The following is a 72,089-nucleotide window of genomic DNA, read 5'->3' on the forward strand; positions in this document are numbered from 1 at the left end:
AAAGGGGTCCCGGTTGACTATATTAGGGTGATTAAAGACATGTATGCTGGAGCTAAGACTCGGGTTAGGACAGTAGGAGGCGACTCTGAACACTTTCCAGTTATTACGGGGTTGCACCAAGGGTCTGCGCTCAGCCCATTCCTATTTGCCCTGGTGATGGATGCACTGACTCATCATATTCAAGGGGAGGTGCCATGGTGCATGCTATTTGCTGATGACATTATTCTAATTGACGAGACACGAGGCGGCGTCAACGAGAGGCTAGAGATTTGGAGACATGCTCTTGAGTCTAAAGGTTTCAAGTTGAGCAGGACGAAGACGGAATACCTCGAGTGCAAATTTGGAGTTGAGCCGACGGAAGCGGGAGTTGAAGTGAGGCTTGACTCTCAAGTCATTCCCAAGAGGGGTAGTTTCAAGTACCTTGGATCGGTTATTCAGGGGATCGGGGAGATTGACGAGGATGTCACACACCGTATAGGGGTGGGGTGGATGAAGTGGAGGTTAGCGTCGGGAGTCTTGTGTGACAAGAAAGTGCCACCGTTACTAAAAGGTAAGTTTTATAGAGCAGTGGTTAGGCCTGCCATGTTATATGGAACTGAATGTTGGCCGGTAAAGAACTCACACATCCAGAAGATGAAAGTAGCAGAGATGAGGATGTTGAGGTGGATGTGCGGGCATACAAGGATGGATAAGATTAGGAATGAAGATATTCGAGAGAAGGTGGGCGTGGCCCCCATGGAGGACAAGATGCGGGAAGTAAGACTCAGATGGTTCGGACACATTCAGAGGAGGAACACTGATACACCGGTGAGGAGGTGTGAGTGACTGGCTGTAGTGGGCACGCGGAGAGGTAGAGGGCGACCTAAGAAGTATTGGGGAGAGGTGATCAGATAGGACATGACGCGACTTAGGATTACTGAGGACATGGCCCTTGACAGGGAATTATAGAGGTCGAGCATTAAGGTTGTAGGTTAAGGGAAAGTTGTGAATATTTCTACAGCACAATAGAGTGAGACTAGCTAGTTAGGAGTTAGACTAAGAATATAATTGGTCGTCTATTGATGCAGGGCTTTACCTGCTAGTTTTACTATACCAGCCATTTATTTCGTATTTCGTATTCTGTATTTCATATCTCTTATATTGTTGTTATTGTATTATGCATTTTTATGGTACTAATATATCGGCTCATGTTGCTTTTTTGAGCCGAGGATCTCCTGGAAACAGCCTCTCTACCCTTCGGGGTAGGGGTAAGGTCTGCGTACATATTACCCTCCCCAGACCCCATTTGTGGGATTATACTGGGTCGTTGTTGTTGTTGTTGTTGTTGTTGTTGTTACGGGCTAAGCTTTGCCCTTCAATTCGCAAGACTAAGATCTGTCTTGTCCGCATTATGCTACTGCATCTCATGGGCTGAAAGAACGCCTTATACTGCATCTCACGGGCTGAAAGATCGCCAAATTATCCAAAGGCGTCATCGTTCAGAGGCACCATCTTCATAGCCCGAGAACACCATGTCATGGCCTTAGGATCCCTTTTAATCTTTTACATATCATTATTCAAAGGCATCATGGTTCGTAGGCACCATCCTCATAGCCCGAGAGCATAATTCATGGCCTGCGAATCCTTATCGCTTCATGGCCCAGGACGGCATGGTCTAAGGACGTCATTTTAACCGTCCGAAGACAACATTCATGGTCCGACGGGAATTTGCATCATGTTTAAATTTATGTGTGATATACGCTTGTATTGTTTCTAATTGCAGGTACACCGGCGAGCAATGGCCATCCGGCAGCAGCGATCCCGCTCCAGTTCCCGTAGCCATGTCAAACCTAACCATTCCCACAAGCCGTCCGCTCACCCCGTCCTAGATATTGCGTCCGTTCTTGAAAAATCTCCATCGGCATACTCCGCCGGCGGATCCTGAACTACATATGGCCTGATTTCTCTAAAACCAGGGATATGTAGGCAGCTCAGAAAGCCAGGGTACGGCCTAAACCTCTTCGAACCATTTCGCTCGGTCAAAATTGGCCATCATATCTTTACCCGACAACTCTTTCATCCTTCCCGGATAAAGAGGGGAAGCTGTTGATACCCAATTTTTTCCTATATATTTTCAATATGCAAAATAACTTAAAGTTGGCATATATATATATATATATATATATATTCAAAATGGCATATACATATATATATATATATGCATATGTAAGCATATCCAAGTGTTTTATTATTTTTCCATAATTTTTAAAGGTTTTTAAACCAATTTATTTCCCCTTTTTATCCATAAAAACCCAATAATTATTTCCAAAATTATTATTTTGGTAATTCATTTGTTCGACATTTATATTTATGCTAAAATATAGCTAAGGTAGTTTTGCATATTTTTACAAATTTATTTAGTATTTTAAGCTAAATTGCACATAATTGCAATATTAGCCCTTTTAAGATTCAATTGTGTTTTATATTCATAAAATTAAATCCTATATTTTGAAATTGTTAAATATATGTCATAAACCATTTTGGTGCTTTCAATTTATTTTCATAAATTAATTTACTATTTTTTGTAATTTAAAAGGGGAAAATTTGGCTATTTAAATAATAGCCCAATTACATTTCAATAATCTGACCCCAAATTAAACCCAATTTTCCGACCCAATTCCCATTCAAACCCGACCCCTAACCCAATTAAACGACCCAACCCGGATTCTCCACCTACCCTCTTTAATCTAGACCATTGATCATTCATATCAACGGCAAATATTCACCCTTTCTATTTTAACCTTAAACGACCCCTAAACCTACCTCATTCTTCACCAAACGCCGCCCTTGAATCCTCTTCTCTCAATTCTCTCTGAAACCTCACACGAACCCTAGCCGCCGCCATCTAATCCCACCCTAATCCACCTCAACCCCTGCCTAATCCATGGCCTCTCATGGCCATTGGAGATGTGTATCAGCCTCCTATGGCTCCTGGGTGTTTGTTTCTATGGTTTCCTGGCCAAACCTCGAAGGGATCTGTCCAGTCCTTACCGACTTCTGTTCATGGCCTTTCTTCGGCCATCCATGACCTTTCTCCGGCCATTCATGGCCTTTCAAGGCAGATTCTTGACCTTCCTGGTTAGATCGGTAACTTTCAAGGTCTTTCTCACCTTTTTTGGATTTTCCGAAACCCTAATCTTTAAGATCTTTCAATTTTCTTCAGATCTATCTTAGATCTGTGCTTACTACGAACCTCTTAAGTGTTTTCGTGAAGGTCTCTCGATTTTCTTTCAAAACAACTCTTCATTTTTTAACGATTAGGGTTTTCCTTTAAGTTCTTTAAAGATCTTGTCTCTGATTTTAATGTTGTTCGTGATTTTGCTATGTTTAAAATGACTTGCTCATGTTGTTCTTCTATCTACTTCAACATGTAAAAAACCCTAGTTCCTTTTTTATCCGAGTTCTGAAATTGTTTGCCTAAATGTGTGCTTATTTTAAGTTCTTTATTTCTGACTATCTTCTCCTTGTTTGACTTATCTGATTTGAGTTCTTTTCATCTCTTAAACTCGACTACTGTCGAAGCACTAATTTCTTAAAAGGGTTTTTTTTCTCACTTATTACTTACTTGTTTCTGATTTATATTACCTGATACTGTGTTCTTCTTCACTATTGATTCTATGTGACTACTTGACCTACTTGACTACTGAGCTTCGAATAGTTTTCTTACTACTGAATCCTAGCTTATTTCTGCCAATACTGTATGTTTGTGTTATCTCTTTTGCCAATATGCTTGGCCTCGCATGTCTGATGCTTCTGTTCACTCTATTTATATACTGAAGTGCAGAATCATGTTTCTTCCATGATTGATCTTGATCTTAGGACTGATTGCAAAAGCTTTTCTTTAATGAACCCTAATTTCACTCGCATGTTTAAATTAATTGATTCCTTTCCCTTTACTATAATGTTTTACCTTGCTGAATCTTTTCCCAAAATAAGCTTATTTTGTACTTAGACTTGATTGTTTACTTTATGCTTTTACTGTCCCTTATATGGCAATAATCAATCTGCCCCCAAACTGATTTCTTTCCTTAATTAAACCTGCTACTACCCGTTAAACAGTGATTCCTTAATTAAAGGGAATCACTTGTGTTAATTGATTCTGGCTTGTGATTGTTTCCATGTTTGTGTTAAGACTTTACTTATTACCTTATTTTTCACTCATTTTCAAAAACTATAAATATCCACCCCTTCTTCTTTCAAAGGCACGAACAAAAAAATTGAGTTCAGAACACACACTTACACTAAAAACTTTCTCTCTTTTCTCTTCTACTACTTGTGCCACTACTTTGTCTGTCGCGCCCCCTTTTTCTCTCTTTGCATCGAAAAATCGGGTTTATGACATTTTGGGTATAGGACAACTCATTCCTTTTGGAAACTGGGTTTTGCATTTGAAGAGTCTCCACCTAATGATTTAAGGTGCATTAGGAAACCTATAAGGTTCACTTCTAATTTTGTTTGATAACCAGAGATAGGGTAATGACTTGAAATTATCCTAAGAAGAAGGTGTTAGGCAACCCTCAGGATCCACTAGTGTGGTTCCCGACCCGATAGTTTTTTGTGAATGTTGTACAATTAGCAAATAGACAGGTACAGGCTCAAATAGTAGGGGATTTAAGTAAACACATAAGAGAAAGAACAATTATTAAAAGGCGAATTTTGATAAGAAGTTACAATTCTATAAATACTAAAAAAGAAAAAGGGGGGAGGGGGTCCTAGGTTTATTTGTAATATGGATCACATCAATGCGATACCCGGTATGACACTCCTCAAAGAGGGGATACACATGGTATTAGCGCACCGGTCATAATATCCATATCTACCCTTCCCACCTCGTTGAGGTATTAAAGCGCGGATTGGTCTCGACCACTATTGCATGCTATTACCCGTCCCATTCCAATTAGTCCCGGAGGAACTTAGGACTACTATTCCTAAAGGGGAGGGATATTAGGCTGACTTCTAGGTTTCAAAAGGTGAAAAAGTTAAGGTGACATACAAAATACATATGACTGCACATTAGGGGAAACACGTAAGCAACTAAGAGGCTCATGTACACCTCCTCAAGCAAAGCACATAAATAGCATGACTCAAACGCAATCAGGGCCTGAATTTGTAGTACTCATGCAAAGGGAATTTTAATTGTTGAGGTAGACCAGTTTATTACATAACTCAGATAAGAAGTCTGAATCAGGCCTGCCTGCTGGTTATAGCAGTTACTAATTAACAAGCGGATTCAGTTTTCATCGTTGTCACCTAAGGCTTCCCTAAGTATGTATTGATGATACCCTATAAGCATGATATCTATTATTGATTCAGAATGTGGCAAAATAGTAACAGTTTTTAAATGAGCGATTTGGATCCTATAGGATTGCTTTCTAAACCGCGTTAAATAAAGGAGTAAGGTTGTTTACAACTAGTTCAGAACAGTACAGTTAGGCTGATTTTAAACTAGACTGGTTTCAGATCCTGTAGGCATGATATCTATTATTGTTGATTTAATTCCTATAGACATGATATCTGATTGAACATGAAATGAAGCAGGCATGATTTACTTGAAATTCCTATAGGCATGATTTCTATGGAAAATACTGATTTTAAACCTTATGGACGTGATGTCTGATTATGGCCGTTTAAGTCCTAAGCATGGTGTCTAAGTATGGCAATGAAATATGCAGAATTTGAAACAGGTCCTATAGGCATGATCTCTAGATGTAGAATTAAAACATGCAGAATTTGAAGAAAACAGATCTTACAGGCATGATATCTAAATGCAGAGTTAATCATACAGAAAGCAGGTCCTATAGACATGTTCTCTACCCTTCTAATAGTTAAGCATGCACAATTACCCAGCCCTTTTTCACTAACCAACCCCATTGTTTATTACAACTTATTACAGGTCGAATAATGAATTACATTAGAAAAGTGTAAAAGAAGAGGATACAACCAGAGGAAGACTGATTCTTGACTTCCTCTCTAAGTTATGGAATAAAGCACCTCAAATGCCATTTGTTTCAAAGCCTTTCTCGAACCTCAGTGTGTCAAAGTTCCCTAAGGGTCTCAAGGGACCCCGAGCAGTGCTTACACCCAGGTTTGCATAACCAGATAGAGATGAGTGAAGTGTGGAAGGGCCAGCCCTTATGTGTCCAAGTTAAGAGGGAGCTCATGGGTCCCAAGGCAAGGCTCACACAAGAGGGGCAAAACCTAAGTCTAAGAGTATAGCGGAAGTGCAAAAGCAGAGATTTGTTTAAAACTGGGTTGAGAATAGTAAGGGGTAAGGGTAATTTTGAAAACAATAGTAGTAAAGCTAACACTACACAGAATCAGCATTTTTATACAAAGGGTTAAGGGTTTGGGAATTCATTGCAGGGAGCATATGACCCTAGGAGGGAGTCAGGTTTGGGCATGTCCAACAATAGATGGTGCTGGCATACCCATAAACCAGTCAGAGAACACAACACATATAGGGGATATGAAGCATATGACCCTAGGGAGGGTTAGGTTTAGGTCATGCACAGCAATGTCTCATGCTGACAAGCCCTCAAACCAAACAGAGAATACAAATACATAGGGGATATGGGGGTTTGGGATTCATAAGTCATAATAAGTGACTGACAGAATTCATACATAAAGAAAACACATTGATTTACAATATGCTTTTAGGAATGAAACTTGATTAAATACAAGCAGGAAACAGGCAAGAGTGAAGGAAATAGTAAAGAAATATGTTGTTGTTGATGCTGGAAAATTAACTAGGACATACCAGTTAGAAGCAAATGTAGAAAAGGAAAAATGAGCATATTTCCACAGCCTAGCCTTAGCTTTCAACCGGCTAGACAAAGCAGTAACACAAGTAGTAACAGAGAAAAGAGAGAGTTTGGAGTGAAGTGTGTGTTCTGAACTCAAATGGTTCCTTCATGTTTGAAAGAAAAAGGATGCAGGGTATTTATAGCTTCTGAAAATGAGTGAAAAGTAAGGTATAAGTAAATCCTTAACAAAACATGGAAACAATCTCCAGTCATAATCAATTACATAAGTGATTCCCTTTAATTAAGGAATTACTATTTAACGGGTAGTAACAGATTCAAATAAGGAAGGAAATCAATTTAGAGACAGACTGATTATTGCCATAAAAGGAGTAGTAAAAACATTAAGTAAGCAATCGAGTCTAAATACAGAAATATGCTTATTTTTGGAAAAAGATTCGGTAAGGCAAAATATCATAGTAAAGGAAAGGAATCAATTAACTTTAAACAAGCGAGTGAAATTAGAGTTCATAAAGGAAAGGTTCTTGAAATCGGTCACAAGATTAAGATCAATCAAGGGAGAAACATGCTTCTGCACTTCAGTATATAAACAGGGTGAACAGAACATCAAACATGCGAGGCCAAGCACGTTGGCAAAAGAAACAGCATACAATAGTAGTATAAATAAGCGTAGGATTTCAGTAGGGAACAAAGCTAGATAGTCAAGGCTCACACGTATAGCCAAAGTGAAGAAGAGAGTCAAGACAAGTAAAGGTCTCACAGTAACAGGTGAGGAAATCTTTTGAAAAGTTAGGGTTTCAGCCATAGTCGAGTTGAAAGATAAGTCACATAAAGAAAAGAGAGTCTAAAACAAAAGCTTTCAATCGAGTCAAGTACTTAAACAAACAATTTCAGACCCAAAGACCTAGCACTTTTCAACACAATCGAGTTTAAAAGATGGTAACAGCAATAAGTTAAACAAGAATGACCAAACAAGTACTCATCTAACAAATAGCTTCAGAACTCGAATGAGACCCAAAAGAAACTAGGGTTTTCAACAAGCTAACTCAGATAGAAGAACAACATGAGCAAACCATAGCAAAATCACAAACACGTTAAAATCAGAGAAGGGATTTTTGAAATAACTTAAAGGAAAACCCTAATCGAAAAATGAAGAGTCGTTTTGAAAGCAAAGTTAAAGAATCTTCGAGAAATACTTAAGAAGGTCATAGCAAGTACAGATCTAAAGCAGATCTGAGAGAAAGTTGAAAGATCTTACAGATTAGGGTTTCAAAAAACCCAGAAAAGGTGAGAAAGGCCCTAAAAGTTACCGATCTAACCAGGAGAGTCAAGGATCTAACTCGAACGGCCATGGCTGGCTGGAGAAAGGTCAAAGATGACCGGAGAAAAGCCACGAACTGAAATCGAACAAGGACTGGACCAGATTCCCTCAAGGTTTGGCCATGAAACCACGGGAACAAATACCCAGGAGCCATAGGAGGCTACTACACGTCTCCAATGGCCATGGGAGGCCATGGATTAGGCAAGGTTTGGGGTGGATTAGAGCGTCGTTTGATAGCGGAGGCTAGGGTTCGTAGGAGTTTCAGAGAGAGTTGAGAGAGAAAAGGTATTCAAAGGCGGCGGTAGGTGAATAATGAAGTAGGTTTAGGGGTCGTTTGGAATTAAAAAGGGAAGGGCAGCCGGTGGCCGTTGATCTAAATAATCAACGGCTGGATTAAAGGGGTTAGGTGGGGATCCGGATTGGGTTGTGTGAATTGGGTTAGGGGGTTGGGTTTTAGTGGAAATTGGGCCGGAGAAATTGGGTTCAGATTGGGTCCAAATTAGGCTATAACTGAAATGAAATCGGGCTATCATTTAAATAGCCGTTTTCCCCTTTTAAAATTATAAAAAATAGTAAATTAATTTATGGAAATAAATTAAAAGTACTAATATAATTTATGAAATATAATTAACAATTTAAAAATATTGTACTTAATTTGATCAATATAAAATACAATTGAATCTTAAAAGAGCCAATATTGCAATTATATGCAATTTAGCTTTAAAAATATTAAACAAATTTGTAAAAATAAGCAAAAATCATCTTGGCTATATTTTAACATAAATATAAAAGTTCAACAAGTGAATCACCAAAGATGATAATTTTAGAAAAAATTATTGGTTTTTTTATAAATAAAATAGGGAAATAAATTGATTTAAAAACCTTTAAAATTAAGAAAAAAGTAATAAAATATTTGGACATACTTATATATACATACATATGCTATTTCAAAGGTATTTTGTATATTAAAAAATATATAGGAAAAAATTGGGTATCAACATTGTCTAGACGACTAAAAGCCAAGGCTAGATTGTGGAATCTTGCTTATTTCTTTCTTTCTACACTTTGCTTCTCTACTAGTATGTCCTAGTTAATTTTCAAGTATCAACAACAACATGTTTCTTTAGCTGTTTTAGTTTCTTTCACTCTTGCATGCTTCTACTCATGTTTATGCAATCAAGTTACATTACTAGCATGTTGTAATATGCTCCCTCACCTTTTAAATTAATGTTTCCCTATGTATGTACTCTGCCAGTCACTTGTTATGTGTTTGCTGACTTATGAATCCCAAATCCCATATCCCCTCTATGTGTTTGTGTTCTCTGGCTGGTTTGTGGGCATGTCAGCATCAGATATTGTTGTGCATGACCCAAACCTGACCCTTTCTGGGGTCACATGCTTCATACAATGCACTCCCAAAACCCCTTTGACCCCTTTGTGTAACTACTGATTCTGTGTAGTTTGAGTTTTACTACTACTGTTTTCAAATCACCTTTAATACTTACTATTTCCAACCCAGTTTTAAGTAAATCTATGTATTCTGCACTTCCACTATATTCTTAGAACCTAGCTTCTACCCCTATTGTGTGAGCCTTGCCTTGGAACCCTTGAGCTCCCTCTGAACTTGGACACATAAGGGCTGGCCCTTCCACGCTGCACTCATTTCTGTCTAGTTATACAAACATAGGTATAAGCACTGCCCGGGGTCGCTGGAGACCCTTAGGGAACTTTGACACACCCAGGCGTGAGAAAGGCTTTGAACATCTTTGGCATTTGAGGTAGCTTATTCCGTAACTCAGAGAGGAAGTCAAGAATCAGGCTTCCGATGGTTGTAACTTCTTATTTTGTACTTTTCTGATGTAATTCAGTCATTTTTGGTGTGTAATAATTTGTAACAAATATTGGGGTTGGCTAGTGAAAAAGAATGGGGTGATTATGCATGCTTTAGCTATTAGAAGGGTAGATAACTTGCTTATAGGATCTGTTTAATAAATTCTGCATGTTTTACTCCACACTTACACACCATGCCTATAGGATCTAAATGGCTATAATCAGACATCATGCCTACAAGGTTAAAATCAGCTTTGAGATTAGATGTCATGTCTATAAGATTAAAATCAATATTTTTATAGAAATCATGCCTATAGAAACTTCGTTGTGATCAAATAAATCCTGCTTGTTTCATTTCATGATCAATTAGATACCACGCCTATAGGACCAAAATCAGCTTTTAATACTTAGATACCTTGCTTGTAGGAATTAAAATCAGCTATAATAGCAATCATGTCTATAGGATCTGAAACCAGTTTAGTTAAAAATCAGTTTGACTCGTACTGTTCTGAATCAGTTTAAGCAACCTACTCCTTTTATTAATACGGTTTAGAAAGCATGACTATAGGATCCAAATCACCTATTTAAAAATTAACCGTTGCTCTGCTGCACTCCTAATTAGTAATAGATATCATGCTCATAGGACATCACCAATACACACTTAGGCAAGCCTTAGGTAATAATGATAAAACTGAATCCGCCTTTGTTAATTAGCAACTGATACAACCAGCATGGAGGCCTGATTCAGACTTCTTATCTGAGTTATGTAATAAATTGGTCTGCTTCAACAATTAAAACACCCTGCCTTAGTACTTTAAATTCTGACCCTAATTGTGTTTAAGTCATGCTATTATGTGCATTGTCTGCGGAGGTATATATGAGCCTCTTAATTGTTTATATATTTCCACTAATATGCAGTCCTACGTGTTTTGTATGTCGCCTTAGCCTTTTTACCTTTAAAACCCAAGAGTCAGCCTAAATCCTCCCTCTTATAGGAATAGTAGTCCTAAATTCCTCTGGGACTCATAGAAATGGGACAGGTAATAACATGCAATAGAAGTCGAGACCAATTTGCGCTTTAATAACTTAACGGGATGGGAAGGGTAGATATGGATATGATGACTGGTGCACTAATACCACGTGTAACCCTTCTTCTGAGGAGTGTCATACTGGGTTTCGCATTGATGTGATCCATATTATAAATAAATCTAGGACCCTCCTCCTTTTTATATTCTTAAGTATTTGTAGAACTGTAACTCCTTTTCAAAATTCGCCTTTTAATAATTGTTTTCAAACTCTTATGTGTTCAAACTTAAATCACCTACTATTTGAGCCTATATTTGTCTGTCTGCTAATTGTACAAAATTTATAAAACTGTCTGGCCGGGAACCACACTTGTGGATCCTGAGGGGTACCTAATACTTTCCCCTTAGGATAATTTCAAGCCCTTACCCTATCTCTGGTTATCAAACAAACTTAGAAATGAACCCTATAGGTGTCCTAATGCACCTTAAATCATTAGGAGGCGACTCTTCAAATGCAAACCCAGTTCCCAAAAGGAATAAGTTGTCCTACCCCAAAAATGTCATAAACCCGATTTTCCAATGCAAAAAGGGAAAAAGGGGCGCGACAGCATGGCGACTCTGCTGGGAATTTTTAGGCTTTTACCATTTCAGATTGTTCTTGTGAATTCTTACCCCCCCCCCACCCCCATGTGCAATTACTTGTTTAATTTCTTTAAGCATTTAATTTCTTCTTCAAAAACAAAACTGATATATTTTTATTGTTTCTTTCCTTCCTTATAATTTCTTTAAATTATGAAACTGCTGTATTTATCACTTTCTTAACGTGCAAATACGTGCCAACATGTTTTAATTATTGCATAATCATGATCAACATCATACTCCACCAAATACCATAGCAACGCTTATAATGAGTGGTTGCGCTCTTCCTATATCATTACCCCCTAAATTCAAAAAGTCATATTTGCGATAAAGCTAGTCGATCAGCGGTGCAGTCGACAGTTCCGTGCCTTTCCCCTTGAGTTGTCCGCTCAAGGGTACCAGACTAAAACCCCATAGAAACCTTACTCTGGTTAAAATTGTGCATGCATCATGGTCAAACCTAGCCGGGTCAGTTATGTTGTCCACATAATGATCCTTTAAGACAGCCTTGTCCAAAGTCCACTGGGTTTCCCTGGACCCAAATAGACATCACCACATTCTGTACATTTATTTGGAGAACTAAATGCTTCATGTTAATTGTTGATGATAAATAGTCGAGTCTGGTAGGGGTAGGGTCTAACCCTTTTGTTTTGTAGAAAATGAGGCACGAGGTCCCCAGTTTTAGTATGATTAGCATGCCCCACTCTTGCTAGACTGGTGGTGGAGTCTTCTATCAAATGACCAAATCAATGTCTGGAATACAGTCTGCTGGAATTGGAAGGAAAAGTGAGGAAGAGAGTCACTGACTGCTAGAACACTGAGGGAAACGAAAGAGAACACCTGACAAAGGCATTTTTACTGGTGAACCTACGCGAACTGGAGGATCTGATCAACGAGAGCATCCAACCTGAGGAAGGTCCTTCTGAGGCCAAGTAGATAGGAGTTTATCTTTTTCGTTTTATAAATGTAATAAGGCCAATGGTCATTAGTGACTTTTATTTCCTGTTTATTTAGTGTCGATTTGGGATTCGTCTATTTTGTCAATAAAATGAGGCATTTAGCATTCTAAGTTCTCCAAATCAATTTGATGTTAGGCCTACCTCGGGCACAATGAGGTTCCCAAATTAGGACACGCTTTACATTCCTGCATTATGTATTTAAATATTGCAATACTTTTTATAATCCTCACTGACTTGATTACCTTTTTGTTTTTATTTTTGTTTTTGTTTTATTATTCCCCTCCCCAAAGGTTAGTTCGTGCACTCTGGCATCATCATCTTACTTCACAAGCTAAGGCCCTTCCATACATGCTGTGAGCAGAGGGGCACGCCTCAATAACTGGACCATCAAGACAACCAGAGCCCGGCGAGCCTCAGGGTAGCAAGGCTAAAACAAGCAGCATGCACTATTTTTATTTTGCTAAATGATTTTCTTTTCGTATTTTTCAATTCCCGCAATAAGATCTTCAGTGTTCAAAACAGTTATGCAATTTATCAAAGCATTCTGACTTTTCTTATGAATCAACACTCATTATCATTTTTCTCTCATTACTTTACTTATACAACATTACTATTACTTATCTTGATGAACCAATGATTGTGACATGCAACGAGATAACGCAACAAACGGACATTGATTCAGAGGAAGATGACATACCTGACGAGATTGTTAAAGAAGTTGATAACTTTGAGAACAAACCTAAGTCCAACTAGGACGAGACAGAAATTGTTAACGTGGGAGATGCAGAAAACGTCAAGGAAACACGAACCATCGTTCACTTATCGCCATCAGAAAAGAAAGAATACACAGAATTTCTAAAGGAATATGAGGACATATTCGTCTGGTCCTGTTAAATTTAGTACGAATATCTGTGACTCGAGCTTAATATATTTTATGTGGAGGGGTCAATCGGATGTGAGATATGGAAGGATTGTACATAAATTGAATCTAAAATAGAAGAATTTAGAGGAGTATGGTTTTTTGGTGTCCACGTTTGAGCCAAGAACAATTCAAATACAAAAGGCAGCTCTACACAGAGTTACGCGCCTAGCTTTGCGTAAGGCGCGACTCAAAATACGAAAGCATGAAATTTTTCCTATTTCGGTTAAGACTTGGTAGTTTCGGCCCTATACGCCCCCAACATGTATAAATGGGGTTCTAAACTTATTTTTTTTTGGGGGGGGGGGGACATTATTGGAGAGGCAAAAGGCTACAGAAACACTTGGAAATAATGAATCACAAGAGTTCTTTTCTCTGTTCTTCCTTAATCTATAATCTAATGCTTTTGAATATTATTATGATTGTTTATACAATATGAGTAGCTAAACTCTGTCATTTAGGGTTTGATGGAACCTATTGGACGATGATTTTTCATTGCGTTTAATATAAATTTTCATTGATTTTTCTTTACTTGTTCAATTACGTTTCATTGTTGTTGATTGAAGAGCTCTCAATTGACTGTGCCTATTTAATGTGTATTGCTTGGAAAAGGGTACACATTTAGGTAGTTGTTGAACAATATCACTCCTAATATATTTAGAATTAATACGGAGGATTTAAAGGTGGGATTAGAAATAACGAAACTTTGGTGCGATCCTAGTGAGCGGTGAACTAGTGCTAGCTGGCGTAGTTCGGAAGAATACATCTAGTAAATTGTGGTAGTTGCTCGGAAGAGAATTACGACACCCGAAGTACTCACGCATTCCACAACAAGCTAAGGATCGCTGCATTCTGCAAGCTCTAATCAAACAAGCTAAACATCAGCTCATCATCACTCTCTTCTTTTACGTCTTCCTGCAATGAGAGAAAACCAAAAAGAGAAAATAGTAATGAGCTTTTGCGGCTTAGTTAATAAAAAGGGGAGGGGTGGGGGAAAAATAGTATTACATCTCACAATTCCTTACATATAGACTATATGCTTGAAGAAAAAAATCGTTTCTAAATATTTGAGGGAATTTGTTCAATTGACTCATAAAACGTAGTTTTTTCACACTAGCTAGTTAGCGAAACTGGTAGCAAAATATTATGAGCATGCATATATATATGTACTAGTATCTAATGTCAAAGTTTCAAAACATGCACATATCGCAAAGTTAACATCGAATCATAGCTAACTTAAATAATTCCTTGAGTAAATCAAGATATAATTTTTAGACAGAATACACATATACATGTATAACTTTACAACAACAACATACATGTATAACTTTAGATAAAAGAATTAGTAATGGGTCAAGATTGAATGTATACCTTCTTCTTGTCATTGGCGGAAGGTGCAGCGGTGGCGTCGTTACCGGTAGTAGGAGCGGGAGCAGCGGTAACAGCGGCAGTAGAAGACGCGGTTCCGCCGACGCCGATGTTCATGACAAGTTCATCCACGTTCATCTTCTGACAAAGTTTTGCAAAAAGGCTCGGCCAGTATGATTCCACCTTCAAATTTGCTGCTTTTATGAGAGAGCCAATTTTCTCGGCCTATACAAAAAGTACATCTAGATTAGTACTTCAAATTTTGAACAACAACAATATCTCAATCCAAAGCAAGTTAAGATGTCTATATAAGTTTTAGGTTATATAAAATAAAAACAGAAAATACTAGAAGTTATCTTTATTCTTTAATAGGCATATGAATCTCTGACAGGACCAAAGAACTCCGTAGAAACATTGAATCTGAAATAAATATTCTAACATAACTAAAATTTAATCTCAAATATCAATTAATTGATATTGCCCATATAATTTTTTTTTATTGCACACTAATTTTTTCTATGCCTACATGAACAACAATAAACAAGAAATTACTAGACAAATTAAAGAGTTTTTTTTTTCTCTTTTAACGAAACACAAAGCTTTCTAAGAAATATTGCATTACATTCGACTACTCTAATGTACAGTATGTTTTGCTTGTCTGCAAAATACAACAATAAACAAGAAAATTATGAGACAAACTAAAGCCTATTTTATTTTATTTTTGGTTTAAGAAAACAAGATTCAAGCTCAACGAAGAAAAACAAAAGTAAAAAGAAAACAATTACGAGAGAAAGGAAAAGATTGCGTCACATTGATAGGAATTCCATCATCATGAAGGATCAAACAAGCGTACGTACAAGCAAGTTCACCAGTGGAAGACATCGTTTCTATATCTCAAGAATAATATTGCAGAAACCCTAATAGAGACCGTCAGAATTTTTGAGGGCGAGAAAGAATATCGTGGGGGTATATATAAGTTTTCTTGGTGTCCAAGTTTTCCTTCCTTTCCTAAAGATTTATGATTTGTAATTCACATACTCCTATTTCAATTTGGTCAAAAAAAATATTTATAGAAAAAAAACAAAATGGGACATATATACGTGTTTAACCAAAAAATCTGAGTCTTTGGTCAAAGCTTAGAAATATAGAGAAATTCGGGTTACTGATAATCTGGAGACGAAAATAATAAAAGACTTTTGAGAATAATAAAGTAATAAGTAATTTTGTATTTCAGTGTAATCTCAATAATATTTCTTGTCCTTACAGATGTTGAGTCCTTCTCCTTTTATAGTTGATTCTAGGAGAAGATGTAATGTCTTTGTCTTAATGAGGCAATTATGAGCAATAAATGACATTAAAAGAAACGTTACACAATCATTTCTATTTAATGCAGATTCTCTAACGTATTTGATATTTAATGTTGTATTTAGACTCTTTTACATCATCAGATTCGTATCTTCAACTTCTTCCGATCTTCGGTCTTTAAATGACTCGAATAGGTACGAGACTCGTACCTATTTGAGTAACGGTCCACACCTATGTTGTTTTCTTCTCCTCATATCTGTTGTCTCCCGTGCCTCTTGGCTATTTATTGCGTTTTGACCTTTTGACCAGTCCATGTGTCATGACACGTCATCTTCAATATTTAGATTCAGTTTTTTTCCAATACAGATAGTCCCCTCACTTTCCATTTATTTATCAATTAAATATTTGGGAAGTGGATCTTCACGAAAAAAGAATTTTTGCCCTAATCAATGCTATGTCAGTACTGACGCTTCATTTGTCTTTTCTATTTAATACTCTGCACACGTGTCACCTTCTGATATGTATGTAATTCTACAGCCTTTTTCCAAGGCTTCTTCATCCCCTCTATTTACGAAGTGATAGTTGCCTTTATTATAGGCTTTCCATCATTACGCTTCTTTGTTTGACGATTGCTATTATACACATATTTAACCTTTTTTCCTTTGTCTTCTTCTTCATAAACCCTTAACAGATACTTTACTCTTTACTTTTGTTCCTTTCTCCTTTATTTCATCCTTCCTCTGCAATGGCATCTCCGAATCCTAACCCTAAGAGAATCCCAATTCTTGATAGCTTCCCCAACGCCCCTGTAAGACATAGAAGGGGTAGAGGGGGCAGGCTTCGTAGCCTAGGATTCGTTCGTGGTGGTTCCTCTGGTTCTATCACTCCTTCTTCTAGTTTTAGCACTATTTCTAGAGGTTCTATCACTAAGAAATCCTCTTCTAAAGGTAAAGAACTTTCTGAGCCTCTTCAAGAGCCTTTAGTTGAGGAAATAGTACCCAATGACTTGTCCTTTGAGAATGATAGGAAATCTCCTCGTGATCAAGTTGTTAATTTAGAGAAAGCGGACACTTTTCCTTCTCTAATCACTGAACCTTTGATTTCTATTGTTTGAAAAGATTGCAACTGGAGAAGTGATCTTCGTATAGTGATCCCTAATCCAAACCAAAGAATATCTTCTTTTAGGATTGGATTTTCTTTTGTTTATACGTATCCCTTCACTTTGGGATTTATTCCTGCTATTGACCCAGTTATACTTGATTTCTGTCGCTTTTTCAAAATTTGTTTGGGACAAATTGGCCCCCTTGTATGGAGAGCAGTGGCTTGTTTGAGATATTTGTCTGTAAAAGCTAATGTTAGCTTTACCTTTCCCCACCTTATTCATCTTTACCACCCCAAATTATTCCGCCATGGGGTTTTTACTTTAACTGCAAGAAGTAAAAGGGTCTTGGTAAGCCCTGAAGATAACAAGGATCGTGGGTGGTACACTCGTTATGTTGCTGTTTGCACGGTTGATTTGGTGGGTGAAACAAATATCCCCTTCCCAAAGAAGTGGAACTTTGCACGTAAGTTTTTTGTACTTACCGTACCTATCTTTAAGAATTTCAATTTCTTTTTTAATTTCGTCTCTTTTTGCTTTTCTATAGCAACTATGGGAGATGTGGAACCCGTTCCTAATTTCCATGGTTGAGTAGATTCAATCTTGAAAGTCGTGCCTATGGAGGTAAGAACTTAGAAATCCATTTCCAATTTACATGGTTGGAAAGTGAAAACTCACGGTATGCATCTCTTTATACTTTTTTATATATTAAGTCCCTTCTTGTTTCTAACTTTTCTCATCCTTCTTTTTGTCAGGATTTGCTATTCGAGGAATGACAGCTGAAGTAGCTATTGCCCTTCGAGCCTCTTCTGGTACTTCACTCTCTTTGGAGAGAACTTAAGCTACGTTATCAAAGAGGAAAGTTGTAGAAGAGGATTCTGAGAATGATGAAGATGAAGACACCTCTTTAATAGCTAGACCAAGAGTTATGAGACGCATCGTTTCCGAGGATGAAGCTGAAGTTACCCCTGTCCGTGCCTCTCTTACCGAACCTGTTCGCGTTCCTTCTGATGATGAAACCACTCCGAGGGACACCAATGAGTCTATTCAACGCCTCTTTGTTGGTGGTTTTGAAAGTGGAGAACTAGGTCCAGTTTTAGATGAAGTTCCTTTTTCTTCTTCTGTTCCCATTCATGCTATTCCTCCGTTGGTTTCAAGTGCTTCCTTGCCCATTCTATTTGTTCCTTGCCCATAGCCAAGCTATAGAAGGAGGAGCGTTACACTTGAAGTTCCTGCTAATAACAGTCTTTTAAGGAAGTCTGGTGGAGCAGATGCCTGGCTTAGGCCTTTGATTGGAGATATTGAGAAGAAGAAGATGAGCAGTCACAGTTGCTTAACTCTGATGAATGACATAGATCATTCTACTTTAAAGGTATTTTTTCCTTCTACTTACTAACAAGCTTTTTTTTATCTCTAAATTCTTATTTCTATGAGTTGTCACTGTAGGCTAACCTTATTGGTACAAAATTGATGGGAAGAATTTCCCTTCTGGAAAAGAAAACTCGTGAGTCTGAAAAGTCTATCCACGAGGCTGAGGAAATATCCAAGAGAGCCCAGCTAGAAGCAGATAATTGGAAAGAGCAGTTTGAGAATGCTCAGGGAACCATAGAAGAATTGCTAGATAGTAGAAATCACCTGGAGCAGCAAAAGCGAAGTCTGACTTCTGAGCTAGCAGTTACCAAAGCTTCTTCAAGTCAATTTGAAAAAGACAAGGAGCACCTTGAATGTTGCTTTTCAGAACAATTATCAAAGTCAAGTGAAGAAATCAGAGAACTTAAGGTACTTTTGGACAAGAAAGAAGAATATGTAAGAGAATTAGTGCAGAACTTGACTCAAGTTCAAACTGATTTAAAGATCTCCTCTGACAAAGTACATGCCTTAGAAAGTTCTCATGCCTCCCTTGAAGCTTCCCTTGATTCTCATTTAGCTAAACATCAAGTGTTAAAGAATGATATTGCTATGTGGGAAAGGGAGTATGGACTTCTTGAGGAGAAGTTTTATTTAGAGGTGATATGGGCTTTCTTAAACTCTCGTCGTGATGCTTTAATGGAGGCCAGTCAAGAAAACTTTGACTTAGACTCAGAGTTGGCCAAAGTTTTAGAAACCATTGAAAGAACCCAACAATCATTTGACTTTCCTTCTCCGGCAATTGAAGCTCTCGTGGATAAGGAACCTGTAAATGACGAAGCCGTTGTTGTGGCAGTTGAAGTTGAAGATGTTGCAATTCCAGCTTCCGAGGGTGAAATTTCTACGACTCAGTCTATGGAAGCTGAAACTTCCGTGACTCTTGCTCCGCTCGTTGAACCTAACACTTCAAGCCCAGCTGAAACCGCTCCTGTTGTTGCTTCTTCAGAAGTTGTCACCGTGCTTGTGGCTGTTTCTGAAAGTGAAATTAATACTGCAACTTCTGATGTGCCAACCCCTTCAGTGGCTAGTTAAATTTCCAGATTTTGTTTTTACTTTCTTTGTTGGATGATGGTTTTATCCCTTAGTTATTTTTTTGAGGGATTTTTTTGGTAAAAGTCCCCAATTATCATAATGGGGCATTTGTATAAACTTTTTGTTGACTAAGTTCTTACTTAGTCTTTTTAATTATATTTAGAAGTTTGTTAGTACTTCAATGTGCTCTATTCTTGCCTTTTCCTTATCTACTTAGGACTTATAGAATAGTTTAGCATTTTTATCCTTTGAAAATGCTTTTGATTCTCCTCATGACTTATTAAAATGAGGTTTATAAAAGAGGGCCCTTTTATATATCGACACTTAATGAAGAAGACGTCTCAACTTCATAATGGTGTTATAATACGATGAAAGAAATAGGAACACACATGTTTTGTTTGAAACAACTTTGACAAGTTTTTATTCATGAACTTGGACAAGCTTTTGAATATTACATGTATTGAGATACATCTATAACTTTCTCGTAACTGTTTTTCTTGCAACAGATTTTTATAAAGTAAATACTTTTCAACAAGTTTTTCCTTATAACCTGTTTCAATACATAGTCATGACCCTATCTTAATGTATTAGGAAGGGTTTGAGAGGTGATTCCGTTGTTCTCATGGGAAAGAACACTACGATGAATGTTTTGCATCTTCCTTTGTTTTGATAGGAAAGAACACAATGATGAATGTTGAGGTTCCGTAACTTCTGCTTGATACTTGTTTCAATTTACGTCTCCGTCTTACCGCACGTATTTGTGTACAATATGCAGTCCCCCAAGTGTTTGAGCGCTGAAGTATGAAGCCTCGAGCACTTGTTTGTTTCTTACAGTTTGGTCCTTTTTCCTGAAAACAGAAAAACATACGGGACGCGGAGGTGCGATTAAAGATGAAGACTGCCTAACCCCTGTGTATTTCCATCAGATTATTTTGTAACCTTGGGCTGGGAATTTTAGAATATTCCATTTCGCCGTGCAGGTTGTGACTCATCATTTGGCACGAGTTAGGGTTTTTGCCTAGCATCTAAAATCGTTAGTAAAATTTTAACAATTCAAAGAAAAATTCTAATACAACGATACCTGATCGTAGGTACTTTCTCAGAAATAATATCGTTTTAGGTGGACAGCATTCCAATGCGAGGGTAGAACCTTGCCATCCATTGTCTCCAACTCGTATGCTCCTTTTCCCGCAATGTCACGAACTTTGTAGGGTCTTTCCCATGTTTGACTTAGCTTTCCTGAATTAGCAGCTTTTATAGATTGGAACACCTTTTTAAGTACGAAGTCCCCAATTTTAAAGAATCTGAGGCGTGCTTTCCTGTTATAATACCGTTCAATTAATTGCTTTTGTGCTGCCATCCTTATTAGTGTAGCTTCTCTTCTTCCTTCGAGCAAATCAAGATTCACCCACATCTCTTCATCATTTAATTCCTCCGTTGCTTGAACGTACCGTGTGCTCGGTTCTCCTATTTCAACTGGAATTAAAGCTTCCGCGCCATAAACCATTGAAAAGGGTGTTTCTCCCGTGCTTGTTTTTGTCGTTGTACGATAATCCCATAATACTCCAGGTAATACCTCAGGCCAATTACCTTTTGAATCCTATAACCTTTTCTTCAAATTATTGATAATGACCTTGTTTGTGGATTTCGCTTGTCCATTACCCACTGGATGGTATGGTGTAGATGTTATCCTTTTAATTTGCCAACTTTGAAAAAATTCAGTGATTTGAGCTCCTATGAATTGCGGACCGTTGTCACACACGATTTCCTTTGGTGCACCAAAACGGCATATTATATTTCTCCAAATGAAGTCTTTAACTTCCTTCTCTCGTACCTGTTTAAATGCTCCTGCTTCTACCCATTTAGTAAAATAATTTGTAAGTACAAGTAGAAATTTCACCTGACCTTTTGCTTGTGGCAATGGACCTACGATATTCATTCCCCATTTCATAAAGGGCCACTGGGCTATAACAGGGTGCAATAGCTCAGCTGGTCTATGCATATTATTGTCGTATCTTTGACATTTATCACACTTGGACATGAAACCGTTTGCTTCTTCTTCCATTTTATGCCAATAATATCCTGCTCGAATCAGCATTTTTACCAGCGACCTTCCTCCTGCGTGATTTCCACAATGTCCTTCATGTACTTCTCTCATCACATATTCTGTTTGGGAAGGTCCGAGACACCTTAATAATGGCCCACCGAACATCTTTCGCTAAAGATTTCCTTGATGTAAATAGTAGCGAGCAACTTTTTTGTGAAGTGCACAAGCTTTTCTTTTGTCAGCAGGCACGGTTCCGCGCTGTAAAAAAGCAATAATTTCGTTTCTCCAGTCCCATGTTAATTGATTAAAATTTACCTCATTCTTATCAGGTTCGAGAACGGAATGAAATAAATGTACGACTGAAACATTTGCGTCGTTTTCTATGTCTGCTGCAGATGCGAGATTAGCTAAAGCATCTGCCTCCATATTCTCATCTCTTGGGATCTGCATTACTTTCCAAGTTTGGAATTGCTTTATTAGTTCTCGTACCTTTTCGAGATATTCTTGCATTCGTGTCTCCCTGGCTGTATAAGTCCCCAGCATTTGATTGACCACGAGTTGAGAATCACTCTTGATTATAATCTGTGTTATGCCGCGTTCTCGTGCCAATTCTAGACCTGCAATTACAGCCTCATACTCTGCTTCATTGTTAGTTATAGAATGACATTTTATAGCCTGTCTAATAGTCTCGCCCGTAGGTGATATGAGAACTATCCCTAGGCTTGCTCCTTTTACATTAGACGAACCATCAGTGAATAAAATCCAAGTCCCCGGATTTGCACCATTAAAATCTTGTAATTCTTTTTCTGCTTCTAAATGCATCCCCTGGCTAAAATCAGCTACGAAATCGGCTAATACTTGAGATTTTATAGCAGTCCTAGGTTGATAAATGATTTCGTATTCACTTAATTCTATAGCCCATTTTGCTAACCTCCCTGAAAATTCATGTTTATGCAAAATATTTCGTAATGGAAAAGCAGTAACTACAACAATGGGATGACATTGAAAATAAGGTCTTAATTTTCTAGATGCCATGATCAAAGCTAATGCTAATTTTTCTAGTTATGGATATCGTGTTTCAGCATCTAATAAAGACTTGCTTACATAATAGATAGGAGATTGTTTACCTTGGTCCTCACAAACTAAAACAGCACTTACCGCAACTTCTGATACAGCCAAATAGATGAGTAGCTTTTCTCCTTCTTTTGGTTTTGCCAATAATGGTGGATTTGACACGTAGGCTTTTAAATTTCTAAGGGCTTGTTGGCAATCTTCGTTCCACTCAAAATGATCTTGCTTTTTGAGTGCGGAGAAAAATTTAAAGCATTTTTCCGAAGATTTGGGAATAAATCTCCCCAAGGCTGCAATTCTTCCCGTTAGCCTTTGGACTTCTTTTTTACTCATAAGGATATCAGGGATCTCCTCTATTGCTTTGATCTGAGAAGGATTTACCTCAATACCACGGTTAGAAACGAGAAAGCCCAAAAATTTGCCTGAGGCAACCCCAAATGCACATTTTTCTGGATTGAGTTTCATATTAAATTTTCGTAAAATTTCAAATGTAACAGATAAATGAGAAATATGATCATGAGAATGCTGGATTTTGACGAGCATATCGTCTATATATACCTCCATGGTTTTTCCTAAATGTTCTTGGAACATTTTGGTGACCAACCTTTGATAGGTTGCTCCAGCATTTTTGAGACCAAAAGGCATTACTTTATAACAGTAAGTCCCCCTGTCTGTGATGAAAGAAGTTTTTTCTTCGTCACTGGGGTCCATTTTAATTTGGTTGTACCCCGAATATGCATCTAAAAAACTCAAAAGTTCATGTCCTGCAGTTGCATCAATTAACTGATCTATATGCGGTAAAGGGAAAGAATCTTTTGGGCAGGCTTTGTTAAGATCTGTATAATCCACGCAAACCCGCCACTTACCATTTTTCTTAGGTACAACCACTATGTTTGCTAACCAATTAGGATAATTTACCTCGCGTATTGACCCAATTTTTAATAGCTTTTGGACCTCATCTTGAATCACCTGATTTTTAAAAGCTCCTTGCTTTCTTTTCTTTTGCTTAACTGGTGTGAAGGATGGGTCTTCATTTAGTTTGTGAGTCATCATATCCGGTGGTATCCCTGTCTATCAGCATGGGACCAAGCAAAACAGTCCACGTTAGCTTTTAAAAATTCAATCAACATACCTCGCATGTCTGAACTTAAATTGGCTCCAATATAAACCTTCCGTTCAGGCGATTACCCAAATAATATCACAGCCTCGAGCTCTTCAATTGTTGTTTTGATATTTTCATTCTCTTCAGGTTCCTGAATTGTATCAGGTCTCTAGTCTAAATCGTTCTTTTCTTGTTCGGTTGAGGTTTGATCCTTGATACCCTCAACTGTTTCCTGTAATTGCTATTTTTCTTTATTTACGGTGCTCGTATCTGTTACAGCGTTGATACTCCTGGCTGTCTGCTGATCCCCACGAATTTGGAAAATTCCCCATGGTGATGGGAATTTAATAACATGATGTAGAGTTGATGGGACAGCATCCATGTCATGGATCCAAGGTTTCCTCATGATCATATTGTAAGCCATTTTCATATCTACTATCTGAAATTTAGTTTCTTTAACAACATCTACAGCAAAAGTTGTTAGAATTACCTCTCCTTTTGTTACCACACTTGAATTGTCGAACCCGGATAGGGTATGCGCCTTAGGGATCATTTTGTCTTCAGCTTGCATTTCACGTAATACCCTTAATAGTATAATATTCACGGAACTTCCTGGATCAATCAAAACTCGTTTTACATTAGTATCATATATAAGTAAAGATATTACCAGTGCGTCATTATGTGGGGTCATTACTCCTTCGGTATATGCATCATCGAAAAAAATACTTTCGTTTTCTAAAACCTGCCGTACCCGTTTACCGTGTGTTATCGTTACTTTAGAAACCTTGTTGGAAGCCGTATATGTTACACCGTGAATATCTTCTCCCCCACTTATAACATTCATGGTTCTCTTGGGTGAAGGGGGCTTTGGTGGCTCCTGCCTATTTTTCATATAGGCTTGCTTACCTTTTTCCCTAAATAACTCAGTGAGATACCCTAGTTTCAATAGATGATCCACTTCACTTTGTAAGAATCTACATTCTAAAGTTTTGTACCCGTGATCATTGTGGAATTCGCACCAATGGTCTGGATTGCGTCTATTTGGATTTAACCGCATCTCTTTTGGCCATCGGACCTTATCTCCCATGCTCCTCAAAACAACTACGAGCTCAGAGGTGGTGACATTAAAGTTATATCTGCCGAACCTTGCCTTTAAACTACTATCATTATCTCGTGACTCTTGTCTGTTTCGGTCATTTCTGAACCTTGATGAAGAACCAGATTCCCTGTTCCTCGATTTTTGATCATATCGTTGACTATCCTGCTTTGACCATGAGTCTTTCCCTGCAGGTCCCATATATGGATCGTACCTGTTTTTACCTGATCTTTTTTTGGTTTCTGATCTCCTGGAATTACTCCTTTTTTCATGACGAAACTGAGGTACGATATCTTCCTCAATTCGCAACTTCGTACTATACCTATTATAAACGTCATTCCACGTGGTTGCAGGAAATTCTCGAAGGCTTTCTTTAAGTCTTCTTGTGGCTTCTGAGCTTTTGTCATTTAAGTTGCTTGCAAAAGCTATTGCATCCCAGTTATCAAGTACACGAGGTAAAGTCATTCTTTCACGTTGGAATCTACCAACAAAATCCCTGAGCAACTCGGAGTCCCCTTGCTTGATTTTGAAAATATCCTCCATTCTTTTCTCAACCTTTTGAGCTCCCGAGTGTGCTTTAATAAAAGAATCTGCAAGCTCAGCAAAAGAATTAATAGAATTTTCGGGTAAAAGAGAATACTAGGTCAATGCGCCCTTGGTTAGTGTTTCTCCAAATTTCTTGACCAGTATTGATTCAATTTCTTGTTTGGTCAAGTCATTGCCTTTCACGCCTGTTGTAAATGCAGTTACGTGATCACGTGGGTCTGTTGTGCCATCATATTTTGAGATGTCAAGCATTTTGAACCTTTTAGGGATTGGAAGGGGAGCAGCACTTAGTTTCCAGGGTTGTTGTGAGTATTTATCCACATCCACTCCTTTAATTTCAGGGGGAGCTCCAGGGATTTGCTCGATGCGCTCATTTTGTTCCTTAAGCTGTTTCTGCAAAGTTAATACTAAATTTTGCAAATGAGAATTATTTGAATTACCTGGTTCTCCTTCCTGTGGTTCACTGGGGGTTCCTCCATTTCCAGAATTAACAAGGCCAGAACGAGGATTCTCCAGTGTATTATTATTAGGTGTAGGTGTGGGTGGTGCAACAGGTAATCGACTAACTAGAGCCTGAAGAACTTTGTTAACCCATGCATCAATTACTTTTTGTAAAGCTTCATCTACCCCTTCAAAATGTTCAGATTGCTCTTGTTGATCAGCACGAGATTCAGGAGCAGGAGTGCCTTCACGAGATTGACGTGGTGAATTTTGAGGGGAGGGAACCACGTCAATGTTCTGTAAATCTCCTTGATTTTGATGGATTTGATTTTCATGGTTTCCCAAGGTGTTTTCACTTTTATTGTTGTTTGACATGATGATAACAACGACTGGAATGTAGCTTAAAAGAGAAGATTATCAGATTTCCGGTAACGGAACCAATTTGTTTAACCAAAAAATCTGAGTCTTTGGTCAAAGCTTAGAAATATAGAGAAATTCGGGTTACTGATAATCTGGAGACGAAAATAATAAAAGACTTTTGAGAATAATAAAGTAATAAGTAATTTTGTATTTCAGTGTAATCTCAATAATATTTCTTGTCCTTACAGTTGTTGAGTCCTTCTCCTTTTATAGTTGATTCTAGGAGAAGATGTAATGCCTTTGTCTTAATGAGGCAATTATGAGCAATAAATGACATTAAAAGAAACGTTACACAATCATTTCTATTTAATTCAAATATTCTAACGTATTTGATATTTAATGTTGTATTTAGACTCTTTTACGTCATCAGATTCGTATCTTCAACTTCTTCCGATCTTCGGTCTTTAAATGACTCGAATAGGTATGAGACTCGTACCTATTTGAGTAACGGTCCACACCTATGTTGTTTTCTTCTCCTCATATCTGTTGTCTCCCGTGCCTCTTGGCTATTTATTGCGTTTTGACCTTTTGACCAGTCCATGTGTCATGACACGTCATCTTCAATATTTAGATTCAGTTTTTTTCCAATACAATACGATTCCATATATGTTTAGGGATTCAATTCTTTTTTTTTTATTTATTTACTAATATCCCTATATATAATTAAAAGGATCCCCCTAAACCCTAAGTCATATACAAAACTTTGAAAGCTGCCCATGGAGATGAGTATACAAAAAGATGAAGAGGAGACTTTATGGCATGGAAGACAACTTTATTATTTAGATCATGACACCCCAGTCGTCAATTGGGTATCCATGATCAAAAAGCTTCAAGAAAAGAAGAAAGAAAAGAAACTAATTATCAGTCGTAGCGAACACTACAGGAATAGTTCCTATATATCAAGATGGGGAAGGCCAACCCGCATGTCAAAAACTCCCTTTGAGTTATTACAATTTTGTGTTGATAATCACTGCCTTTTTCATGAAACTGAAATTTCATATAGTGTCCCAACGGCTCTCTTGAAACTTTTGTCTGATAACAAGACTGTTGTTGTTGGTTTAGGGATTGAGGACGTGGCCAAGAAACTGGAGAATGATTTTAATTTCAAGATTAACAAGTGGGTTGATTTGAGGGATAAGGCTAGGGAAAAGGCTACTTTTGGTGAAATTGCTAAGAATTGTAGTGTGGAGAAATTGGCTAAGAAGGTTTTGGGTGATGAATGGGATATGAAGAAGCCTGCTATCATGGACTGGTGGAATGGACAATATCCAAACATGTTTTTATCAGATGATAAGGTTAAATTTGGATCATTGGAAGCTTTTCTTGCCTATAGAATTGGCACAAATTTGTTAGAAAATTAATATATTACTCCTAGTAAGTACTGCTTGTTATTTTATTTATTTTCTGTTTAGGTTTGAAATCCAAGATGTAGTTGAGGACTTTCGATTGCACAGAATTCTTGGTTAGGGTTTTATTACATGGTCAATGCATGTTCTTGATCTGCATTATAGATATATGATTTAATTATTCGTTGGTAGTATTTTTTTTGTTTGATAAAAACAACCCCATGGTCGAAAGGCATTTATAATGATCAACAGATACATCTTCGAGTCCTTGACAAAATAAGTATGTTATTACCTCCTCCCTGAGCAATGTGTGGGTACAAAGAATACAAAGCTTGTCATGTGGAATCTTAACAATTAGTCAAAATAACAAGCTTGTCGAGTGTAATTACGTGCAAAGATTGTTATTTCATCCCTTTTCGAAATAACAAAGTTTGTTTTGTTTATTGTTTACTGTAGGGTATGAGCATATCTCATTAAAAGATTCATTGGCTGGTACTCTTTTTTAGTCAATACTATAGTCTCAATAAACTCTCAATCATGGCTATTAATAAAATGCCTCTGTCCTTTACGGAAAGGGCCAAAACCGTTCTTGCACTATTGGATTTGGTATAAAATACCGTCTGTCCATCTATTCAGAGAGAAATTCAAAAATAGCCAGATTTACAACTGGTCGTTCAAAAATAGCTCAGTTTTAAAAGTAATCAAAATTTAGTCACTTTTCATGTAAAGATAAATCTGAGCGAAAATACTGTTCAAAACCCAAAAAATAGTTCCAGCATAAGTATGCTTGAACTCCAGCAAATTATACTGGAGTTCCAAGATAAGTATGCTGGAACTCCAACATAATATGATGGAGTTCCATCATAAGTACACTAGAACTCCAGCATAATATGCTAGTGGTCAATTTTTTTTTGTATTTAAAACTGATCTTTATCTATACTGAAGAGTAGTTTAAATATTAATAATATATTAAAGTAATCCAAACTGATTATTGGCTTTGAGAAAAGATTTTATTGGCTACCTAAGACTTTGCGAGTTCTTTATTAATTAAGCAAAAGAAAAACTAATTTTATCATATTACATGCATGTCAAAAATCTTAATTCTAGTTGATATGGAAAGGTAAATGAGCAATTTAGGGTTGGGGAATGAGGATTATAGTTAATAGTTTTTTTTATTTTTACTTTTTTAAAATATTAAATATTTAATAGTAATTAATTTTTGGCCCACGGACCGGTCTAGGCTCAGCCTCTGTCAAGCCTCAAGGGTCAGTGGGCTGACTTGGGCCTGGCTTATAAGCCTCAATTTTAAATGGACTCAAAAAATTCTAGTCCAACCCTACCCAAATAGCGGGCTAGGTTGGGCTGGCCTCACGGGCGAAACCCATTTTGACGGCTCTGATTTCTATGTTTACCTTGTCTAATTCTTGTATTATCCCCTTTATTTTATCTTTTTTTTTTACTTGCTTCCGTTTATTTGAATTCGTATCATCAAATCAATTAGAAGCTCGTCAATTTTTAAATGCCCTCACCAGCAAATAAACCATACATTAATAGGAGGGGCATTATTGTCTTTTTACAAAAAACTAAACCCAATTCTCCTCTTCTTTTTCTTCTCTCCCTCATCAATGGCGTCCCTCTCTGTTCTCTCTTCGTTTTTTTCTTTCTCAAAGATAATTTTCAAGGAAAAGAGGTGTTGAAAAATGGAGGAGAGAAAATTATTTAGCTCAAATTTATAAACACTTTCAAGAAAAGAGATTGTGTTTTGTCTTTAATCGATTGACCAGTTTTATGCTTGCGGGCTGCGGCTGGTGACACCATTGACGAGCAGATGCCAATGCTTTTTGCTGGGTTTGTTTCATATCTTTTTTACTCCAAAAATCTTGGCAGAAATTATGAATCCAAAATTCACACTAAATCTAAAAAATCCAAATCTTAATTTCTACAGAGACTATCTAAAAATTAAGAAGAGAGAATGATAGAAAGCAAAAAAATTGTAAGATATTCAGATGCCTCAAACTTTTCTTCATGGGATGGTGGGGGGGGGGGGGAGACAACGTGTAAGGAAGAGAGGGAAAAATGGGAACTAGGTTTAGGTTTTGGTGGAAAAGACAAAAATATCCATCTCATTTATTCATTGGTGGTATTGTATTAGGGTTTTTTTTAAGGAAAGCAAATATGTACTGCTATAACTGTGTAATATATTAGCAAAACCCATATATATATATATATATAGTTGACATTCTTCTTAATATATGATTGAAGGGTTATTAACATAGTAGTTATATACAAAAGAAGCAGTACAAAAAATGAGAGATTTTACGGCGGCTGTGAACCGCCACAATTGGAAACATAGAATGGCGTTTTTAGACACGCCACATTAAGCTTTTAAATTACGGCGGTTGATGTCGATTGCGGTGGTTTTAAACCGCCGTTATGTTTGATTATTATTTTTTTAACATATTTTCATCAACTTGTTCAGACCAAAAAATTTCTCTCAACAAATTTTTAGACTCCCTCCGCCGCTCTGACCAAAAATTAGAACTCCTTCACTCCTCCCAAATAAACCTTAGTCTTGCAATTTCCTCTCTCCCTCTCCCTTTTATCGATATGGCGCAGATCGTCGGTCGCCGTAGCTTGCGACTCCCTCGTCTCACCAAGGATCTCGATTGGAAGCCGCTAGTCTCCAATAAAGTTTAGGAGGAGTTCAGCAACCTCCATCTCCAAACAAATTTCAGCGAGGTCCTTTCAATTTTTCTCTCATTTTCGCTATTTAATTATTGGTTATTCGTTAATGCAGATTGTAGATCAGGATTTCATTTGTTCTGTCTATGTAATTATTGAATCTATGCTTAGCTTATTTATTCATGTAGATATAGGGTTTCATTTGCTATGTCTATGTAGTTTTCGGATCTGTGCTTAGCTTGCTTTTTGCTACTTTTTTTGGGTGAAATTATTTTGTGAAATTAATTTATACATAATTGTTTTTCTACGTTCGAATGTTATGAAATAGTCTATTCATATCTACAAATGACTACATAATCAACTTTCATGAATTTAACTAAGTTTCTTTGTATCCATGAAGCTACTGAATTTAACAAATATCTAATGTTTATCCGATAATTTCTTCTATTGTTGCTTGCTATTCTCTTTATAGTTGGAATCTGCGATTATGTTTATTATTATTATTATTATTATTATTATTATTATTATTATTATTATTATTATTATTATTATTATTATTATTATTATTATTATTATTATTAATTATATTAATTTCACTTTAGTTTGTATTGATAGGGTCATCTAATTTTTTTACGTCTTCTATATTAAGAAACCTCTCATGTTTGAATTTATAGGATCCTTTAGGATTTGTGTATATTTCTCTTTTCACTCACTCTTGTCATTTTCTCTTTCTGAAGTGAATTGGAAAGGGATTTTGACGAAGCTATCAATTTTGTGGATGAAGGAAAAGGGAAGGCTGGCGGATTGGAGAATTGGGGGCGTGAATTGTTGATGCAGTTATTTGGTTGTGATGGCAGGGAAACTTGCCTTGTACCTCAACCAATGGCATTGAAAGTATCTGCTCGCGTGGTATTTAATTTACTCTACATAAGATAAGCTATTGGAAGTTATAATAAGCTATATATTCATTCCTGTATTTTTGTTCATGCTTGTTGAATTTGCTTAAATGAACTAGTTAGTGTGTTGCTAATGCTTCTATTTGATGAGTAAGCTTTCACCTAAACAGTTCGAATGATAGAATGCATGTCTTATAGGATTACTGCATGTACTTGGGTAGTTGAGGGAAGAGAACCGTATATGTTATCCAGAGAAATGCTGCTAAAAATGGGGAAGATGAATCGCAATTTCATGTGTTGTTGTGCTAATATCAGGAATTTCTTATATGTCATTAGATTCATTGACTTTGTTGTATGATAACTTACTTTTCTGATAGCTTTCGTTGAAATTTTCTGGATGAAATAAAGAGTAATATAGCAGGCAACATAGATAGATCATGATACTTAACACATTAAGTATCAGATGAAAATTATACAAGACTCGGACACAAAGTTATTCAATGAAAAGTAAAGGGCAGACCTTAAAAGTACTTTCAGTGTGTAATTTAATTGCTAGTTATACAACATGAATGAAAGCTCGTATTATAAGTGATCTTGTGGACAATAATTCTTTTGTGCAAGGAATACATGGCAAGGACCCGGGAGCATGATCCGGGAGGAGGCTATGGAGCAGTACATTAAGCTAATCTCAGAAAATGTTCCAAGATGGAATAAGGTTGTAACTTCTTTTCGCAATCTTTAATTGCTAGTTAACCTCATTTTCATGCTTGTTAAAAGATTATCTCAAAAGAAATGATAAAACTTTGTGACTCTGAAACTTGTCTTGAATAACAAAAGTTTAGAATGCTCATCTTTTAGTAGTTTTGATATAATAATATAGCAACGAATAGTGAAGTCTGAAGTCAATGTGTTTTAAGTGCAAAACATCCCAATTTCTCGAGTAGCTTAATTTTGGCTAACGAATGGCAGAGAACATTCGGTTACCCATACATAATGTTGATAAAGAAATTAATGGCTAGCTTGCCAGATATTACATGTTTTATAACCTTTTCTTTATGTTACTTATAGGATAAAGCTAAATGAATGTACTCACAATGAGGGCTTAAACCAATTTGTGCTTCAAGAAGTTGAGATTCTTGCAGTTCATAATACAACTTGGTTCTTCCTAATCTTTCCTAATTGGATTATTCATCTACTATGCATGTGATATTGTCTCCACTGAGTAAAAAAGGAATGTATATTACATTAAATAATGATTGAGTTATTTCAATGGTTTCTTTAGACGCCAGTAATTTTGATCAGTTGTTGCTTATTATTTCATTTTATTTTGTAGGCACATATATCAGAACTATGCCACATCGCATAGCATCCCAAAAAGGATGTAACATACTATTAGTCGGCATTATTTCTAGGATTTATTGTAGATATTTCCCTTATTATAGTTAATGGATGTAAAATACTGTTGTCAAAATTCTAATACATTTTATGGTGTATTTTGAAGTGCTTATATTTTTTATATACGCTGAATGATTTGCTTATTTAATATTTCTTTTATGTTTGTGTTGAAATAATTGTAAACCAATGAACAAGCTTTGATACTTTAGGCTGGGTGTCAAAGTAGAATGAAAAAAATATAAAATAACTATAGCAAGAAATAGAAGAGATTATGGCGGTTTAGAACTGCCATTTTTAGACAATGTTAATGTGATGTCAGCATACCATTCTGACGGTTCTAAACCGCCGTGAGAATCAAAGCAGAACTGCCATTTTATCACTTGTACAATTATGGCGATTTTCAAACAACCGCCGTTATAACTTTGTGGCGTTTCCGAAAACCGTTGTTAGTGCTTGTAGTGGCTGTTTAAAACTGCCATAATATGCATAATTAACCTCCATAAATACATAATTTTTTTGTAGTGAAGGGAAGAAAATAAGATGTAGCACAATAGTAGTTGCATTATTAGTACAACCATATTTGAATAAAGATAGTAGCCATAGTATTGGCTTCTCGATCTAAAATATTGAAAGCTTGTCAAATCTCATAAAAGTTCAGTAAGTCAGAGGAGTGATTCTTTTTTTTTAGCAGGAAAAGGTACTTATATTAAAACATAGGTAGGGCTAATGCCCGTTAACATTGTCATTAGTACATATACCATCATAAGCTAATGTTATGCCTTGTATGGCACTATCATTTCTTAAAGCAGCCATACGACCACATTGGTCTCTAGAACAGTTTCTAGCATATATATATTCAACCTGATCTTTGTCATATACATCTACAACAAATTCAGGTGGCAAAACAAAAGTATATAATTTATTGTAGCTACGTTGCATTAATGCTGCTTTTGCCAAAAGATGAGCTACTATATTCCCTGCGCGGAAGCTATGCTTCAATATGATTGTCCCCCGCCTGGATGCCTCTTCCATTAACCACATGCATTTATAAATTAAGTTATTGTAAGTTGGATAATCTTCGTGAAGGAAACGTGTGACCTCTGCGGCATCAGTTTCTACTTCAACTGGGAATGTGTGTTCCCTAATAATTAGTTGAAGTGCATGTCGAAAAGCTTGGAGTTCTGTTTGTATTGGTGATGTTGCTTGAATTTTCTTGTAGAATCATGTCTGTCATTTCCCTTTGTAGTCACGAACTACTCCATTGATACCTCCTTCCAGGTAGTTGCTTTTGAATGCACCATCGATATTAACCTTATATCAACCTTTTGGTGGCGGCTTCCATTTTATATCAACCTTTATGATTTTATTGTAAGTATTGATCGTGCATGTGAGAAGAGTGTATTCCAGTGATTGATCAATAACCTTTTTAACATTAATGTGAGAGTTGGTATTGTTGTGGTTGTTATGGTTTCTGTTGTTCCAAATGGCCCAAAGAGCAAATGGTAGTGTATCTTTCCAAGTTACATAATTATAAGTTTTATTAGGGGTTGTATCCCGTAATAACTCCAACCAATTATTAATCTGCCCCTTACTGGTAGTTGACACTCCTAGGGTTTGCCAGAAAGCCTGAGCTATGTTACATTCCCAGAAGATGTGGTATATATATTCAATGTTATCCTTACATATTGGGCAAGTCGGATTTATATTGATACCAATTTTAGCAAAGTAGCCTCTTGTTGGATGCTTTTTATGGTAGAGTTTCCAAATGAAAAACTTGATCTTGTTAGGACAGTTTAGTTCCCAGATCCACTTAAAGGTTAGTGTATGGGGTGTTTGCTCATCAATTAGGTTATAGGAAGAGGCAGTTGAGAATATACCACTAGGGTTAAGACTCCAAATGAGATTGTTTGGGTGATTGACTTGGCATTTTGGATTTAAAGCATTAATACTGTTTGTGACTATTTGAGGGAGGTCAAAAGATATTTTTTCTAAATCCCAGGTCAAAAGATATTTTTTCTAAATCCCAACCCTTATTATCCCAAATATCTTTAATGGTTAACCTATCCTCAATTTGATTTAACGGTCCTGAAATAATATTACGTAGTCTTTGAATGTTTGGGATCCAGTTTGAGTCCCAAATATTCATATGGTAATGTTTATCAATTGGACACCTAATGCCCTTATTGCAAATAGTCCAACCCTTAAGGAGGTTTTCCCAAGTATTTGAGGAGCCATTTATTCTCTTACTCTTCCCATAAACGCTAATAAGAGTTTTAGGCCATAAGAAATTTGTATTAGTAAGGATCCTCCATGCCAAGCTTGTTAAGAGGGCCAAGTTTTTAGATTTTGCTTTCTTGATGCCCAAACCACCATTAGACTTTGTGTTGGTAACCGTACTCCATCCAATCAAGTGGATTTTTTTCTTTTCCCTCGTAGTCCCCTAAAGGAAGTCTCTTTGAATTTTGTCTATTTCTTGAAGTGTTTTGGTGGGAAGAAGACTTATTTGCATTAGGTGGTTTGGTAGCGTATTTAAAGTAGAAGTTATTAGTGTGCATCTCCCTACCATGCTTAGCCACCGTGCATTCCAATTGTTTAGTCTAGCACGCATTTTGTCAAGTAATTAGTGGTTGATAATCCTTGTGCCTAGGGTAGTTATTCAGCATTGGAAACCCTAAATATGTACCAAAGGTCTTGCTAATGATAATCCCAAAAGTTTGAGTAGTCATGTCTTCCGTGTGTTTACTACAACTCTTAGACATGACCAATTTAGATTTCCCTTGGTTGATATTTAATCCGGACACATAACTAAAATCCTCCATACATCCGAAAATTGTATTAATTTTTTTCCTATTAGCTTCACCCATAAGGGTTAGGTCATCAGCGAAAAACAAATGAGATAAGGGGGGGCTAGGATTAAGCTTTATAGGTACCCAGTCCCTTATATCTACTTGGTGGTTAATATTTTTGGAAAGCATATCCATACAAAGTATGAATATATAGGGTGACACGGGATCCCCTTGTCTAATACCTCCTGTGGGAGTGAACTCCTTAGTTTTGTTGCCATTGGCCAAGATGGAAATAGTACTCGTGGTAATACAAATAAGGATAAGGTCACTAATTTTCCTAGGAAATTTAAAAAATTTAAGAATCCGATAAATGTAAGACCATTCCAATTTATCGAAAGCTTTTTCCAAATCAAGCTTTAGTAAGAAAGTTTCCTTTCCTTTGGCTATATTAAATTTCTTTAAAACTTCTTGGATAATGATAGCATTGTCACTTCCTCTCCTACCCTTTAGAGAGCTAGCTTGTTGAATATTGATCAATTGGTTAAGAAAAGGCTTGATTCTGTTGGCAATTACTTTAGTGATCACTTTTAAATTATGTTACAAAGAATTATCGGCCTAAAGTTCTTCAAGTTATTAGCACTATTAATTTTAGGAATTAGGCAAAGATAGGTCTTGTTGACCTCATGAGGCATTACTGATGCGTTAAAAATCTTTTGGCATAGATTGATTACCTTGCTTCCTAATATGTGCCAAAATCTTTGGAAGAAGAACGGGTGTAACCTATCGGGGCATGGTGCCTTATAGGGATTGAAAGAAAACACAGCTTTTCTAAATTCTTGGTTTGTTAAAGGCTTGTCTAGGATAGTAAGGTTAGTGTGTGAGAAGTTGGCAGCATCATTTTTAATGGATTTCCAATCAGACCTATCGTGGGATGTTGTAAAAATATTAAAGAAGTACTGTGTAACATGGCTAATAAGGGAGGATTGGTCCTCAATCCACTTCCCTAAGTTGTCTTTAAAAAATACAATATTGTTTCTTCTTCTCCTATTGGTGGCTTTTATGTGAAAAAACTTAGTATTAGCATCACCTTCATTTAACCAATTGACTCTAAAGCGAATCTTCCAGTAGTTTTCTTTAAGTTTAAGAATTGTACTATAATCCTCAATCAGATTTGTTTCTAAGTCTTTAAGGAAGTAGCTGGTTGGATAATTTGGAGATTTTTGAATCAAATCAATTCTTTTTAGAATTTTTCTCTTCCTAGCAAAAATATTACCATAGATTATTTTTTGCCAGTCTAACACAATTTTTTGAAAAGACTCAGTTCCTCCTATTAGGTCCTTATTTTTTCAGCTAGTAGAAATAATCCTACTAAAATCTGGATTTGAACACCAGTATATTTCTATTCTAAAAGGTCTGTCCTTACTGGAATTGATTCTATTGTTGAGGTTAACAAGGACAGGGTTATGGTCCGAATGTATTTTGGTAGATGAGTTATGGTTACATTAACAAAGGCTTGTAACCACTCATCATTCGAGTAAACCATGTCCTATCTTTCCATTATAAGACCCTTTCTTCTCCTACGATGGTTTGACCAGGTGTATTTACACCCTTTAAAACCTAAGTCTACTAGATTACAATAGTTTAGGCAATTTATTAAAGAATTTGCTCGCTTCTGGTTGATACTTCTACCCCCATACTAATTACTAGAATTTATTACTTCGTTAAAATCACCTCCCACTAACTAAGGCCCTTTGTAGTGGTCATAGATATTTCTAAGGTTATCCCATAACATACATCTATAATGAATATCATTACTAGCGTAAATGGCAGTAAATAACCAAGATAAGTTTTTAGGCTTTACCTCGATCATTGCATGAATGGCTTGCCCATTTCTAGTGAAGTTGTTGACTGTCACCACTTCATTATTCCAAGCCAACTAATGAAACCTCTATCATCTCAGTAAAGCTAAACCCCTCTAGGAAAGATATGTGGGTCTCCATTTTTGTTTCTAAGAGTGCAACCAAACAAGGTCTGTGAGTGTCCATAATTTCCCTAAAGTGCCTACCAAAGTTAGCATTATTAGCACCTCTAATATTCCAAATTATAATGTTATTTGGCTTATGCATGAGATTGTTATTGAGGAGGTTGTTGTTGGGAATCCTCCTGAGTGAGGGGACTAGTATCACTACATTCTTCCCCACAGTTGGGTCCTGTGGAGGTCGTATGTCCAGTGACCACTTGTAAAGTGTCGCTGGGCAACTGAAGATAGACTTCCTGTCTAGCATCTCCCTGAATATGAGTATTTTTACCTCGCTTAGGCTTGAAAAAGCCACTGCTGGCTCCCCCAAGTGTGGCAAGTTTTCCTTCCCCTCTCCTTCCTCTAGGAGCCCTTCCTGGTTTGGCACGTTTTGGACTGTAGCTTGCTCGTCCATTGGATCTGGTTGTGGGTCGTGTTGTGAGTTATGCATGGGCTGAGCAGTCCATTGTGTGAATACTGGATTCAAGAGCATTAGATCCTCCGGAGCAAAGAAAGGAAGATTTAGAGGTGGGTTCTGAGGCATCTGTTGGTTGGAGTTGCGTGGAATATTCCACATCTATTGCATGTTATTTCCTAAGTTTTGATTCATTGACGGGGCTCGTTGTTGGAGAATGTTGCTCATCCGCATTTGGTTTACGTAGTTGTTCATGGCTAAGTTCATCCCCTCTGAGATCAACTGAGCTAGGAAGTGTGTGTTTTGGATTATGAGAATAGACTCCTGCCTGTTTATCTCCATGTTGAAAGACACTACATGACCTTGAAGCCCCAATTCCACCCATAATTGTGGTATATGTTTGGGTGGGCTTGGTGTTTGAGCATAGATCACTGGGTTGGAGGAGAATTGAGGTGGAAGATTTGGTAGATTGTTCATTGTTGGATTTCGAGAGAGATGAATCAGCTGTATCAATCGAAATCTTCTCCTTAATGTGAGTGGAGGTCTTGGCATTTTAGTGAGCTTGGTTGTTTATATGAGGAGTGGTGGGAAGGTGATTGGGGGGTTTCTAATAATTGCCTCTATTTGTATAGCTTGGGCAGATTGTTGCGTGAGGTTTATATCAAAATCCTGCATGGATATGTCCTCCGCCACTTGGCTGCTTTTGTTTTCCAAGTGTTTGAGAGAAGATTGGTTATGAGAGGTGGAACATGCATGGTGGTTCTGAATGTAATTATTATTAGTTTTGTAATTATTGTTAGTAGAGTAGTTGATTTGTTCTTGGCTTGCTGGATTGGTAATTGTGTGAATTGTGTCCGATTCCATTGTATTAAGCAAAAGATTTTGCTTATTAATCATTCATGGACAATGTGCCACGTCTGTGACATTTGTAAGAAGGACATCTTGTTTTTCATGCAGATTTTTTGTTTTTTGATTTTTTTTTGTTTTCCACTTTCCCAAAACCTTGTGTTGTTTAGCTGGTTTAGCAAGACTGCTTTCACCTTCATCATTAGGTTTAGCAAGACTGCTTTCACCTTCATCATTAGGTTTAGCAACTTAAGTTTGTCGACAATAGTTGGTTCATTACTAAGATCAGATTGAAATGTGCTTACTAGATTGTTTGGAATATTAGTTAGAATTTGTTTGTTAATGTAACTTAAAGGTTGGGTATTGAGATACTTACCTGACACAGCATCATACATTCGAACATTTATACCTGGGGATATGTTTGCACTAGCCTTTTCCTTCTGTTGATTGACTGCCTTAGCTTTGCCCTTTTTAGGAAAGGAAACTGTCATCCATTCCCCTGCTTGATCAGCCTTGGACAGTGGTGGCTCAATGTCTGATTGGTCTACCTTTTTTTAGTTGGTAAAGTGGCTTGTGAGTATCGCAGACTTGTGTATCCCAGCTTGCCACATGCTTTGCATAGAATATCATCACCTTCATATAAAATGAGTTGTTTATGTTGGCCAATTAGAAGGTAGTTTTGTACTGGTTGCTACAGAGGCAACTCCACACATAGCCTGTCATATCTACCCCTTAATGTAGCTGAGGTGCATGCATCTACTATGCCAATGCTTGATAGTATAATTCCATCATAAAATTCCGTGGGTAATTGTGGAAGATGAACCCACATAGCTGTATAGCTTTGATGAGCTTCTTTGGCTACAAAATTTGGCACCCATTTTTGAATTGAAAGAAAGAAGCCATTAATGAACCAGGGTCCATTATGCAGTACTTTTTGACATATTTTCCTCTCTGGCCAACTTGACTGTGTAGTAATCTTCTCCAAGATTGATGAGAGGAAAGTTCTCATTAATTTTCCATAGGTCTTGGAGTTTCTTTTTTAAGTAATGATGCACCAGTCGTTTTGCCCATAAGTTTTATGATATCTGAGAATTTCCAAGGGTTATACATACGTTTTATGTCCACCTCAGACAGGATTATTTGCTTCAATTTGTTTGATAACATCCCTGAGTTTGTGTCATCCAATTCAGTTGGCTGGATGTCCATGGGATGTGTTGGGATTTTGTTTACCGTGAAAATGATAATAACAATTAAATTTATTGATGGGACTCTAAAAATACGTGATCTATTTTTATGCTAGTTGTTAAATAGTTGATGCTAGATATGTGAAGATAAAGGATGAAATGCGAGCTAAAATGGAATTATAATCCAACCAAGGGGTTAGCTATTTTGCCTTGGACTGGCTGATGAGGGGCCTCGAGGTTGATGCCTAGTCTTAGGCTCGAGCTATCGGGGATAATCAGAAAAGGACTAACAGTTAGAATATAATTAAAGGAGGCTTTTCATGGCCAATGACGAGCAATAAGTGAAGAATAAGTATGAAGGCAATAAATATGAGCAATAATACCGAGAGAATATGTTAGAGAGAAAAGAAAGAGTTGTTGTATATTTCGTCTAGAATAGTCGGAGCAACAGGGTTTACAAAGTGCCAAGGATCCCCCTTATATAGGAGGGGAAATTCCAACATAGTACAAGATACAATAATGATAAAGAAAGCAAGATGGGATAGTTGACTAGCTTTATGATGTGGGCGCAGACCAGCTTTAGACTAGCTTGATAGACTTAACCGGCCCCGACTGCATTCTTCGGTAACTCCCCATGCCCGTTGGGGTCTTGACCGACATTATCCCCAGGCCGAGTGTCGATAGATCTCGACTGGAAGGGTACTTTAATCCATGATCTCGAGCCTCCGAGGTGACCTCTCGAAATGCCTTATTAACGAAAAATTGGTTTCCTTGATTTCACCGTATAAAGATAGTCCCTGTATTTCTTAGAGAGAAGCGACAAGAAACGATTTTGACATCCCACTCTTCGGGCTTCCCGTAATGACGTCGTGCTGATGACACAAGCCTCCATGATTACCGAAACATTTCATCATTTCGCTTTTCCAGGACCATTTAACGCGTTGCGGTTTCTCATCCTTTAGAGCCATAATGTTGTCATCGATTCAGCTCCTATGGACGCATTGGATGCGCCTGTCGTTACATTTTTTTAGGGCAATAATAGTGTCATCGGTTACGTTACCCCTCTTTCTATAAATGGGGGTCTCCTAGGATCAGCCTTTTACCCAAGTATCTTTCCATACCTATCCATTCCTCCTTTTCCGCTATCTTTATTCTTTGTTGTTCACTATGTTTGGGGTCCATGGCCTCAAGATTTTATGGCAATATCGGGCATGCAACGGCCTATCTCCCGGACCTTCTCTGGTCGAGCGAGATTATGATATTTTTATGTTGTTGTTGTTGTTGTCATCTTCATCAACTCGGGATGACGAAGCCGAGGACTGATTTCCTCCGACCCGAGGAAATATTTGGATTATACACCGCTGCTCAAGAAGGGGCTCGGATTATACACCATTGCTCACCCTCCTCCTCCGGCTTGGCGCATTACACCCCTTTTGGATTCCTTGGGGTGTGGCGGCACTTTCTACTAACTGTTGCCTCCCATACCGGGGAAACGTCTCAAGAAGTGGCTTTAGAGTAATTGCTTGGCGAAATCCATACTAGCCAGGTTTTTCACCCAGCCACTTCTTCATTCCTTCCTTTTCCGTGTCACTTTTCTCTTATCCATCGTTTTCCCCTTCATCGTCTCTCTTTTTGAAGATGCCATTCTGGGAAATTGAGATAAGACTCCCGAGGGGATTGTTCTTGGAAGATATTATCTTTGAGGACACGTGCTTGAGGAGATGATGTCGAAAGTGTTCCTATTGAGGACACACTTTTGAGAACAGGCTAGGTTCTTAGGCTTTTATTGTATGTACACCCTTTTGCTTCTTTGTTCCCGTGTAAGGACCCCTCGTGGACTTTTGTAATCATATCTAAGGACCCCTCGTGGGATTTTTGTAATGGAGTATTTCATGAATACAGACTTTTCCCGATCTGTCTTCGATGCTTGCTACATTCTTTTATGTTTGTGGAGACTCCGAATGCATGACTCTCTCTGTTATTGCTAATACTGAACCCAAATGTGAGTATTCCTTCCGGCCTTTGGTTGATAAAAATGGCTTCGCGCGAAATTCTTTGTGATCCCTTGGATCGAACCCGAATAGTGTCGATAGACTCGGGTCGTCGGGACCTTGACTTCGAGTAAAATGAGAATAATGTTTCGGGCCATGGAATCATGACTTACTAGTTAAACTCCATGGTAACATTTAAGAAGAAATTTGCTCGGGGGCCTGTGGATGGGGGCTACATTTTATATCTTGAGGGCAGTCCCCGAGCGGAGATTCGTTCAAATTTGGACCACTTGGAAATGCGCTCTGGGCTTAATGTGAATAGCCTTATGGTGCTGTAGATAGATTTTGAAGGAGGGTTTGTCCGATTTTGGATGGTACCAGGGGCCAAGCCCATACGGGTGGAGTTCAAATGCTTATTTCCTTGGAGTCTGATTCCCTTTTGACAAAAATCCCCCGAGGTCGAGTATCACCTCAGGTCTCGTCATGATGTTATTGGCTTCCTGGAGCCTACACTTTCCTTTGATGGAGATCCTCGAGGTCGGGTACCACCTCGGTGTTGGCAAAGACGTCATCAGTTCCCTGGAGCCTAGCCTTGTCTTGATGGAGGTCCTCAAGGTCGGATACCACCTCGGTACTGGAGAGGATATTATCGGTTAGTGTTCTTAACCGGCTTTGAGGCAAGCGAATCTTCGCCGTTTTTTACATATATAAATAGGGTTGTTTCTGCCTTTTCGGGGTTACCCCATTTTAAGTAGTTGTCCTTCTCTTTCTGCGCCAACCTTTTGGCACTCCAGCACTAACGCGTCTGCACATATTCCTGCTTTTTAGTTCTCTAATTTTGTGACCGCTGCGGCAGCTATATCGGGGTCTGTCTGATAGTGAGGGAAGAGCTCCGCCTCCGGTCTTCAAGATCATCTAGGTCTGCTGACTTTGCGGTGTCGATCGATTATGCCCTTCATTGTTGTTGTCGAAGAAAACGGAGACCGAGTTCGGATGAGTCGCTTTGTCCAGGTGCGGACCACTGACATTATACCCGAGGAGCTTATGCCATTCACTGAGGAATGGAGCTATACTCGTAAGTGGTGCATCTCGTGCTTTACCAGTTTTGTCTATGGCGAAAGCTGGCTTCGTAATCGTGCCTTCCTTTCTTCCTCTGCAGCGATTTCATGGGCACCGAGCAACGTTCTTGATCTGTCGAACTGGGTCTGAGAATTGGTGATCCACTCGACCTATGAGGAACGCGAGTGGCGAGCTTTGTCCTGGGGAAGATGGGAAGCAAAATATCATGGTGAGTGTTGTGTTATTCCTTCCTTGCTATCACCTTCCTTTTCTGCTGACAGCATTTCGGGAGATACTTGAAACCCGGGGTCGTATACACCGAGTGACTGTGCTTTGACCGGAGCAATATCTTTTAAGGCCGAAGGGAATGGATTGGCAAGTGTGCGTTCGGCCTTCGAGGAAGCCCATCGGCTTCACTTTGCGATGAATTTTAGCACAGGTTTTCAAGCTTTGCGCCTTCCTTTCCTTACTGTGTTTTCTTTTGCAGGCATCTGACAAGCTCGAGTCTGGGCTGCTTCGTTATGAAGCCAGGCTATGGAAAGCGCTGGGTGAGGAGAGATCCCTGAGGCTCCTTTTGTGATGAAAAAGAGGTCGAGTTGGTGCATTTTGCGGCGTGAGGCGAGCCGGAAATTAAACTGCAAAAATCACCTAAAGGGGCAAGTAGTTTTCTATCCCGGATGAGTGTACATTCCGTCTTCTGGCTCCTGGGGCTAATACTTAGTTTACTCCAGTTGTAGAAAAAGACGGAGGCCCTGGAACGCCTTCGCGGTGAAGTTGGTCGGGCCAGGTGTGAGCGTGATGAGTTGAAAGCTCGGCCAGAGACTGCAGTGAACTGGACTAAGGCTGACCAGGAGATGGAGATCTATTCAAAGAATGTTGCCGATGCTCAAACCGAGCTGAGAAGGATCCTCGATCGCGAAGGGAGGATTGGAGAATATGCTCGTGGCAAGTCTTGAAGAAAGACCCTCGAGGAGACCTGTGATAGGGGTTTCGTCCTCCCGGAGGAGTTGGAGCTAGTGAAGGTGGATGAGAGTGATGCTCAATTGCTTTCGCCCGATGCTAAAAAAAGCGAGGATGATACTGGTAGGACGTAGCCCCCAGAGGGAGGGCATAGATTTTTTCATTTGTATGTAACATTTCCGAAGCATGATTGTAGCTGGAGGTTGCATCTCTTGCATGTGTATGAAAGAAAACCTTGCAGCTTTACTCCTTTCGCATCTTTTTCTGTCCTGATCTCGGCCAGGCGAGCCAGTTCTTACATTGGTAGGAATCATCATCGTAGCGATGTGACCCCGGGGCTAGCTGGATTGGCAACAATGGCTCTCATGCTTAGGCTCGATGCGACCTTTAGTGTAAGCTGGTGTTATAGCTCTTATGCTTTTGATCAACAGTTTTGGGTTTAGTCTCCGAGTCGAGCTTCGACTCGAGCTCACTCTACCCTCAAGGTTTTGTGTTCGCATGGGCAGGCGACAACGGCTCTTACGCCTTGGGTCGAAGTGACCTTTTATATGTACGACCCTGAGGCTCATTAAGCTGGCGACAATGGCTCTTACGTTTTGCCCTTAGGCATGGATAGTTAGCTATTTTGGGTTCAGTCTCCGAATCGGGTTACGACTCGAGCTCATTTTAACCCTCAAACTTTCAAATTTTAAGCTGGTGACAGTGGCTCTTATGCTTTTGGTCAATGTGACCTTTCAGTGTGTGTGACCTTGAGGCTCATTAGGCTGGCGACAATGGCTCTTACGCTTTGCCCTTAGGCATATGTAGGCTTTGTTTTCCTATCGTTAAGGGCTTTTTGAAATGATTTTGCCTGACCCATCGTCGGTTCGGGAAGAACCTCGATTTCAAGTCGTTTGCGGCGATGTTCGAGCACCTCGGAAGGTTTGGCTCATAGGATGAGTAGCTCGAAGCCTTGTGATTTGGAGCTGACATGGTCGAAGATCTTTTTCCTGTCGAGGGTAGCCTGTTTAACCGGTTCTTTTCGAAGTAGATTCGAAGTAATGGCCTATAATTTTGTAGCGATGGTCGGGCGTCCCCGAGTCGCGTTAATTCGGCTAGTACAGCCGTATGACTGTAGTCATTTGTGTTTGGCCGGAGCTATTTTTGATCCCGAGTGTACTAGTTTGGGCGTCTATATTGAGGGTATGCCTTTTTAGGGGTCTTACAAATTCGATATATAGCCTAAACTTCGGGATCGAGTTTATGCCTGTAGTAAGGTCTTACAAAATTTTCATGACATTGAGGTCTTAAAGGTTTTTCTTGTCGTTGAGGTCTTATAGGTTTTTCATGCCGTTAAGGTCTTACAGTTTTTTCATGTCATTGAGGTCTTACAGTTTTTTCATGCCGTTGAGGTCTTACAGGTTTTTCATGTCGTTGAGGTTTTACAGTTTTTTCATGACGTTGAGGTCTTACAGTTTTTTCATGTCGTTGATGTCTTACAGGTTTTTCATACCGTTGAGGTATTACAGTTTTTTCATGTCGTCGAGGTCTTACAGTTTTTTCATGTTGTTGAGGTCTTACAGTTTTTTCATGTCGTTGAGGTCTTACAGGTTTTTTCATGTCGTTGAGGTCTTACAGTTTTTTCATGCCGTTGAGGTCTTACAGATATAGTTGTTACCTTATGTAGGTCTTACAAGACCGAGTTTGCCCGCTCGAGGTCTTATGGCCCCGTGTTTTGATGAGTCAATGGAAGTGTCGTTTGACGGCAGTCCCCGAGTCGTTGAGCGCTTCTTGACTTGGGAGCCATTTTTGTGAACTTTACATTGCCTCGTCTAAGGCTTACGATTTTGGAGATCCCGACCCAGAGGTCGTGCGCTTTTCCTTTGAGATTTCGACGCTAGTCCCCGAGTACTCGAGGTGCTTTTGGCGTTTGAGATGTTTAGCAATTTCTGTGTTGCCTTATCTGAAGGCTTACAATTTCAGAGTCCCGACCCAGAGGTCGTTCAAGTGTTGAATTGTTGACGTCAGTCCCTGAGTATTCGGTACGTTTTCGGCGGAGGAGCTATTTTTGCGAAGGTGCCAAGTCTCCTTTGGAGCACGAGATGCCTTGACAAAATATGTTCTTCGATTATTTGATACAAGTGTACATGTATCCGTCGTCGGGGGCCCGGGTATATGGACACGGTTCGTTTGACCGTTTGGCCTGGTACATTACTTTCCTATAGGGACCCCGTTTGGCGTTTCTTGGTTTTTCCGAGCGGGTGGCTTTCGGGGGGGATGCCCCCCTGTGTTCGGGGTTGATTGTAAAAGAAGCCTTGAACATTTGTTGAGTTTCCCTTAGGTAGCATGCAGATGTTGCCTCGTTAAAAACCTTGCCGGTAAAACCCTCTTTCGGGATAAAAACCCGGTCAAAGGAAAAGAGTGCAACGGATGCTTTAAAAACTTAAGGTCTTCAAGCTGGGTTAGCATTCTGACCGCTTCGATCAGGCGCCTGCATAAAATTTAGTCTGAAATGCGAAATGAAAAGGGAGATGGTCATACCTTAATATGAGACGCGTCGGCGATGTTTTGAGGATCGATATGTTCCGATCACTCGAGATGAGGATGCGGTACGGTCCTTTATTTTGTTTAACTAGATTTGATCGAGGGTGCGACTCGATTACCTTTCGGCTCTTTTGCGGGTGGAGGTGCGAGCGTTGGTGCCACGTCTTGCACCGTGAACATTTCCCTTTCCGCATAATGTTCCCCGTAGACGGTTTAATTCCGTCCTTTGTTGGGAATTTCATAATTTAGTGAAGAGTGGATGGTACCGCTCTCATGCAGTGTATCCACGGCCATTCGAATAAGGCGTTATACCTCATGTCTCCTTCGATGACATGGATTTAGCGTTTTGGGCCATGCCGGCCACGGTGATCGGGAGGATGATTTCTCCTTTTGTTGTTTCACTTGCCATGTTGAATCCATTGAGGACTCGAGTGGTGGGCATGATTTGGTCGAGCAGTCTGAGCTGCTCTATCACCCTCGACCTGATAATGTTGGCCGAGCTACCTGGATCCACGAGTACATGTTTTATTTGAAAAGAATTTGCAAGGAAAAAGATTACCAGTGCGTCATTGTGAGGTTGAGACAGGGTCTCGGTGTCTTCTTCGCTGAATGTGAGGGTGTCCTCAGGAATATATCCCCGGGTCCGCTTTTCTCTGGTGATGGATATTTTTGTCCTTTTCATTACGGGTTCCTGCGGGGCATCGACGCCTCTCATGATCATGTGGATACATGTTGTGGCTTGTTTGCCTCGTTCTTCTTGGTCGCCTCTCTTTCCCGGAACTAATTTTTGGCTCGATCGCTAAGGAATTCCCGAAGATGCCCTTTGCTAAGTAGTCGGGCAACCTCTTCTCGGAGTTGGTGGAAATCCTCTGTCCTGTGGCCATGTTTGTTGTGAAACTCGCACACTAAGTTGTGATTCCTTTGTGAGGGATCCAATTGTATAGGCCTGGGCCACTTGGTGTCTTTGATTTTACTGATGGCGAACACGATATCCGATACATCGACGTTAAAGTTATATTCTGACAAGTGAGGTGCACCCGCTGGTCCTGCATTCCTATCGAATCTAGCTGTGTTGATGAGTCCTCGAGGATCCTGCCCTTGATCTATTCTCCGATCGTTGCGAGGTAGGTTGCGCCTCGGGGCGTTCCTCCTATCTTTGATGTACGGCTGATATCTTTCTTTATTTGGTTTTGGTTCCTTTGCTAGGAGCCTGCTTGGGTATACTGAGCCCGAGGGGGCTCCCAACTGGTAATCCTTGGCCCTGATTATTGACTGGTACCGGTTGTGGACGTCCGACCAGGTCACAGCTGGATACTCGATCAAATTCTATTTCAATTGCTTTGAATCCACCGAGCTTCGTTCATTCAGAACTTGAGTTAAAGCATGTACTGCCCAATCGTCGGAGACTGGCGGTAGCTCCATCCGTTCCATTTGAAAGCGAGACACGAATTCCCGCAACATCTCGTTCTCCCTTTGCTTAATTTTGAAAACGTCACACTTTCTCGTCGCTACTTTGATGGCACTAGCATGTGCCTTTACAAAGGAGTCTACTAGCATGGTGAATGAATCTATGGAGTTTGGATCCAAGTTGTGATACCACATTATTGCCCCCTTCGAGAGTGTTTCCCCGAACCTTTTCAGCAATACAGACTCAATCTCATCGTTCTTTATATCGTTGCCCTTTACTGAGCAAGTGTAGGCAGTAACGTGTTCATTGGGATCTGAGGTCCCATTGTGCTTTGGGACTTCTGGCATTTTGAACTTCTTTGGAATGGGTTTCGGGACCGCTTCTTCGGGGAACTACCTTTGTATGAACTTCTTCGAATCCATACCCTTCAGGACCAGGGGTGCGCCCGGGATCTGGTCGACCTTGGAGTTGTAGGTCTCGACCTTCTTATCGTTGGCTCTATCATTTTCTCGCCCGATTCGATCCTTCTGGTGAGGTCCTCGATCATTTTTACGATGGTAGGATCACCTACCGATCCGTTGTAGCTCGATCTCTCCCGTACCTGTTCGGCGGAGGGAGTAGCTTCCGGTGCTATTGTGCTGGGAGTCTTCGGGTGGCTTTGTAGCTAAGCGATAGCCAGTTGTTGTGCCTGCAACATTTCAAAAATAACATGAAGACTAACTTCTTGTTCTTCCCGGGCTGGGGTTTTTTGGGCTTCCTGTTGGTCACCGTGTTGTATGCTCCTGTCGATGTGTGAGGTTTTGTCGACCTGCTGTAAGTCTTGCGAACCCGCGTCCGCTGGAATCGATCCAGGTGGGTTCTGCGGTGGCGCGCCAACAATTGGAATAGCGATACCATTTTCTCCGTAGTTTTCAAGGTTTTCGTTCTCAACTCTGTTCACTGAGCCGGACATTTTGACTTGAAATCGAAGATCTTGGACAAGAAAAAGTGTGAAAGATAACTTGCGTTGTGTAACAAAACCAGCAAGAAAATAATCACTATAATTTTTAGCCACATGGTGGGCGCCAAACTGTTTACCGTGAAAATGGTAATAACAATTAAATTTGTTGATAGGACTCTAAAAATACGTGATCTATTTTTATGCTAGTTGTTAAGCAGTTGATGCTAGATATGTAAAGATAAAAGATGAAATGCGAGTTAAAATGGAATTATAATCGAACCAAGGGGTTAGCTATTCTGGCCTCGGACTGACCGATGAGGGCCTCGAGGTCGATGCCTGGGCTCGGGCTCGAGCTATCGGGGATAATCGGGAAAGGGCTAACAGTTAGGATATAATTAAAGGAGGCTTTTTATGGCCAATGACGAGCAATAAGTGAAGAATAGGTATGAAGGCAATAAATATGAGCAATAATACCGAGAGAATATGTTAGAGAAAAAAGAAAGAGTTCTTGTATATTTCGTGTAGAATAGTCAGAACAACAGGGTTTACAAAGTGCCAAGGATCCCCCTTATATAGGAGAGGAAATCCCAACATAGTACAAGTTACATTAATGATAAAGAAAGCGGGATGGGACTGCTGACTAGATTCATGATGTGGGCGCAGACCAGCTTTAGACTAGCTTGATAGACTTAACCGGCCCCAGCTACATTCTTCGGGAACTCCTCATGCCCGTTGGGGTCTCGACCAACATTATCCCCAGGCCGGGTATCGATAGATCTCGAGGGGGAGGATACTTCGATCCGTGATCTCGAGCCTCCGATGTGACCTCCCGATATGCCTTATTAACAAGAAACTAGTTCCCCCGATTTCATCGTATACAAATTTCTTCAACCGTTGGAGTAGTATTATTGATGAAGAACTCATCGTGTAGCAGAGTCTCCTTGCAGGACAGTGTGCTTGATGATTGAAGATGGAGTTTGTCAGGTGGTTTGGGAGGAATGTGATTGTGAGTAATGGGATGTTGTTGTAGTGAGAGGTCGCTCATTCTCTCCCTGCCTTCTTCATGGAAGTTCGTATTTATACTTTTTAATTCTCAATAACTTTTTCTAAAGAGGGATGCAACACGAGGACTTCCCAGGGGGTCACCCATCTTAGTACTACTCTCGCCCAAGCACGCTTAATTTCGGAGTTCTGATGAGATCCGATGCGTTAGTGCTGGTATGATCGCATCCGAGTGATTCTTTCGCTATGGAGGGAAAAGAGACATCTCATGAGGTCCTCACTCAGCTCTCACAAGTTGTTTGGGAATAACCCCACCAAACATTAAAAAACAAAAAGAAAGAAATAAAGAAAGGGAGTGTAAGATTGGTAAGTTTTACCGAAAAGAAGCTAGCCGATCAAATAATGCAAGGGGAACAATGTTTAAAGCATGACTCAGAATAAATTGCTACGTGATGTTACATTTTATTTGCTTTAGCTGCACACTCCATCACATTATTTCGAGTCGGTTACCTTTATACAAAATAAAGGTTGACATGTATGATTTCTTCTATAAAAATAAAAAATAAAATAAAATAAAATCAAAGTTTTAGCAAGGTAAAAGAATTGATAGTCCCACTTAGTGGAGAGGGTAGTGTGTACGCAGATCTTATCCCTACCTGGGATAGAGAGACTGTTTCCAAATAGACCCCGGCATTCTTCCCTCCAAAAGCTTCCCACCTTGCTCTTGGGAAAACTCGAACTCATAACCTCTTGGTTGGAAGTGGAGGTTGCTTACCATCAATCTTTTGAAAGAAAACAAAAAACTCAAGTCAATCTTTTCAGTTAGGTATTCTTGGTAAATATCTCCTTTCAGATGTTCCATATAAAAAGGCACCACCTCTTGAAAAACAAGAACCAGAAAGTTATATCCAAGCTAGAAGGAAAATAATCCAGCCATGGACTTATCAAGCAAGAAAAAAAACATCAATTGTTGTAGAAGAATTTCTAACTTTTGGCTTTAATAAATCCCCAATGACCAATGATTCTCCCAAGCATGAAGAAGAAAAACATTCACAAAACATAATCATACATGGTGAAAAACTTGAGAATCATTCTTCTTGTTCTTCTTCGAACAAGGAGGCCGAGATTGATTATCAGAATGAAAATGAACAAAACAATAGTGCCACAATTAAACCAACATTTATTGAGAAGAGGAGAAATTCCAGTGGAGCTTTTAATATTTTTCGGAACTTCATTACTTGTGGAGCTGTGGAGACCAATGACTCCTCAATAGTTACCATGAATCGAACAAATATGCCTTCCTTTGTAGCTGCCAATGAGAAATCGACTAGTTTGTTGATGGAGATTTGTGAAAGTGAGAATTTTGTAGCGTCTCAACAAAGGTTATTAAGCACTGATTATTGGGATATTCAACCAACTAATGGAAGGTAATTTAATTTACATTTTATTCTTTAAAGTACGAAAGGAAACTCCACTTCATAAGATCATGAATTCACAGCTTTGGATCAATAAGAAAGATTTTAATCAGTCTTCCTCTTTAGCTAGCTAATAGTTTAAAACCACATATCAATGAACAGTCCACTTTTTAAATTCTGGTCATTGGAGTTCCAACAAAACTATTACTACTATATCCTTTACGACAAATTAAACTTATTCTTGCATTTTTCTTCTAATTTTATAACGTGAATAAATCTACAGAGGTAATGTACTAGTAATATGTATAGTTTTAGTATAAATACGAATAAATGGGGAAATCAAGCAATATATCAATAGCTCCCAATAACGTCTAAGTATAGGGAATATCTTTGAAATAAGGTCAAAACCGTGAGTATAGTTGTTCTAAGTCTTTAAATTAGAAAATACTATTCCTTTTGCAAGAATTTGAAAAATGTTTCACAAGCAAATTAAAACCAAGTAAAGGTTTAAAGACTTCCAAATTTTAAAAACAAAATGTAATGTGTCAATCTTTCTCTAACGAATTAATGTAGATGTAGATGTATTTTACATAATTTACTCCATTCCAGGAAAAGCTGTAACGGGGCGAGTGCTTCCTCCAAGGAGAAGACTGAATTTGGTAGCAACAAATCATTTTCTGCTGCTTACAAACCTCTTAAGAACCCCACCTGCTCGTAAGTTCCATTCAACCAACCCTTATTTTTCCACAAACATTAATGTAATTTTGTCTTCAATGTGAGTAAATGATATTTACGTATTAGAACATTCTATAAAAATCATCTAAATTGTAAAATTTGATTTTTGGAAAGTTAACACACACACACACATATATATATATAGAAGCAAACATTTTCTTTTCTTTTTCGATTTGAACTTCAAAGATTTATTTTCACACAAATCGACAAAATTGCATAACATCATCCGTAACGTGTTATTAGCATTATGACTCTAATTACCCTCTTGAATTAATCTAACAAAAAAGAAAAAGTTGCTCCAATGAAGTGTAGTTCTCGTGTACATTGCTTGGCTTGGTATTGAAGCTGATAGGATCGAAATAATTAGGTGTCGAGTGGAAGCTAACAAAATATATCTTCAACGGCGATAAAATGGACAGCAAAAGAGAAATATAACAAAAGAGACACAAATATTTAACCTGATTCGAGCAATTGACATACATCTAATTTCTTGACTCTCTTTCTTGACTCACTAATTTCTTCTTCTTTTCAGTTTTTGGAGCTAGATTCTTCATTTCAACTAAGTTAGGGTACTTCAAAAGCTCTGCATGTACATTTGAATAAAAAGAATCATTGTGTTAAGCTCCGATTAACCGATGCAAATTGATGTTTAAATGGTGATGTAGTGTTACTCAGAGAAAAAGTGAATATAACTTTTTGTAGTACTGAAGTTCCAAGTTTCCATTTTTTCCCCAACCTCTGTGAAGCAACTAAGCTAAACTTTGATACACGGCGAGGCATAGAGACACAAATATTGAAGTTTCCATCAGAAGCCAATCACCCTATAGGAGAAGTTTCTGATAAATTTTAGGCTGCATCTGTAAATGAGAATGCTATGGAAAAAATGATGTGTCCTTTCCTATTAGGATAATGTTGTGTCTAAATGATAAACCAATTTGGCCAAAGAAGGAAGTTTCCTTTTTTTGAAAACCACATCCAATTACTACACTGCAGTGTCTAAAGATGAGCCTCTTGTGTCTGAATATTGTGGTTGCATTGAAAGCATAGTCTCGTGAAAATTTGAAACAAAATGAATCTTTAGGAGTAGTGTGCGATGTAGAAATAAGAGACACTATAGGGTTCGAGCCATGGAAACAGCCCATTGCAGAAATGCAGGGTAAGGCTACTTACAATAGACCCTTATGGTCCGGCCCTTCCCCGTACCCCCGTGTATGGCGGGAGCTTAGTGCACCGGGCCGCCTTTTTTTAAAACAGGTTCTAAGTTGAGTAATATGTTGAGTATTTCAGATAGTATAAATTAAAAGTATGTTTAAGTTATGTTTGTGTTTGCTTTGGCATGGCTAACCCTTATGTGTGAGATGTGATAATTATGAATTGAGTTTAACTTAAGCTTAAGATAGCCTCGTCAAGGTGGTTCAGTTGGTAGAATCAAGCCCGTTGAATGTCAGTTTCAGCTTTGGATCGTGTCAAATATTCATCAAAACATTCAAGCAAAACAGAGACAGCAATACAACATACTCTTCGCAATATGTACCATATTCTTTTCCATACGAAAAAATGCGATCGAGGAAATGGAAGTAAGCTGACTTTGCTATATATGAAAATAGAAATAAGCTAAAAGTAGTTCTCCTATCAAACGAGTTCTCATACTTATTCATAAATACAGGGAAAACTCAATATTTATGAGGGAGGAATAAAATCGGCATAAAACCATCACAAATTTTTCCTACATTGATGAATTCCATACAAAAAAATCACAAATCTGTAACAATTTTGTGACAGAGTTATCGTCATGAACTTGTAGTATATGTGGAAGAAGTTCCACCCAAGAATTATTCATATGTATGTATAAGAGCTTAAATTGAAGTAGAGAAGGTACACATACACACACACTCTCTGTTGTGGTGAGCGGCTCTTTTTTACAAATAGAAAAGAGCTCAAGGAATATAAAGTTGACCTATAAAACTCAAGATGTAGGCTTATTATGGACCTGCATTTTCAATATGTAAGCTGCAGGCTTCTTTCTCTTGAGCTTAATCATATGACTTAAAACTTTGGTATAACGACTCACCATTTGCTTGAATTTCAATCCATTCATCAAACTTCCTTCTGGCTGTTTCACCACCAACTGAAGTTGCTTTTCTTCTTCTGTAAAATGGTGTCCTAAAGAAGTTCCTCTACCTTCAATCAGCTGCTTCAAACTCTTCTTCTTATCTTCTTCTTCCTCTTCATTACTAATTACATCTTCTCTGTTTTCCACTGAATTGATTAATTGTTGAGGGTGCTCGGGACTTTTGATAGCTTCTTCTTTGATAATTACTGGTGATTTTCTTGTTCTTTTTGACATACTAATATCATAACGGAGTTTTCTTGGAAAACATTCACTTTCCATATTTTTTTTTTCTTCTTCTTGGTTGTTTTACTATTTGTTTAAGGTGCTTTTTCACAATCGGGTAATTAAATAATTCTAAAGTTTACTATTGAAGGGGTTGCTTAAGGATCAGTTTTGGAGTCATTTTTAAAGGTAAAATGTCAGTTTTCTTGGCTAGTTTTGTCCTAAATATCTCCCGGAATGTGAACATTTGTTCTTTATGCAATGAAGAGAGGTTGGTAGTGATGTTTACTGATGCTATGTGTAGGTGGTGGTTAAAATGGTAACAGTTTATTTACCTCGAATGAGAGGTCTTGGGGGTGGAATTATTTTTTTAAGTAGAAGATCTAAAAATCCCTATTAGTCGCGATGGGACAAATAATTCAATATGGTATTAGATTAGGCAAATATTTCTGAGTTCGAATCACTCTGCAGTTCATTATTACCACAATCCATCATCAAAAAAGTGAATCACATATGAGGAGGCATGTTGAGATATAACTAACTAAATAAAACTTTACTTTTTTTAATAATTTATTTGTTTTAAGTAAAGACTCTTTAACAAATTAAACTTTTAAACGGGCAAAATACCTTATCACCCCTTTAAACTTGTCACGAATTATTAGTTACAACATTAAACTATTCGTGATCTTAATTACCTCCCTTAACTAGGTCTTTTGAGAGCCATTATCCCCCTGTATGCTGATGTGGCAAATTATGTGGGTGCACTCACCTGCCACGTGGATTTTTCTGTATGTGGTATTTTCTTGAAAAACACAATATATTTTTACCTTTTTTAAGTATGTTACTTTTTTAAATAATTTTTCTATAATACAATTTATAATTAAACTTGGATAGAACTATATTACTTAGGCTAAATTTTTTTATTTTGGCTAAAAATTATAATGTTTTAGTTAATCTTTTTTTGAATTTAACCTGAAAATAAAGATTTATACAATTGAAATAAATAGTCAAGGCAACTAAAAAGTTATAAAAATACATGATTTGAAATTAATTATTTTAGCTATATTTTTTTATAGCTATAAATTATGGTGCTCTAAAAATATATTTTTTTTTCAAATTTTACCTGAAAAAGTAAAAATACACAGTTAAAATAAATAGTCATTGTATCAAAAGAAGAGATATAAAGAGTGTAAAATTGCAAAAAAATAAAAATAAAAAAAACTTACTCTATGAATATATTTTTAGAGCAATAAAAAAAAGGACAGTCCGGTGCACAAAGCTCCTGTTATGCGCGGGATCCGGGGAAGGGCCGGACCACAAAGATCTATCGTACGCAGCCTTATCCTGCATTTCTGCAATAAATATTTTTTAGAGCTATAAGTATGTTAGAAATAATAAGTTATTTCTTGCAATTGTTCCATCTTTTTTGTGTTATCATTTCTAGTTAAGTTATTGTTTGATTTTGATTAAGGAAATTGGTTGTAGCTGATGAGGCACAAGGGATTGAACTAGGACAGTAAGTCACAGTAATTTCAGGGAATTTAGGAGGGTATTTTGGGAGTTCAAAGGTTTGAAAATGCTTTAATTGAGTGGTATGTCCAGTAGGGTCTTGATGTGCCTTTAAATTAAACTAATGCTTTAGTTTAATAATAATGGGATTAAGGGGCCACTAGATAATGGGTAATACACTAATGGATTAGTCAAATTTGAGACATTCCTAAGTGGGATTAAATAGTTAATAGACAACTATTAGTGGAAGACTACTTTTTATTTTAAAAGGACCAATTTAAGAATGATTAACTACCCACTAAGGCCAAGAAATCCGGAGGAGAAAAGGGGATTGAAAATTAGAGAGTACGTTAAAAAGGAGGAGAGTCATTAAAGGCAGGGAGAAAAAAAAAGATGGAAAAAAGATATTGTTTCATTGCATCTGTAGGAGTAATTCGAATTCTTGAACGGTGAATCTGATTCCTTTTGATTGCTTAAGTGTTTCAGTGGTCTACTGGTTCAGTTTCGGGTTTAATATACGCTTGGTTGAGTTTGTTTGTGGTGATATTGGTTGCTGCTGTTCGGTCTTTTTTACAAACTTTCTGGGCTGTGTCGGTAGCCGTTTGGAACTCCCAATTGCTGATGTTGAACTGATGTTGTATTGCTGCCCGTATTACTGCTGTTGCTGATCTCTCTTCTACTTTTATTTCTGTTCCAATTCCAGGTACACTTTTCGAATCGCCTCGATGTAGTCAGATAAAATATGTAAAAATTATATTTTTAGAGCACCATAATTTAGAGCTATAAATAATTATAGCCAAAATAATTAATTTTAAACTATGTATTTTTATAAATTTTTAGATGCGTTGACTATTTCAATTGTATAAATCTTTATTTTCAGGTTAAATTCAAAAAAAGATTAATTAAACTTTATTATTTTTAGCCAAATAAAAAAATTTAGCCTAAATAATATAATTCTATCCAAGTTTTATTATAAATTGTATTCGAAAAAAATATATATAAAAAATTAACATACTTAAAAAGGTAAAAATATATTTTATTTTTTCAAAAAAATGTCACATATCCAGAAAAATCCACATGGCAGGCGAGTACACCCACAAAATTTGTCACATCAGCATCCAGGGGGTAATGGCTCTCAAAAGGCTTAATTAACGGGGATAATTAAGACCACGAATAGTTTAAAACTGTAACTAATAATCTGTGACAAGTTTAGGGGATGATAAAAGGTATTTTGTGTCACACCTCCTTTTTACCTACACCCCCGTGTCAGCAAAGGGGCGTAGAGGGAGTTTTTCCAATTAAAGGACAATCGAAACGGGATTCATTATTAAAGGATCAGAGTCGCCATTTGGGAGATTTATGGTGTCCCAAGTCACCCGTTGAATCCCGAATCGAGGAAAATATTGACTCTGCTTAACAGTCCGCGCACCAGAAATCCGAGTAAGGAATTTTGTTAACTTGGGAGAAGGTGTTAGGCATTCCCGAGTTCCGTGGTTCTAGCACGGTCTCGCAACTGTCATATTCGGCTTATTTATCTAACTTTAATACATGTTGAACCTATGTGTAAATTTAAACTCTTTACCGCTTTTATTATTATTATTTTTTAACAAGAGTTGCGACGTCGCAAAAATACATCTCGAACAACGTCACATCAATGCACCCGTGGTTATCGACACATTTCGACTCCGTCGAGATTTGGATTTGGGTCACATAAATGTGCACCCGAGTTTAAGAAAGTAAATTATTAAAAGCACGCCTAAAGTGACTAGCGCGTTATCATTTTGGGAAAGCCATGAAATTTGCTAAACGGCCCGTCCCGAAATCTAAGCAATCAATATATACATTTAACGAGGGCCTCGTGATTAATTTATTTTGTTCGGCGAGGCTCGTCTCATTTTTATTTTAAAAGGGCAAACCTAAAGCAATCTATAATTTTCTACTTTATTTGTCTCTAAAAAAAATAAAAAAATAAAAGGAAAAAGTCCTAATTAATTAATATCACAAAATCGGGGCCTCAAGTTCAAGTCCGGATCCAAACGAAAGGACGAACCTTTTAATTTGAATTCGCTACCTAACTTAAAAGCCCAGTCCATCCTTAAGTGCTAACGTGCCAATTGCCATATCAGTCTTGGGCGCAAAGAGCCCAAGCCATAAAATTCATGCAGGCCAACCGTGAATTTTCAGTGGCCCAAAGTGGGCCTAGGACTAACCTAGTTCAGATGAACAGGATCAGGCCGAGAAGAGCGTGGGATAAGCATTTGCACACTACAATTACTCCAACTCTCTAGAGTGTGTTTACCAAATAATAATAAAATACTACGACGTACGCTCGTTCAAATTAACTACTTATTCGTATCCAATTATTACGACCAATTTATTTAGAGAGTGCTAATGATGCCTGCTTATTTTAAACAAGTTACTGATGATGCCTACTGATATTGCTAGCCTAAACTATTGATGCCTACTGATATTAAGTTTAACTCGAAATCAAACTTGATGACCCATCATACATTTGCAACTCCAATCATGTTTCTGAATTTGATTTTTAACAAAATAGTGTTATACTAAAATGAGCACTATCTATACTAAAGCGGTTGCTAGATAATCATGAATTCAAGTAGTCCCAAAACAAACCAGCGCACATTCGAACATTCTGATGCTTCTGTTTCTAATTAAATTATTGTCCCTAACTAGTTGCCTACTTTGACATGAATCATTTATAGCAGAATAAATCAAGAGTTCAAATAACTTCATCTAGTACTAATTGTTATGGTAAAGCAAACTGACAACCTAGCAGCTCAAATTTGTAAACTAACAGCATGTTAACATGAGCATAGCAGTTCAGTAGCTCTTAATTACAATCCCTGTGTATCCACTATTCACATAATACAAAACACATAATGAATATCGACTAGGTATAATTAACTAACAATTCATCCAATTGTAAACAACAGGCAGCCTACAAATGAACACAAATCTGTGAATATTTCCATTTGTTAACTTCAAGGAACTACATCAAGGCGATTCGAAAAGTGTACCTGGAATTGGAACAGAAATAAAAGTAGAAGAGAGATCAGCAACAGCAGTAATACGGGCAGCAATACAACAGCAGTTCAACAACAGCAATTGGGAGTACCAAACGGCTACCGACACAGCCCAGAAAGTTTGTAAAAAAGACCGAACAACAGCAACCAATATCACCACAAACAAACTCAACCAAGCGTATATTAAACCCGAAACTGAACCAGTAGACCACTGAAACACTTAAGCAATCAAAAGGAATCAGATTCACCGTTCAAGAATTCGAATTACTCCTACATATGCAATGAAACAATATCTTTTTTTCCATTTTTTTTTCTCCCTGCCTTTAATGACTCTCCTCCTTTTTATCCTACTCTCTAATTTTCAATCCCCTTTTCTCCTCCGGATTTCTTGGCCTTAGTGGGTAGTTAATCATTCTTAAATTGGCCCTTTTAAAATAAAAAGTAGTCTTCCACTAATAGTTGTCTATTAACTATTCAATCCCACTTAGGAATGTCTCAAATTTGACTAATCCATTAGTGTATAACCCATTATCTAGTGGCCCCTTAATCCCGTTATTATTAAACTAAAGCATTAGTTTAATTTAAAGGCACATCAAGACCCTACTGGACAGACCACTCAATTAAAGCATTTTCAAACCTTTGAACTCCCAAAATACCCTCCTAAATTCCTTGAAATTACTGTGACTTACTGTCCTAGTTTAATCCCTTGTGCCTCATCAGCTACAACCAATTTCCCTAATCAAAATCAAACAATAACTTAACTAGAAATGATAACACAAGCAAAACTGAAACAATGTGAATCAGGGTATGAGCTCACATGTTGAACAATGAAGAACAGGGGATCAAACAGATACAAGGAATAAATCAACATAAAACCTAAACTAGAACACACGAATGTTACAAATACATTGAACGGGAATAAGCTGCAATCATATGCAAAAACATGGTGAATAACAAATGAGAAAGGGAAATTGAAACAATTTGAAACAAATGATACCGACAGGCTTATTTCAACGCAAAATTAGAGGGTAAACCTACTGGAATGAAATTATTCAAACATAACAGACTATTATCATGCTAATCTAACATTCAAGCGTAATAGACTAATCGACGACACCTATTCAGTCGATTACACAAATTATAACATATAACAATCAACAACAAATAGAAGCAATGATAAGATTGGACCAAATAAAAGATATGATGGAGAAAGAAAAGAGTAATTGATAAAAGACAAATTTGAACTCATCTTAAACAAACAAATAACAAAACATGAAAAACAAACAGAGAAACAGAAGAAATACCTTCGAACTCATACCTATCTCACACTCGTTCGAAGTTTTAACTTGATTCTGAAGCCGAAATGGACCTTAATCGAGTGCTCTCGACTGAGAATACATGACTAAGGTCGATTACGACCTCAGTTTTCTACTGCGTATCGCTCCCTTAACTTGGTTCTTTTAGGGTTCATCGAATGCAAGCTTCACTTCTGATTTGAGAGTCAACCAGTTTCTAAGGGATTCGAGGGAAACGGGCATGGGATTTGGGGTGAGGGAGTCAAGGAAGCTACTGGGTGTTGGTTAAGGATGGTTTGGAGGTGGCGCCGCCACCAGCGGATCTTGTGGCGGCGCTAGGGTTCCTGGCTCAAAATCAACGTTCGAGTGACTGAGGCTAGATTCGAAGGAAGTGGAGGGTGGATTTGGAGAGAAGAGGTCAGAGCGGAGCTGTGGTGTAAAGCTGGGGTTGTTCGGATGAACTAGGGTTAGGGACGGGGATCTTCGATCGAAGATTCGAGAGGTTGTAGGATGATTCAAAGGATAAGGGCTATGGATTTGGAGTGGGGAGGTCGAGGGGAATTAGTGGTGTAAAGTTGGGGTCGTTTGGACCACCGGAACCGCCGTGAGGCAATTTCCGGTGGGCGGAGGGTGACAGTGCAAGGTGGTGAGAGACGAGGCTGTCTCTGAGTTGTTAGAGACGAGGGTGGGGTGGGGTTTGGTTTGGGGTAGGGGTTATGGGAATTAGGTATATTACAATTAGAGAATTAACGTGATCCGTTGGATCAATGGGAATCGACGGTCCTGATCGAAATGTGTCCAAACGCTGTCGTTTCGGTGGGTATGGAGACGGGTTGGATTGGGGCAGGTTTGGGCCGGGTATGATGGGGTGTTTGGACGGGTTTGGGGTGTATTTTGTTTGGGCTTTGAAGTTTTTGGCCCAAATCCCGGTCTTCTAATTTTTATCCTTTCTTTTTATTTTCTAAAAATTCTAATAAAAATAAAAATACAAACCTAGATTAATTCTTTGTCCAAATTATCCCAAAATATTAATTAATCTTTAAATAATAATTATCACGCATAATCAAATACTAAATTAAAAGAAAATCACAGAGTTTAACATTAAAACACTAAAAATGCAAAAAATTATTTTGTGAATGTTTTCCTCGTTTTTTGTAAAACAACAACTTACTTAATTAATCCAAAAAAATGTAAACTTAAATCCCAAATGCAAATGCAACATATTTTGTATTTTTATTAATTTAACAAATGATCATGCACAGATCAATGCAAACAATAATAGAAAATACCGCAAAATTCACAACAATTGCAAACAAACGAAAAAAAATTATTTTATTTTGTGTTTTTGGGAGTAGTTCTCGTGCAAGGCAAAAATCACGTGCTCACAGCTGCCTCTCTTTGTCCGAAAACACAAAGAGTTTTCGTGCAAAGATAAAGTGAGCGGATACGAACGATTTTTGCCCGTTGGAATGCTCCGTGTGAAGAATTTTTTTTTTTGAAAAGATTTAACCGAACCTTTGCTTCAAAGGTTTCCTACATATCCCTGGCTAAAAGGGAATCAGGTTAATATAGTTCGGGAAGTTTTGGTAGTTGGGACTACCATGGGACTGCGATGTTGTTGTTACTGCTATTGCATGCGTTACCACTGCTTTTCGACCTCCTTGTTACACCATTGCTAGAAAGAAAACAAAAGTTAGATTGAACTAATGATTACAGAATCTTATCTATCTTCGACTTGCTCTTGTAGTCTTCTTTCTGATTTCTGAAGTGGGATTCGTGCTGGGGGTATTTTTGTTGTGTCCCTCCGCATTACTGACTTCTGACTTGCTCTTGGAATGTATTCCTCTGTTCTGCAGGCGGGCTCCTGACTTCATCAACTTCCAATATAACAACCTCCGTTCTAACAGGCGGGCTCCTGACTCCTTCAACTTAAAATTTAACAACTTCCATTCTACAGGCGGGCTCCTGACTTCATCGGCAACTTTGAAAAATAAATCAGCCTCCATTCTCCAGGCGGGCTCCTAACTCCAACAACAACTTAAAAATAATGCAGCCTCCATTCTCCAGGCGGGCTCCAGACTCCAAAAATAATTCAGCCTCCATTCTCCAGGAGGGCTCCTGACTCCAAAAATAATTCAGACTCCATTCTCCAGGCGGGCTCCTGGCTCCAACAACAACTAAAAATAATTCAGCCTCCATTCTCCAGGCGGGCTCCTGACCTCAACAACTTCTTAAACGTACAACACCTCCATTCTCCAGGCGGGCTCCTGACCTCAAAAACTTCTTAAACATAATTCAGCCTTCATTCTCCAGGCGGGCTCCTGACTCCAAAAATAATTCAGCCTTCATTCTCCAGGCGGGCTCCTGACTCCAAAAAATAATTCAGCCTCCATTCTCCAGGCGGGCTCCTGACTCCAACAACAACTTAAAAATAATTCAGCCTCCATTCTCCAGGCGGGCTCCTGACTTCATCAGCAACTTTGAAAAATAAATCAGCCTCCATTCTCCAGGCGGGCTCCTGCCTCCAACAACAACTTAAAAATAATTTAGCCTTCATTCTTCAGGCGGGCTCCTGACTTCATCAGCAACTTTGAAAAATAAATCAGCCTCCATTCTCCAGGAGGGCTCCTGACTCCAACAACAACTTAAAAATATGTCAGCCTCCATTCTCTAGGCGGGCTCCTGACTCCAAAAATAATTCAGCCTCCATTCTCCAGGCGGGCTCCTGACTCCAAAAATAATTGAGCCTCCATTCTCCAGGCGGGCTCCTAACCTCAACAACTTCTTAAACGTACAACACCTTCATTCTCCAGGCGGGCTCCTGACCTCAACAACTTCTTAAACATAATTCAGCCTCCATTCTCCAGGCGGGCTCCTAACTCCAAAAATAATTCAGCCTCCATTCTCCATGCGGGCTCCTGACTCCAAAAATAATTCAGCCTCCATTCTCCAGGCGGGCTCCTGACCTCAACAACTTCTTAAACATATAACACCTTCATTCTCCAGGCGGGCTCCTGACCTCAACAACTTCTTAAAATGTAACACCTCCATTCTCCAGGCGGGCTCCTGACTTCAACAACTTCTTAAACATATAACACCTCCATTCTCCAGGCGGGCTCCTGACTCCTTTAACTTGAATCATCTTCTTTCAGAACTGCTTCCCTCAAAACTGGTGTTTTATTCCTCTGAAAACTGCTGGGGATAACACCGATATTTTATTCACAAATATGTTATTTTCCTTCTTCAAAGACTACTTCCTTTAAAGCTGGTGCTTTCACTTCCCTGAAACCTGCCGGGAATAACACTGCTGGGGAATTATCTTCCTCCTTTAAGACCAGTTACTCTCCTCCTTTTAACAATGGTGGGGATGATACTGATTCAAAGGCCACTACCTTTAAAACTTTGGGTTATCTTGCTTCTCCCAAGATTGCTTTCCTTAAAACTTTTATTGCCTTTTCTCCTATACTACTGGGGATTTTAATTCCTTCAAAACTTGTGTTATCTTCCCTCTTCCCCAAGTGGCTATCTGATCTCAAAAAAAATTTCGCAATGAGAGAAAATTTCTGCCCCAGTTTGATAATCTTCTTTGTGGCCATGTCTTCCTACTGTCAATAATATTTCCTTTCCCTGCTTCAAATCAAAGAAAAATTTGTTAGTTTAAAACGTGGTGAGTGGTCGTGTCACTTCTGTTGGGGATGATTTTTCCCTTTTTCCTTTCCTTGCTTTATTACAAAACTTGTTGGGGATGATATTATTTGCTGGGGATGATATTTCTGCTGGGGATGGTTTTTCTTTTCTCTTCCTTCCCCGCTCTATGTTGTCCGACCATCGCGGAACTGGGTTGATAATCCATCGGAGTTGTTCCTACATCTCGCAAATCTGCTGGGGATCCTCATAACCTTTTAACTGTTGCTTTTCTGTTTTTCTCCAACTTCCCCTAGAAATTTGGTCCTCTTGGGATCTAGACCCATTCATCATTTGGTCTTGCGACAAACTTCTTTTCGCTTTGTCGCCTTATCTTTGGCCTATCCTATTCGCATTTTGCTTTGCACCATTTTGGCAACTGGTAGTAAGCTCTGAAAATCCTTTTCAAAAACAAACTGCTGGGGAGGCAAAGTTTTTAAACCAAGAAATGAAAAAGTGATGATTTTAAAAAATAGAAAAAGAAGAAATCTTTCTGACCAAATGCTGGGGAAAAGGAAAGAAAAGAACTTATCTGAATGATATAACTGATCCCAACGATCATGTCGTGCATTCCGGATTAATCAACCCAGTCTATTTGTATCAATCAACCTTTCGGACGGCCTCATCTTGCTGGGGATAAACAGGCATTCAACTCTGTGCCAAATGTGGATCCTTTCCGCCAATCTTGTCTTGTCGCCTCATAGTGCCCTTCGAGGAGTTTTCACTAATAAGACTCTCTCATTTCTCTCACTCCCGTCGCCTTATGGAGCCTGTGAAGGTTTTCACCGATAAGACTCTCTCGTTTTATTTCTCTTGACTTCCGTCGTCATATGGTGCCTATGAAGGTTTTCACCGATAAGACTCTCTCATTTTATTTCTCTCAACTTCTGTCGCCTTATGGTGCCTGTGGATGTTTTCACCGATAAGACTCTCTCATTTTATTTTATTTTTCGGCTGGGGATTGGAGTGTTACCGATATGACTCTCTCTGCTGGGGATTCTTTTCGGCTATCAATTCATTTCCAGTTTATGATCCTCTTCTCTGCTGGGGATCGGGGTGTTATCCCCGACTTCCGTTTGCATGACTTGGCACTTCTCGGATACTAATCGGGAGGTCTTTTTTGGACATCAATATAAGTTTTCGTGTATGGCTAAAAGGAATAGGGGTATCAAAAGTTCAAAATAATTTTGATGGGTAAAATAGTACAACTCTTGGAATCAAACTTTCTTTCCAAAATTACAAACACCAACTTCTGCCCAGTTTTTCTTGCTTGGGGATTTTTATTTTTTGTTACACTATGACCGAGCCGTGAGGCGCCTACGTATCCTTCTTTGAGGAATCAGGTCAAACGTAGTTCCCAATTCCTTTGTTTTTCTTGTGACTTTTCTTTTGTCTTTATTATCATTATTTTTCTCTTCTCTTTTCTCTCATTCTCATTACTGATTCCAAAAGAGGGGTATTAAAGAATAAATAAGGCTCAAAAGGGGAAGTAAAGGTTAAAGTGTTTGGATAGAAGAAAGAATTGCCTCCATCATTTCATTCTCCGATAAATGCCAAGTATAAACAAACAACAATTACAATTAAAAGAAATCATACATAATATCTCTTAACTGCGTCAGAATTGATAGCTATGTCGACGCATCTCCTTTCGATATCTGTTAAACATAAAGCACCATTGGACAACACTCTGGTTACAATGAATGGCCCTTGCCAGTTCGGGGCGAACTTGCCCTTTGCCTCAGCCTGATGTGGGAGGATGCGTTTCAGCACTTGCTGGCCCACTTCAAACTTCCGGAGACGCACCTTTTTGTTGTATGCTCTTTCCATTCTCTTTTGATATAACTGGCCATGACACACAGCTGCCAATCTCTTTTCATCAATCAAGTTCAACTACTCCAAATGGGTTTTGACCCACTCGTCATCATCAATCTCAGCTTCAGCAATAATCCGAAGGGATGGAATTTCAACTTCTGTCGGTATCACAGCTTCAGTTCCATATACCAACAAATAAGGAGTTGCACCTACTGAAGTACGGACAGTAGTGCGATAACCCAACAATGCAAATGGTAATTTTTCATGCCATTGCCTCGAACCTTCTACCATCTTCCGAAGTATCTTCTTTATGTTTTTGTTGGCTGCCTCAGTTGCTCCATTCGCCTTGGGAAGATATGGGGTGGAATTGCGGTGTGTAATCTTAAACTGCTGACATACCTCTTTCATCAAATTGCTGTTAAGATTAGCACCATTATCTGTGATGATCACCTTTGGGATTCCAAATCTACAGATGATATGGGAGTGAACAAAATCTATCACTGCCTTCTTGGTTACTGACTTGAAAGTTTTAGCTTCAACCCACTTAGTGAAATAATCGATGGTCACCAGAATGAACCTATGACCGTTGGTAGCTGCCGGCTCAATAGGTCCAATGACATACATGCCCCAGGCAACAAATGGACATGGTGCTAACATTGTATGCAATTTTGTCGGCGGAGAATGAATCAAATCTCCGTGTATCTGACACTGATGGCATTTTCGCACGAAATTGATACAATCACGCTCCATAGTGAGCCAATAGTACCCTGCTCGAAGAATCTTCTTCGCCAACACATATCCACTCATGTGTGGCCCACAAACTCCAGCATGTACCTCTGTCATAACTGTCGTGGCTTGACTAGCATCTATACATCTCAACAATCCCAAATCTGGGGTTCTTTTGTACAACACTCCTCTACTGAGGAAGAATCCATTTACCAATCGCTGAATGGCTCTCTTTTGATCTCTGGTGGCCTGCTCTGGGTATATCCCATCCTGAGGTATTCCTTGACATCATAAAACCATGGTTTGCCATCCATTTCTTCCTCTATCATGTTGTAATAAGCATGTTGATCAAGAACCTGAATATGCAATGGGTCAACATGAATTTTGTCTGGGTGGTGCAACATCGATGCTAAAGTGGACAAAGCATCGGCAACCTCATTATGAACTCTTGGGATGTGTCTAAACTCCACTGATCGAAATCGCTTGCTCAGATCGTGCAAACATTGTCGATATGGTATAAGCTTTAAATCCCGTGTTTCCCATTCACCCTGAATCTGATGCACCAGGAGGTCCGAGTCTCCCAAGACCAAGACGTCCTGGACATCCATGTCTGCAGCTAACCGTAAGCCCAAAATGCATGCCTCATATTCAACCATGTTATTGGTACAATAGAAATGTAGTTGTGCCGTAACAGGATAATGATGTCCTGTTTCAGAAATAAGTACCGCTCCTATTCCAACTCCTTTCGTGTTTGCGGCTCCATCAAAGAAGAGCTTCCAACCTGGTTCCTTAGATAATTCCAACTCATCTATATGCATCACTTCTTCATCAGGAAAATACGTCCTCAATGGCTCGTATTCTTCATCAACAGGATTCTCAACCAAGTGATCGGCCAATGCTTGGGCCTTCATGGTCGTCCTCGTCACATAGACGATGTCGAATTCTGTGAGTAATATCTGTCATTTCGCCAATCTCCCTGTGGGCATAGGCTTCTGGAAAATATACTTTAGTGGATCCAAGCAGGAAATGAGATAAGTAGTATATGATGACAGATAATGCTTCAATTTCTGGGCCACCCAAGTTAGGGCGCAATAGGTCTTCTCGAGTTGAGTGTACTTAACCTCATAGCCTGTAAACTTCTTGCTGAGATAATAGATGGCTTGCTCCTTCCTTCCTATAATGTCGTGTTGCCCCAGTACGCAGCCAAACGAATTCTCCAGGACTGTTAGATAAAGAATTAACGGTCTCCCCGGCTCAGGTGGAACCAACACAGGTGGATTTGATAAATATCCTTTGATTTGGTCAAATGCCTCCTGACATTCTGCCGTTCATTCTACCTCGGCATTTTTCTTCAGTAGCCGAAAAATGGGTTCACAAGTCGCTGTGAGTTGAGTGATAAACCTGCTGATATAATTCAACCTTCCCAACAGACCCATTACTTCTGTCTTGTTCTTCGGCGGTGGTAACTCTTGGATGAATTTGATCTTTGATGGGTCCAACTCAATACCTCGCCGACTGACGATGAATCCCAACAGCTTTCCAGATGGAACACCAAATGCACATTTGGCCGGGTTGAGCTTAATATCATACCTTCGAAGTCTTTGGAAAAACTTCCTCAGGTCTGCTACGTGGTCTTCCTGACGCTTAGATTTTATGATCACGTCATCTACGTATACCTCAATCTCTTTGTGTATCATGTCATGAAACACCGTAGTCATTGCTCTCATGTACGTTGCCCCAGCGTTCTTCAAGCCAAAAGGCATTACTCGATAGCAATAAGTCCCACACGGCGTAATGAATGTCGTCTTTTCCGCATCTTCTTCATCCATCAGAATCTGATGATACCCAGCATAGCAATCTATAAAAGACCTTATCTCACGTCCAGCACAATTATCGATCAAGATATGGATGTTGGGTAATGGAAAGTTGTCCTTGGGGCTTGCCCTATTCAAATTGCGGTAATCGACACACACTATGATCTTCCCATCTTTCTTCGGCACTGGCACCACATTAGCCAACCAATCAGGATATCGAGTGACCCGAATAACCTTTGCTTGCAGCTGCTTGGTTACTTCTTCTTTAATCTTCACACTCATATCTGTCTTGAACTTCCTCAATTTCTGCTTGACGGGATGGCATGCCGGGTAGTGGGCAATTTGTGAACCACTAGAGCGGTGCTTAAGCTCGGCATGTTATCGTACGACCATGCAAAAACATCTTTGAATTCAATGAGTGCTTTGACTAGTTCTTCCCTAATTTCTGGCTCGGGGTGGACACTTATATTAGTCTCTCGGACATTGTTTGTGTCCCCTAAATTGATGGCTTCTGTGTCATTCAAATTGGGTTTGGGTTTTTCTTCGAAGTGAATTAACTCCTTACTAATTTCTTTGAAGGCTTCATCCTCATCATCATATCCTGATTCGTAACCACAATCTAATTCTTGAACTATCATTTTGTGATCAGATTGATTTTTAAGACTGGGCTGAGGATTCCTTATGCACGCCATGTCATTAAGACCAGTATAAAGAGAACTGTACAGAAAAAGAAAAGAAGAAAACAAAATTAAAAAAATAAAATAAAGAATGAAGAAGAAACTTTTTATTTTATTGAATTACGGGTTAACAAGGTTTCACACTTTGATGAACACAATAAAAATAAAAAGAAATCTGGATTACAACCCTGGAATAATCCAGAAAACAGGAAGGAAAATCAGAGCCAACTACCAAGACTCCCTCCGAGTAGGAAGAGGAGTAGCTGTCTAATTGTTGACATTGGCTCTAGGCCCCACAAACTGTATGTCTGCCTTACTGGAACCTTCTTCAGCTTCTATCATGTTGACTTCGGCGAACAGCCTTTCAAAGCCCTCATTCAAATCTCCATCTGGCCCAATCAAAGGTCCGAGAACTTTCGGGACCGACAGCTTTCTAATACCTGCTCTGACAAATGATCTGGATAGGTGCGGGATTGGCTTGGGAAGGACCCAGACTCTTTTCTTCAACTTGCGGGCCCGTCTCACATCCGCCGTTGTTAGGCTTGAACCCCAACCCAAAGGTGTCCAGATTTTTGGGCAAAGAAACCGGCTGAACAATACCCTGAAGATCAGCCCCTAAACCTTTGCCTGGCACAAACCCGTTCTTCAACATCTCCGAGGCTACCATGACAGTCGCAGCTGCGATCCTGGGAAGTGGAAGGTCCTCGCCTTCAGAAATTTTACCCACTGAAACCGTATCGAAAACCTGGTAAACCCACGGTCCCTTATCATCATCAGTCTCTATGAAGGGCACGATGACATCACTTACGGCGTTTGCATTGTCTTCCCCATGTACTATGATCTCTTGCCTATCCCACTCGAATTTGACCATCTGATGTAATGTATAAGGCACTGCTTTGGCGGCGTGGATCCAGGGTCGCCCCAACAGAAGATTATATGACACTGCCACGTCTAACACTTGAAACTCCATGGTGAACTCGACTGGACCAATTGTTAACTCAAGTATGATGTCACCCACTGTGTCTGTACCACCACCATCAAACCCTCGAACATAGATGTTGTTCTTGTGAATCCGGTCACCATCGACCTTCAGTTTGTTCAATGTGGCCAAAGGACAGATATTGGCACTGGACCCATTATCAATCAGTACTCGAGTGACTACCGAGTCTTCGCACTTCACGGTCAGATAAAGGGCTCTATTATGTTCTGTACCTTCCACGGGCAACTCGTCGTCTGAAAAAGTGACCCTGTTGACCTCGAAAATCTTGTTTGCTATTTTCTCCAGATGGTTCACAGAGATCTTATCCGGAACATGGCTTCATTCAGAATTTTCATCAATACCTGGCGGTGCTCGTCTGAATGGATCAACAATGATAACAATGAGATCTGTGCTGGGGTCTTCCTCAACTGCTCCACAATGGAATAATCATGCGCCTTCATTTTCTTTAAAAATTCCTTTGCTTCTTCCTCCGTCACTGGCTTCTTTATTGTTATAGGATTGGCCCTTCTCAATTTTGCGGGAGTAAAACACCTTCCCGAACGAGTTAACCCCTAGGCCTCGCATACTTCTTCCACAACCTCCTTCCCCTTATGCATCACCGTCACTTGACTGTAGCTCCATGGCACAGCTTTCTCACTTGTTATCGGTAACTGCATTACTGGCCTGATAACAACTGGTTCTACGCGGGCCGCCTTCACAACTAACACTGGTGTGCTTGGTACTCCCTGTAGCACTACCTTGACCGGCTCTGGCTTCTTCGCAACAACAGACGAACCTTTCCCCATTACCACAACTGGCTTGTCATCTACCCTTCCCAACTGTACCACTGCCTTTCCACTGGTTGGCTTTTCATTTGGACTGACACGAATCATCATTACCGTTTGTGAGGGTTTCTTGGGCTCCCCTCCTTCGTGCACTAGTTCGATCATGTGGGCCTCATAGTGCACCGACAGCGGGTTCTCATTGATGTTGGGTACCTCTGATGCCTGAACCTCGATCCTATTTGTGTCAATAAGATCTTGTACGACAGTCTTCAACTTCCAACACTTCTCCTTATCATGCCCGGGAGCCCCGAACAATATTCACAGTTTACCGCGTGGTCCAGATTTTTGGGAAGGGGATTTTGCAATTTGGGCTCAACAAGACTCAATAGGCCTAATTGCCTCAATTTTTTGAACAGAGTAGTATAGGTTTCTCCCAGCGGGGTGAATGTTCTCTGCCTGTGCACCCTTTCACTCCTGAAAGCCTGATTTCCGCGGAAGCCTGGCCCTGAAGGATTCCTGTAGGCCCTTGGTGGTGGATATGTGCTTTGCAGAGGTGGGTATGTGTTTTGTGGAGGTGGATATGTATTCTGGGGAAACGGCGCACGCCATTGTGGGCATGCCGGAGGCTGGGTGTAAGTTTGGGCGTGATGGATGGAGAAATGTGATTCTTGTGGTAGATAATAGAGTTGTGGAGGGTTGTATGGAGTGTGTGGGTAATTTGGGTGATGGGGTCTAGGTTGGTAGTGAGGGGAAGGACCTCTGGATCTGGACTAAGTACCTGCTTCGACTGTTGCGACCTCCTCTCTCTTCTTTTTCCCGAGCGCACCTCTCGTGCCGCTTTGGATAGCCTGAGTTGTGGCCTTGATTGCCGAATAGCTCATTATCTTGTTGGACCTGAGTCCCTCTTCAACCATACTGCCCATTTTTACTACTTCATTGAAAGATTTACCAACTGACGTCACCAGGTGACAAAAGTAAGTTGGTTCCAAAGTTTGTAAGAAGTAGTCCACCATTTCACCTTCCCTCATTGGTGGATCGACTCTTGCTGCTTGTTCTCTCCAACGGAATCCGAATTCCCTGAAGCTCTCTCCAGGTTTTTTCTCAAGTTTCAACAATGTGAGACGGCCAGGGACGATCTCAAGGTTATACTGGAAGTGACCTGCAAATGCTTGTGCTAGATCGTCCCAGGTATACCACCTGCTAGGATCCTGCCTCGTGTACCATTCCAGTGCGGACCCGCTTAAACTTTGACCAAAATAAGCTATCAGCAGCTCATCCTTTCCACCTGCCCCTCTCATCTTACTACAGAAACCTCGTAGATGTGCCATGGGATCACCATGTCCCTCATATAGATCAAACTTTGGCATCTTAAAACCTGCCGGCAATTGAACATCGGGGAAGG

At 38.9% G+C, this 72,089-nt stretch overlaps 3 protein-coding genes, 1 long non-coding RNA gene and 1 other non-coding gene across 5 annotated transcripts; 1 reads left to right on the plus strand and 4 right to left on the minus strand.

Moving 5' to 3' along the window:
* Positions 1–14,273: 14,273 nt before the first annotated feature.
* On the minus strand, positions 14,274–15,743 carry LOC104211494 (large ribosomal subunit protein P1-like). The gene is made up of 3 exons (XM_070163634.1): positions 15,672–15,743; positions 14,865–15,086; positions 14,274–14,408 (listed from the first exon to the last, which is right to left on the minus strand). The coding sequence occupies exons 1-3, from the start codon at positions 15,741–15,743 to the stop codon at positions 14,355–14,357; spliced, it is 348 nt and encodes a 115-aa protein (XP_070019735.1). The 3' UTR covers positions 14,274–14,354.
* A 5,060-nt stretch (positions 15,744–20,803) lies between these two features.
* LOC138882983 (uncharacterized) lies at positions 20,804–21,211 on the minus strand. The gene has a single exon (XM_070163635.1). The coding sequence runs from the start codon at positions 21,209–21,211 to the stop codon at positions 20,804–20,806; it is 408 nt and encodes a 135-aa protein (XP_070019736.1).
* Positions 21,212–29,837: 8,626 nt separating this feature from the next.
* LOC104211495 (uncharacterized) lies at positions 29,838–32,889 on the plus strand. The gene is made up of 4 exons (XR_707164.2): positions 29,838–30,512; positions 31,193–31,364; positions 31,973–32,066; positions 32,685–32,889. It is a non-coding gene; the product is annotated as an uncharacterized lncRNA (long non-coding RNA).
* A 17,099-nt stretch (positions 32,890–49,988) lies between these two features.
* On the minus strand, positions 49,989–50,107 carry LOC138884494 (5S ribosomal RNA). Its single transcript, XR_011404677.1, has one exon. It is a non-coding gene; the product is annotated as a 5S ribosomal RNA (ribosomal RNA).
* Positions 50,108–53,727: 3,620 nt separating this feature from the next.
* LOC104211497 (uncharacterized) lies at positions 53,728–54,469 on the minus strand. The gene has a single exon (XM_009760557.2). It carries the CDS (start codon positions 54,417–54,419, stop codon positions 53,994–53,996), a length of 426 nt encoding a protein of 141 aa, XP_009758859.1. The 5' UTR covers positions 54,420–54,469; the 3' UTR covers positions 53,728–53,993.
* Positions 54,470–72,089: the final 17,620 nt, after the last annotated feature.

This window comes from Nicotiana sylvestris, chromosome 12 (genome assembly GCF_000393655.2).
Source record: "Nicotiana sylvestris chromosome 12, ASM39365v2, whole genome shotgun sequence".
NCBI lineage: Eukaryota > Viridiplantae > Streptophyta > Magnoliopsida > Solanales > Solanaceae > Nicotiana > Nicotiana sylvestris.

Bases quoted from the DNA above. Each gene is read 5' to 3' on its own strand.
- LOC104211494 (XM_070163634.1), bottom strand. From the start codon at position 15,743: ATGTCTTCCACTGGTGAACTTGCTTGTACGTACGCTTGTTTGATCCTT. The intron at 15,087-15,671 runs GTGACGCAATCT...CTTTTTGTATAG, and splicing joins ATGATGGAATTCCTATCAAT to GCCGAGAAAATTGGCTCTCT. The intron at 14,409-14,864 runs GTATACATTCAA...CTCTCATTGCAG, and splicing joins CCGCCAATGACAAGAAGAAG to GAAGACGTAAAAGAAGAGAG.
- LOC138882983 (XM_070163635.1), bottom strand. From the start codon at position 21,211: ATGGTTTATGGCGCGGAAGCTTTAATTCCAGTTGAAATAGGAGAACCG.
- LOC104211497 (XM_009760557.2), bottom strand. From the start codon at position 54,419: ATGGAAAGTGAATGTTTTCCAAGAAAACTCCGTTATGATATTAGTATG.